Source organism: Capra hircus, chromosome 4 (assembly GCF_001704415.2).
Source record: "Capra hircus breed San Clemente chromosome 4, ASM170441v1, whole genome shotgun sequence".
NCBI classification, from domain to species: Eukaryota; Metazoa; Chordata; class Mammalia; order Artiodactyla; family Bovidae; genus Capra; species Capra hircus.
This window is the reverse complement of record NC_030811.1, coordinates 15,213,864-15,285,709: the sequence shown is the minus strand read 5'-3', so window position 1 is coordinate 15,285,709 and position 71,846 is coordinate 15,213,864. Positions and strand designations below refer to the sequence as shown.

The following is a 71,846-nucleotide window of genomic DNA, read 5'->3' as shown; positions in this document are numbered from 1 at the left end:
CAGAAGCTCTTTGTTCCTCTATGTGAAACCCAATCAAACACAAGCAGCTGAGTATAACAGAGTGGCATCACTGATGGTTTTAGTGGTGAACCCTTTTCTGAACCCTTTTATCTTCACCCTCCGAAATGACAAATTCACAGAGGTGTTTCGAGATGTCATGAAAAGCTGCTACCAACTCCTCAAGGATTAGCTGTGTCGTAAGGACCACGATGGACTCATCATCTTGGGCCTGAGTAAGCTGAGAGCTCTGATTCAAATCTGAAATAATCATTTTCATCATCAAATAGTTTATGATCTACAATGTGACTTTTAGCTTTTGAAAATTACTTCCATATTTTTCAGTGGATATATTCATTTATACACATTATTCTAGTTAAAGTACAAAATAAAATATTTATTTTTTCTCACAAAATAAATTTAATGCAACTTTTCTGGTGTTCCAGTGGTAAAGAATCCACTTGCCAATGCAGGGAAATAGGTTTGATCACTTGTCCAGAAGATCCAACATGCCACAGGCAACTAAGCTTGTATACCACAACTACTGAAGCCTCTGTGCCCTAGAGCCTGTGCTCTGCAAAAAAGAAGCCATGACAATAGGAAGCCTGAGCCCCAGCTAGAGTAGCCCTGACTCACCCCAACTAGCAAAAGCCTTGTGCAGCAAAAAGACCCAGCATGGCCAAAAAAATAATAATAAATAAAAATAAAATAAATACATAAAATAAAAAAATTAACAACTAAAAATATAAAAGGTGTTCATCATTATTAAAAATAGCACTGAGATATCTGAATGGGAAATGTGTAGAAAAGTGTCATTCATTCTCTGACAACTAACTGACCTAAAAGTTTGAATCTAGGTGCTGGGTCATCTTCGCCTATATTGTCCCGTATTTCTCTGGTTTTCTCAAAGCCTCAGATTCCCATATGATTTCCATGAGTGATGCCACGTCCAACTCCAGGGTTTAACCTTTTCTTGAGGCTTCTGGCCCAAGGTGCAACAGTGATAGTGCCTTCCTGGAGATTTTCTCAACCAGTAGTTGTAAGAGGAATTCACACCTTACCAACATCAAGGTTGAATGTGTTAATACAGACAAGTCTCTATCTATTATGCTAGAAGCTGGTGAAAATAGGAAATGGAAAGTTGTCTCTAGGAAATGGATCAGAGGATTCAAGCAGATGGGGAGAGGGACATTGATGTTCCATCATTCTATTTGATTTTTGACTATGACTTGTGTTCATTTTATGAAAAATGCCAATTGTTTTTGCAAACGTATGGCTGAACAACATCACTTGGACATGCATGCTGGAGAGAAGGGAATGGGCCATGGCATTAACACATTGGCAGTAGAGTAGGTGGCAGATCCTCTCTGTGGATCTCTGACCAGGATCCATAAATATGACCGAGGGTGTGTGGTCCAGAGAGGGCAGAGATCATCTGGGAAAGATGGGCTTCTTGTAACCCTGGAGATGAAGAGACAATCTGGACAGAAGTCCATTTGGCCACTAGGTTTTTGACAAGCGTCTTGAATCCACTGGTGAGTTCACAGCTTGGGGGTGGCTTAGGCTCTGTAGGGATCCATGTAGTCAGGCAGAAGCACATAGCAGCTGTGTTGGCTGATTTTGACTGCTGGGAACGTGTGGTAGTGGGTAAGGAAGGTCCAGGGAGTAAGGCAGCTTAGGTGTTGAGAAGCTCCTGACTGGGAGCTTTCAATTTTGCCCACTGCACAAAACATCCATGGTCTCCAACTTGCTTAGCCTCAGGTGGGAAGAGTGGAAGTTTTTTCAGCTTTTCCTTAACTATATCCCTGGTGTGTCTCTGAACCTGTGCAAATTTTTTCCTCAGTGAATAACAATCCTTGAGGGTAGACAAGGAAGAGGAGGAAAGAGGCAGACAGAATGAGAGGCAGAGAGACAGCAAGATTCCTCTTAGCACCATTATTTCTGTACTTTAAGTTTCTGTGCTTGGCTAGGTATTCCTCATTATGAGTGAAGACAGCAGAATCAGAATGTCTCCCAAGCATTGCCTTGTATTAGCCATGTAGGGGTGGTGGTTGATGCCTGAAGGGCAGGAGACCTTTTAGTCCTTCCCCTTCTCTTGAAATGAATGTCTTAGAAGCGATTCTCCTCTTCAAGGAGAGAATAGCAATGCATCTCTTTGGGAAGCCTGAGCTGGGCTGGCTTCTCAAACAAGGAGTAAAGTGAGGCAGCTGCAGAGTAGATCAGCTGTACTTCAGATCATCCCTCCATAGCAAAGAGCAGGGTGAGGATGCGCAGTGCTGGGTGTAGGCCCAGCCTTCTGCATAAGAGACCCACAACCCTGCTCCCTCTTCATCTCTTCTTTATGCCACTTCTCAGTTTGTAAAGGGTCTGTGGCAAGAGAGATTGCAAGTTGAGTGGACACTGCTTTAGAAAAGAGTGAGTGGAGGGAAAGCTAGTCAGGTTGTGCATTCTTTATCTATTGTATTGTTCTTTAATCTACTTATTGATATATCCATTGAATAGTATTTATAGAGTACACATTTTGTCAGACTCTCTTCTTATCACTGTTGTGATACTAGAATGCCAAAGAAGGTGCCTTCAAGGTGCATAACTGTAATGTGGAATTTTGATGTTAAAATGATAAGTACAAATGTAACATGATTTGAGATGTTGATGAAAGCCGACAGAAAGAGAAATACATCCTAAAGAGTTTAGAGAGTGAGCTGTGTTTGTGTTGTTATACAGGTGATGATGTGTTAAAGGGATCGATTGAGCAAATATATGCATCTAGCGAGTGAGGAGCCAGGCAACTAAGGGACACAGTACCATCTGATTTGGTATCTTCTAACATTTTCCTTGCTCTAGGGCTCTCAACAAAACAGAAAAATCAGAGACAAGCAGATATGTTTTTGAGAACTTTACAAGTTGCTCTATGAAGCTGAGATGATGGCAGTTTGGTCCGCGGGACAAACTATCTATTTGAAGGTCTGGCTCCTTGCTGCAGCTAGAGATTTGGGACCCCAGAATAGAGAGGATGTTGCCTCTAAATTACAGCTGCTTTCTTTGTGTCCTGATCCTCAGATGGAGACTGTGTCAGACAGATGGGACATAGGGATCAAAGTCCTGAGCCTCTTCATTCCTTGGGACCTCTCCTCTCTTGGCATGTGATCACAAAAGGAAATATAATGTCAGAGCTTGAGGTCATCAGCTTGGAGCTGGCCAGGTTCTTCTTGCTTAGAGGAGACACATTCTCTGAAAGCACAGATGGAAGATATCTTTTTATCACAAGAAATAAGTTGAAGAAGTGGATAATCCATACTAGGGAGCTGAAACCATTTACCTCAGATTGAGTCTTGAACTCATGTGCTGGGACTCAGACCCAGCCAAAACACTCAGTACCTGGTTTCAGGACCTACTGGAGTTCAGGTTCTTGATGTCTCATCTCAGAAAGAATTTAGGGAGCGACAAAGTGATAAGTAAGAAGTGGATTTCTTTAGAGTAGAGAGAAGCACTCTCCACAGAGTGTGGGCCATCTCAGAGTGCAAGTCTGGCCACCTTGAAATAAGGCATGGTTAGCTTTTATGGGCTTTGTAATTTCATAGGCCTATGAGTGGGAGGATTATTCCAATTTTTTGAGGAAGGGATATAGAGTTCTAGGAGTTGGGCCACCACCCACTTTTTGATCTTTTGATGGTGACTTGAAACCATCACGGCACCTCTGGGTGTGCCATATAGCTTTCTGATTGAGGATCAGTTCATTTCAGTCACTCAGTCATGTCCGACTCTTTATGACCACATGGACTACAGCACACCAGGCTTCCCCATCCATCACCAACTCCCGGAGCTTGCTCAAACTCATCAAGTGCATCAAGTTGGTGACGTCATCCAACCATCTCATCCTCTGTTGTCCCCTTCTACTCCTGCCTTCAATCTTTCCCAGCATCAGGTTCTTTTCCAATGAGTCAGTTCTTCACATCTGGTGGCCAAAGTCTTGGAGCTTCAGGTTCAGCATCAGTCCTTCCCATGGGTATTCAGGACTGATTTCTGTTAGAATTGACTGGTTTGATCTCCTTGTTGTCCAAGGGACTCTCAATAGTCTTCTCTAATACCACAGTTCCAAAGTGTCGATTCTTCAGTGCTCAGCCTTCTTTATGGTCCAACTTACACATCCATACACGACTACTGGAAACCACAGCTCATTTTCAAGGTCTAGTCAAAGTCGACTTGTCTTCCATCTTGGGCCCATTTGATTCTAATCCGTTTATATTGTGTCCTTAAGCTATGTCATTCTATGTCATTCTTTCAAAAGTTGTGCCCTACCCCCTCTCCTCCTGTTAACACTCTCAGCAGGGCAAACTCAGAGTCCTAACCAGTGGACCACAGGGAATCCCAGGGATAGTTTCTTAAATCTGTTCACATACAGCACTTTTTTCAGGACGTGGACAAAAGAGGCACAGAACACAGTTTACAGTTGATTATGGTCGCTTCCCTGATGGTTTCAGTAGTTATTGTTTCCCTAATGGTTCAAGTAGTTATTCCTTTCCTCAGTCCTTCACCCTCAAAGTGACAAGGTCGTAGGAGCACTTTGCGATGGAGTGAGATGATGTTGTCCTCTCCTTTCAAGGAGATAATTGCAAGATAATGGTCTTGACTTCCTCAACTCCTCCCCCTCTGTCCTATGAAATAACCAGGCATCTGCAGCCCCCAAAATATTAGTGTGAAATATTAGTCTGCCATCTTCTTGATCAATCGGCTTTCCAAATCAAGTATTCCTTGCCTGAACACGTTGTCTCTTGGTTTCTTGGTCTGTCCTGTGGTGAGCAGACTGATGTTGGACTAGTTAACAAATTCTAGGTTTGACTCTTTGCTAGCTCACCAAATTTGTACTTACTGATTTAATTTTCCTTTCATCAGCAAGTCAGTTCATAACCTTGTTTTACGTTTGTTTCTACTGAAAAACATATTGCTTAATATGTATTACTGATTCACTAATATTGACACACAGCCAAGAGACTGTAACTCATGCCTGAAAGAAGTTTATCCAACAGGCATTTTAGATGATGACGCTTGTTTAATACTTATCTAGGCTTCCCTGGTAGCTCAGCTGGTAAAGAATCCACCTGTTGTGCAGGAGACCCTGGTTCAATTCCTGGGTCGGGAAGATCCCCTGGAGAAGGGATAGGCTACCCACTCTAGTATTCTTGGGCTGCCCTGGTGACTCAGATGATAAAGAATCTGCCTGCACTGTGGGAGACCTGGGTTGGGAAGATCCCCTGGAGAAGGGACCGGCTACCTACTCCCGTATTCTCACCTGGAGAATCCTCACAGAGGAGCCTGGTGGGCTACAATCCATGGGGTTGCAAAGAGTCTGACAAGACTGAGCGACTAAGTATAGCACAAGCTTGTTTTCCCCATTAGGTACCTAACATTATTCCTGCACTTAGCACCAGGAGATCAGCATTTCAGCATTATGTTTGAGAGCCATCTTAAGCAGCAAAATCACCAACAAAATGCAAAGAAATGCCAAAACATGTTGCTAATTAGACAGCACAAAATATATTTATTTTATGGTATAGGAGCTGCAACAAGAAGGCAGGGTTGTTGCCTTTACCTCAGTTGAGAACTGTGCTCCAGGTGGCTTCAATTTTTCCTATGAGCATACATGCCCATATTGATTAATGACCTTGAATGTGCTTGGAATTTTGATTTTGGAGCTACACATGATTTTTTGTAGATGAATGAGTAGATATAGGATGTGTGAATGATTTGACTACAGCATTCTCTTGTTGGGTTTATTTGTTTTGTGTCACTTGAGGTAATGAATTAAACTACTATGAACATTAAAACAGATCTTTGTGAGCATGTATTTTCAGTTCTTAGGTAAATACCCAGGAGTAGAATTGCTATGTCAAGGGGGTAGGTATATCCTTAGCTTTAAGAAGCTGGCAGAATCTTTCCTAATGCATTGTATTAGTATACACTCCTTTCTACTTCTGAAGTGTCTGTCTGGCTCCTGTGGCCTTAAACAACACTGGAGGGGCCTCTAAGGTCAATGAACCATGGCCTGAATTAGAGAAGCTGCCGCTGCAGTAGAGGCTCTGAGAGAAAATACCTCCCTCCCTCTGATTTCCTCCTGTGCCAGCAGCCTTGCTTCACATTCAAAGAACAGTCAGGATAGGAATGATGATTGGAGCTCAGAGGCTAACAGTCAGTAACTGGGACAGTGGTGGCCTGGGCAGCTGGCAGCACAGTTCCGGTGGAGATGAGCACCTCTGGGATGTGTCTTTCATTCACCATGTAGTTACTGACTCCTTGTATGTTAGTATCATTACTGGGAACTCACATGGTGAACACAGATATAAAAATTTCCTGCAACTTCCTGTGGAAATCTGTTGTGCTGGCCCCAATAGACTCTCATTTCAATAGATTATAGATAGATACAACTTTTTGGTGGGTGATGGATATCAGCTAAGATATGTAATATGATTTAGGAAGCTATTACTGTGGAAATGTACATGTTGCAGGTGAAGGTATTTATTGCAGCATCATTATACTGGTGAAAAACTGGAGAACATGCCATGTTCTTGAGCAAGGTACTCAATAATTACATGGCGGTTATTTTCATAAGGAGAATATTTATTTAGTAATCACTTGAAATGTGAGAGAGTGCTAACATAGAAAGGTTTCATATGCAAATAAACACAAACATAAATATATAACAAAGAGAAAGTAGCAAGGCATTATGTTGGCTAAACTAGCAAGTAAAGTCCATATAAAGATATGCATGTGTATTATAGAAAATTTTGTGTGGACATAATAGAAATTAATCATAGTATTTACATGATGAATAGGAGAATCGTACACTGGTGAGGGGGAATTTGTTTTCTATTCCTCTATAAAATTTTATTTTCTAACCAGGAGTTGTTTTAAATGAAAGTTGTTCTTAAAAAGGTAAATATAAATACTATAAATGTAATTTTACTATCTTACTCAGCATCCCGGCTGCTCTCAGTTTTATATACTATTAACATTTGTGGGAGTCCTGTATATTGCTCCTTCTGCCTGTACGTCTCACTTCAGGCAGGTCAGGAAGGTGCCCTGGTAGCGTTTGGCACGTAAGGGAATATACGAATGAACCGCACAGTTGGACTGTTTGCAGGGTGGAGAGCCTGGAAGGGTCTGTGGCATTCACAGGCTGTGGGGTTAGGGTGCATGGCGGTTTCTCCCTCGTCTTTCCCTCTTCCCAGGTTCCCATATCTGTGGTCAGAGTATCTGGTAGGTGGAATGCAGAGATCACCAGGAAAAGATGGGGTTCCTGGGGACTGGGATGAAGGAAAACTTTTGACAGAGGCTATTTGGTGGCTGTTGGGTTTTGATATGTTTGAGAGCCAGTTGAGGTGTCTTCTGTTTGTGGGTCACTAGGCTCTGCAGGGCTGAATGGAATCAGGGAGACACAGAAAAGAGCAGGGTCTGGCGATTTTTTTACTTTTGATGACAACCAGGACTAGGGGTCTGAGGAGAGGCCAGCTGGGTGCTGAGAAACACCTTGCCCCAGAAATGTCAAGTTTGCCCATTTAGAACTTTTCCATGTTCTAAACTTGATTAGCCTCGAGAGGAAAAGGGAACAGTTTCTCTGACTCTATTTTCACTGATTCTCTAGGGATCCTCTGAACTTGACAGATTTAGTTAATCAGTGAATCAGTCTCTCTGGGGACAGACAGGTGAAGGAAAAAAGGAGAGAAAGACATAGAAAGCCATGGTTGGGCTCTCACAGCACTTTGATCACTAGACTTTCCCCTAAGGTGCTGTTGTGAGGTGTTCCCTTGTTCCCTGAGTGTGGAGAGAGCAATAGTTTGCTGTGACCAAAGGCCTTGCCCAGCACTCGTCAAGCAGGGGCACCCAGGGCTGACCACAGAGCCATAGAACTTTGCAGTCCAGTCCCCTTCTCTGGAGGTGAGTGTCTGCCAGTGGTTCCCCTCTGTGAAGGAGCTAGCAGGAGAGGACGAGGATAGGAAGTTCTGGGCTTTGCTACCATGTAGAAGAAAGACACCTGGAACATGAAGAATGGATTAAGCGAGCTGCACGGTGAACCCATTTCCTTCAGAGCAGAAAGCACATTTTGCTGTTCTGAGTGCTGGCGACAGAGCTCTCTGACATTACCTGCGACCCTGCTCTCTCATCCCTCCCTGTTTCTTCTGTGTATGCTTCCTGTTCTGTAGGGGATCCCCAGGAAGAGAGGCCACAGATTGACCAGACATGTCCTCTGTAAAGAGTGAAACAGAGTCCTATCCTGTAAGCAGAAGGAAAAGCATGTCAGGATGGATACTCTTTGTTCATTCATTAACCTGTCTGTGACTCATTCACTGATTTATTTAGTGAATAAATATTAAAAGCGTACTTGTTCACACTGTGTCAGGCTCTGTTCTAGGCACTGGAGGTGTCACGGTGAACAAGGAAGAAAACAGTCTTCATGGTAGTTCAATTTCAGCTTCTGGTGAGAGCTAATAAGGGGAAAATACAGCTTCAAGAGAGAACAAAGTGTGAAGAGGCACATGTGTAGCTTTAGAAAGTCTGGAAGAGCCACAGGATTTGAGACCTTAGAGCAGTCAGCTGCAGGTGGTGAGGGCCTTGCGGCTACTGCTGCTGGTAAGTCGTTTCAGTCGTGTCCGACTCTGTGCGACCCCATAGACGGCAGCCCAGCAGGCTCCCCCGTCCCTGGGATTCTCAAGGCAAGAACACTGGAGTGGGTTGGCATTTCCTTCTCCAATGCATGTAAGTAAAAAGAGAGTGAAGTCATTCAGTCATGTCTGACTCTTAGCAACCCCATGGACTGTCGCCCACCAGGCTCCTCCGTCCATGATATTTTCCGGGCGAGAGTACTGGAGTGAGGTGCCATTGCCTTCCTCAGGTGAGGGCCTTACCTTATTGAATTATCCAGTGGAGCTCAGGATGATCCTTTTTGATATTTTCTGACAGTTTTCCTTATTTGTAGGACTCAGGAGACAATAGAGGACTTAGATGAGCAAATGTGGCCTGGGGACGTTTCCACACCTCCTATAGTACTCAGATAATAATGGGTTGAAGTAGGGATGCACTGCACCTTTGGATGTCTCTTCTTCCTAGAGCTAGAAATCTGAAACCCCAGAAGGCCAGCAGTCGCTACCATTAAATCATAGCTCTTTTGTAGTTTCTGGTTCGAGATTATGCAGTAGGGATGGGAGTGATGGAAGTTGGCAAAGACAGTCCCAGCCTCTTCACTCTTCCTGTTCCCCTACGTTCTGCAGTCCCCTGGTGACAAGAGGAACCATCAATCTGAGCTGGAAATCACTAACTAGGTTCTGCTGAGGCTCTTCCTGTTAGGAGGAGACACACTGAGTGAAATGGGAGAGAGAAAGGGACTTTTTTCATAGGAATAAGGAGGAAGAAATGGAGAGCTCCCTCCAGGGAGGCTGCTGCCCAGAAGTCAGGAAAAGACTCAATAGTTTGTCTCAAAACAGCTCTTGTCTTAGGCCATCGCCCCATCTCCCTGCCTGTCATCCTTCCCAAGAGGCAGAAATGATACAGACAACTGAATTGAAATCTTTAAGGGGAAGATAAGGCAAATGAATCTGCATTCAAAGGAAGGAAGGAGAAGGAACCATGTCTCAGTGAGACTGACTAGGAATACTTTCTTGTAGCTGCTGAGGTGCAGCAGTTATCTCAGGGCATGGATGTCAGAGAGAGATTAGGACACTTGGAATGGAAGGGTCATGATGTAAGTAGTATGTCGTGGCCAGGGAATTAGACAAGGTGGTGAGGGATGGTGGCAGAGCTGGAGTCCAAATGTCCAGTGAATTGAGAGACAAATGTGATTCTTGGTTTGGTGTGTCCTTATAATGATACTGGTGATTATTTCTTATCTTACTGGAGAAACACACTTATCTTCATATATTATATATTTGTTGTTTTTCAGTCACTAAGTCATGTCCGACTCTCTGTGACCCCATGGACTATAGGCCACCATCCTCCTCTGTCTGTGGGACTTCCCAGACAAGATCCTGGAGGGAGTTGCCATTTTCTTCTCCAGGCGTCTTCCTGGATCCAGTATCTAACCTGTTTCTCCCACGATGGCAGGCATATTCTTTACCACTGAACCACCAGGGAAGCCCACATATTGTTTATAAAACATTTAACATCAACTTTGTACCGAGAATAGTGAAATATGAACCCAGCTGGTCATTCTATGGAGCCTGAAAGAGCAAGAGATGATATCCTGTCAACCTGTGAATGTCTTTAGTGTGTTGAAATTAGCAGCACGTTGTCTCTCCTTTGCCCTCCAGATTTCAAAAAGAGAAGAAGCACCCAGCTAAATGTTGAAAAATTACTCTAGCACCACGGAATTTTATCTCCTTGGTTTCCCTGGCTCTAAAGAACTACGTGATATTCTTTTTGCCACTTTCTTTTCCTTTTACTTGGTGACAATGGTGGGAAATATCCTCATTATTGTGGTTGTCTGTGTTGATAAACGTCTGCAGACCCCCATGTATTTCTTCCTGGGTCACCTCTCTGTCCTAGAGATGCTGACCACAACCGTGACTGTCCCCTTGATGCTCTGGGGTCTGCTACTTCCTGGGATGCAGGCAATATCCTTGACTGCCTGTTGTGTACAACTGTATCTGTACCTGTCTTTGGGAATATCGGAGTTCATATTATTTGCTGCGATGGCTGTGGACCGTTATGTGGCTGTCTGTAACCCTCTGCGGTACATCATCATTATGAACAGCCACACCTGTCTCTGGGTGGTAGTTGTGTCCTGGGTATTTGGCTTCCTGTTTGAAATCTGGCCAGTCTATGCCACGTTTCATCTTACTTTCTGCAAATCAAATGTGCTAGATCATTTTTACTGTGACCGAGGACAGCTATTCAAGCTATCATGTGATAATAGCTTTTTCACTGAATTTATTCTTTTTTTAATGGCCGTTTTTGTACTTTTTGGTTCTTTGATCCCTACAATTGTCTCCTACACCTACATCATCTCCACCATCCTCAAGATCCCTTCAGGATCTGGCCGCTGGAAAGCCTTCTCTACATGTGCCTCGCACTTCACCTGTGTCGTGATCGGCTACAGCAGCTGTTTGTTCCTCTATGTGAAACCCAAGCAAACGCAGGCCGCTGAGTACAACAGGGTAGCATCACTGATGGTGGTAGTGGTGAATCCTTTTCTGAACCCTTTTATCTTCACCCTCCGAAATGACAAATTCATAGAGGTGTTTCGAGATGCCATGAAAAGCTGCTATCGACTCCTCAAGGCTTAGCTGTTGTAAGGACCGCCATGGATTCATCATCTTGGGCCTGAGTAAGCTGAGAGCTCTGATTCAAATCTGAAATAGTCATTTTCATCATCAAGTAGTTTATGATCTATGATGCAACTTTTACCTTTTAATAATCACTTCCTTATTTTTCATTGGATATATTCATTTATACACAATATTGTAGTTACAGTGGATACATTCATTTATACACATTATTCTAGTTAAAACGCACCTTGCAAAATAAATTTAATAGGACTTACCAGATGATCCAGTGGTAAAGAATCCACCTGTCAATGCAGGAGACCTGGTTTCAATACCTGGCCGAGAATATCCAACGTGCCATGGGCAACTAAGCTTGTGTACCACAAATACTGAAGCCTCTGTGCCCTAGAGCCTGTGCTCTGCAAAAGAGAAGCCATCACAATAAGAAATCTGAGCCCCAACTAGAGAGTAGCCGTGCCTCACCCCAACTAGCAAAGCCCGTGTGCAGCAAAAAGACTCAGCACAGCCAAAAAAATAATAATAAATAAAAACAAAACAAATAACATAAAATAAAGAAAATAAATTTAACAACTAAAAATATGAAAGATGTTCATGGTTTTTAAAACAACGCTGAGATATTTGAATGTGAAGTGTGTAGAAAAGAATCAGTTCTCTGACAGCTGACCTAAATGTTTGAATCTAGGTGCTGGGTCATCTTTACTTATATTATCCTGTGTTTCCCCGTTTTCTCAAAGCATCAGCTTACCATACGATTTCCATGAGTGATGCCAAGTCCAACTCCAGGGTTTAACCTTTTCTTGAGGCTTCTGGCCCAAGGTGCAACATGATAGTGCCTTCCTTGAATTTTTATCAACCAGTAGTTGTAAGAGGAATTCATGCTTTACCAACATCAAGGTTGAATGTGTTAATACAGACATGTCTCTATCTATCACACTAGAAGTTTAGTTTGTGAAAATATTTAGCTCTAGGAAATGGCAGAAGACTCAAGCAGATGGGGGGAAGGACACTGATGTTCCATCATTCTATTTGATTTTTGACTATGACTTGTGTTCATTTTATGAAAAATGGCAATTGTTTTTGCAAATGTAATAATAAATATTTCAGATGTGATTTTGCAGTTTTACTTACCATCTCAGCCATTCTCACTTTTATGTAGCATTTTTGGGATTAATTTTGAATGTTTTTTAAACCTTTATCCCTCCATCCTAGCAGCTGAGATTTTTGAGCAGGGCTCCAAAACCCAATCGCATTTGAGGACCTAGAGGGAAACGTACGGCTGAACAACCCCACTTGGAATGCATGCATGCTGGAGAGATGGGAATGGGCCAGGGCATTAACACATTGGCGGTAGAGTAGGTGGCAGATTCTCTCTGTGGATCTCTGACAGGATCCATAAATATGACCAGAGGGTGTGTGGTGCAGAGAGGGCAGAGATCATCTGGGAAAGGTGGGCTTCTTATAACCCTGGAGATGAAGAGACAATCTGGACAAACCATTTGGCCACTAGGTTTTTGACAAGCGTCTTGAATCCACTGGTGGGTTCACAGCTTGGGGGTGGCTTATGCTCTGTAGGGCTCCATGTAGTCAGGAAGAAGTACATGGCAGCTGTGTTGGCTGATTTTGACAGCTGGGAATGTGTGGTAGTGGGTAAGGAAGGTCCAGGGAGTAAGGTGGCCTGGGTGTTGAGAAGCTCCTGACTGGGAGCTTTCAATTTTGCCCACTGCACAGAACATCCATGATCTCCAACTTGATTAGCCTCAGGTGGGAAGAGTGGAAAATTTTCAGCTTTTCCTTGACTATATCCCTGGTGTGTCTCTGAACCTGTGCAAATTTTTTCCTCAGTGAATAACTATCCTTGGGGGTAGACAAGGAAGAGGAGGAAAGAGGCAGAGAGAATGAGAGACAGGGAGACAACCTGATTCCTCTTAGCACCATTATTTATGTACTTCTTTAAGGTTCTGTGCTTGGCTAGTTATTCCTCCTCATGAGTGAAGACAGCAGAATCAGAATGTCTCCCAAGCATTGCCTTGTATTAGCCAGGTAGGGGTGGCAGTCGATGGCTGAAGGGCAGGTGACATTTTAGTCCTTCCCCTTCTCTTGAAATGAATGTCTTCCAAGTGATTCTCCTCTTGAAGGAGAGAATAGCAAAGCATCTCTTTGGGAAGCCTGAGCTGGGCTGGCTTCTTAAACAAGGAGTAAAGTGAGGCAGCTGCAGAGTAGATCAGCTGTTCTTCAGATCATCCCTCCATAGCAAAGAGCAGGGTGAGGATGCGCAGTGCTGGGTGTAGGCCCAGCCCTCTGCGTGAGAGACCACAGCCCTGCTCCCTCTTCATCTCTTCTTTATGCCACTTCTCAGTTTGTAAAGGGTCTGTGGCAAGAGAGATTGCAAGTTGAGTGGACAATGCTTTAGAAAAGAGTGAGTGGAGGGAGTGCTAGTCAGGTTGTACATTCTTTGTCTATTGTATTGTTCTTTAATCTACTAATTGATATATTCGCTGAATAATATTTATAGAGTGCCGGGAGCCAGCGTGAGGAACTCCGCCCATGGCAAAGGTCATGAGGAAGGAGGCCTTGGCATACGCAAAGGTGGGATCAAGCCTCAGGAAACCCCCCGTTCCCGAGCATCTGCCCCCCAAACCAGAGTCTGCCTACTTTACTGTTTTATGCTCTCACCTACACCTCTGACTTTATGGGGGGCTCTCCCCCATCACCTCTCTCGGAGGAGTTAACCTCCTGCTCCAGTTAATAAAAATTCCTGGGCGTGACAAGAGTGTTTCAACTTATGAACTCCTCTGAAGGTTATCTAGCCTGCCTGTACAGGTTCGTCCAGCCACATGTGATTGTTTACAGCCTCCCAACTGTGAGAGGCACAAGATGTTTTAGACTTACTAAAGGCAGATTCTTTTAGGAAGTTAGAAATTATTAGTATAGTGGGTTAATTAGGAATTGTATTGGTGAAGGGTTTTTCATTTGTTGAGCCAATATATGCTGCTAAGTCTCCATATTCCCTGCCCTTATAATGAATATATAACTAGCATATAGGAGAAATAAGTCTTAACCTTTAGATTAATCATGTTAACCTTCAGTTCAGTTCAGTTCAGTTCAGTCACTCAGTCGTATCTGACTCTTTGCGACCCCATGAATCGCAGCATGCCAGGCCTCCCTCTCCATCACCAACTCCCGGAGTTCACTCAGACTCGCATCCATTGAGTCAGTGATGCCATTCAGCCATCTCATCCTCTGTCACCCCCTTCTTCTTCTACCCCTAATCCCTCCCAACATCAAAGTCTTTTCCAATGAGTCAGCTCTTTGCATGAGGTGGCCAAAGTATTGGAGTTTCAGCTTTAGCATCATTCCTTGCAAAGAAATCCCAGGGTTGATCTCCTTCAGAATGGACTGGTTGGATTTCCTTGCAGTCCAAGGGATCTCAAGAGTCTTCTCCAACACCACAGTTCAAAAGCATCAATTCTTCAGCACTCAGCCTTCTTCACAGCCCAACTCTCACATCCATACATGACTACTGGAAAAACCATAGCCTTGACTAGATGGACCTTAGTCAGCAAAGTAACGCCTCTTCTTTTGAATATGCTAACCTTAGGCTAAGTAAATTTCTTTCTTAATTGTAGCCCACTACACCCTCACCCTATAGGAATGCAACTTTATCTGGTACCTTTGGAGAGTGGTGCCTGGTTTAAGAAAAATCACCCCTGGAATATAAGTTTTTTGGTTATCAGAAAGAAAGGATCATAAAATGTCAGCAGGCCTTATAGCCAGAAGATGATGTAAAACCCCTAAGACCTTTATGTATACTTTTATATGAAGCACCTGATTTTGATAAAGGTCAGAACTGCTGACCCCCATGTGACTTTAAAATTTCCATTTGTCTCTATGTGTAACAAAAGGTATATAAACAAACCTAAAAATAAAGAAATCAGATCAGTTTCTGGAAAGACTGATTCCCCCATGTCGTTCTTTCTTGTTCTCCGTTTTTCTGGCTGAATTTCCATCTGGAGTGTGGGTGCTTGCCAAGCCTGCTAATTTTGCCCTGGCATATAAGTTCCACGCGAGAGGGAGCCCAAGGCGGCTCACCCTTCAATATTCAAGTGGGCGCCGGTGGCCTGCGTAGGTGGTGCAAGCTTCTTGTCTCAAACCTTTATTGGTATCCCATGTAAACCAAGTTATTCAGCCTCTTTTTCTCCACTAATTTTCCTACTATGCTATTTCTTTCTAATCTCCCTCTATATCTTTAATTAAGCAATTAATTCCTAGGACCCTGACTCCGTCCCCACTTCGAATTACCCTGGATCCACCAGGGCTGGACCCCCGCAATAGAGTACACATTTTATCAGACTCTCTTATCACTGGTTGTGACACTAGAATGCTGAAGAACGTGCCTTCAGGTACTTAATTCTAATGTGGAATTTTAATGTTAAATGATGAGTACAAATGTAATATGATTTGAGATATTGATGGAAGCCAACAGAAATAGAAATACAGCCTAGAGAGTTTAGAGAATGAGATTTTGTATGTATTGTTATTCCAGCAATGAGACTAAAAGGGGTTAATTGAGCAAAGGTATGCATGTAGCGAGCAAGGAGCCTGGCAACTAAGGAACACAGTACCATCTGGTTTGGCATTTTCTAGCATTTTTCTTATGCTAGTGAAAGTGAAAGTGAAATTGCTTAGTTGTGTCTGACTCTTTGTGACCCCATGGACTATAGCCTACTAGGCTCCTCTGTCCATGGGATTTTCCAGGCAATAGTACTGGAGTCGATTGCCATTTCCTTCTCCAGGGGATCTTCCCGACCCAGGGATTGAACCTGGCTCTCCCACATTGTAGACAGACACTTTACCATCTGAGCCACCAGGGAAGTCCCTAGGGCTCTGGACAAAATAGAAAAGTCATAGACAAGCAGATACATTTTTGGAGACTTTACAAATTGCTCTATGAAGCTGAGATGATGGCAGTTTGGTCCGAGGGACAGAGTATCTATTTGAAGGTCTGGCTCCTTTCTTGCAACTAGAGATTTGGGAACCTCAGAATATAGAGGATGTTGTCTCTAAATTTTCACTGCTCTTTTGTTTCATGATCCCCAGATGGAGACTGTGTAGGATAGATGAGACATAGGGATGAAAGTCCTGATCCTCTTCATTTGTTGGGACCTCTCATCTCTCATGGCATGTGACCACAAGTAGAAATATAATGTCAGAACTTAAGGTCATCAACTTGAAGCTGGCTGGGTTCTTCGTGCTTAGAGGAGACACATTCACTAAAAGCACAGATGGAGGAAGACTTTTATCACAAGAATAAAGTTGAAGATAATGGATAATCCACACTAGGAAGCCAGCTCCCCAGAAATAAGGGAATGATTCAATACTCTGTGTCAAATTGTCTTATGGAAATGTCCTTGATAGGCACAGATTCTCAACAGCACCCCTAAAGTGATACATAAAACAGGTAACAACTTTAAAATGCATATAATCCAAATGAAGCCTGAGTTCAGTGGATACAAAGAAATGAAGTAACCATGTCTGGGTGGGATTTTCAAGGCAAACTTTCTTTTGTTTTGTATGCATCATGGGGCTTGCAGGATCTTAGTTCCCCTACTGTGGATTGACCTGGAAACCCTGGCATTGAAAGCTCTGAGTCCTAACCAGTGGGACCAACAGAGATTCCCAGAAATATTTTCTTAAAACTGTTAATATACAGCAGTTTTTTCAGGATGTGGACAAGACTGGCACAGAACACAGTTTACATCCAATTACAATACAGTGGTTTCCCTGATGATTTCAGTAGTTATTTCTTTTCTCAATCCTTCAACCTCCAAAGTGACAAATTCATAGGAGCACATCAGGATGGAATGAAACTATGTTGTAGATGTTCATTTCAGGAGATATTTGCAAGATAATTGTCTTTACTTCCTCAATGCCTCCTCCTAACTGTCCTATAAAAGAACCTGGCATCCACACCCCTACAAAATGGTTATTTTGAGACATTAATCTGCCATCTTCTTGGTCAACCGGCTTTCCAAATAAAATTGTGTTCCTTGCCTCTATACCTCATTTCTTGGCTATGTTGATTAAAAAGATACACAACTTGAGAGTTGTCAGTGAGTTTTATTTGGGGCAAAATGAGGACTGAAGCCCAGGAGTTAGCACTTCAGATAGGTCTGAGAAACCTCCAAAGAGGCAGTGAGGGAAGGTCATTAAATAAGATTTTGGTGAAGGGGCAGTTCAGTGCAATCAAATGCTTACTTTACAAAAGGTTTTTTGCTAGTCACGAGGATCTGATTTCACCATGATGGGATTTGCTGCTTTCCTAAATATGAAGAGATGCAAGGATTGGGATCTTGAAATTAGTTCCTGAAAATATCTATCTAAAGACTTGTTCCATTGGCAAAATGCTGTTAGCCTTTGCCCTGCTTCATTTTATACTCCAAGGCCAAACTTGCCTGTTACTCCAGGTATTTCTTGACCAGTCAATCATAAAGGAAATCAACTCTGAATATTCACTGGAAGGGCTGATGCTGAAGCTGAAGCTCCAATATTTTGGCCATCTGATGCGAAGAGCCAACTCATTGGAAAGGACCCTGATGCTGGGAAAGATTGAAGGCAAGAGGAGAAGGGGATGACAGAGGATGAGATGGTTGGATGGCATAATTGATGCAATGGACATGAATTTGAGCAAACCATGGGAGATAGTGAAGGACAGGGAAGCCTGGTGGGCTGCAGTCCATGGAGTCACAAAGAGTCAGACACTACTGAGCAACTGAACAACAGCAACAAAAGACCTGTTCCCCCAGATTCCCTGGAGCATAGAGTGCCTCACTCTCACCCTGAGCTCCCTCAGGGTGTGTTGAAGGTCAACAGCTGCACAGGGTTCAGTCTCTGCAGAAGCAGATGGCAAATACCCTTGGCAAGCGCCAATTTGTAATTGACAGTTAACCAAATTTGTTTTTACTGATTAAATCTTCCTTTCATCAACTAATCTGCATATAAGTTTGTTTTATGTTTGTTTCTATTCAATGCTGCTGCTGCTGCTAAGTCGCGTCAGTCTATTCAATGACACCTTGCTTAATATGTATTATTGATCCATGAAGATTGACACACAGCCAACAGCTTGTAACTCTTGCTTGCAGAATTTTAGCAAACACGTATTTTAAATAATGAAGCTTGTATAATACTTATCTAAACTTATTTTCCCCATAAGGCACATAACAGCCTTCTTGCCCTTAGCACCAGGAGGTAAGCATTTCAGCATTATGCTTCAGTTCAGTTCAGTCACTCAGTCATGTCCAAGTCTTTGCCACCCCATGGACTGCAGCACGCCCAGCTTCCCTGTCCATCACCAACTCCCAGAACTTACTCAAACTCATGTCCATCGATTTGGTGATGCCACCCAACCATCTCATCCTCTGTCATCCCCTTCTCCTGCCTTCAATCTTTCCCAGTATCAGGGTCCTTTCCAATGAGTCAGTTCTTTGCATCAGGTGGCCAAAGTACTGGAGTTTCATCTTCAGCATCAGTCCTTCCAATGAACATTCAGGACTGATTTCCTTTAGGATTGACTGGTTTGATCTCCTTGTAGTCCAAGGGACTCTCAAGAGTCTCCTCCAACAGCACAGTTCAAAAGCATCAATTCTTTGGTGCTCAGCTTTCTTTATGGTTGAACTCTCATATCCATACATGACTACTGGAAAAACCGTATCTTTGACTAGATGAACCTTTGTTGGTAAAGTAATGTCTCTGCTTTTTATTAGGCTGTCTAGGTTTGTTATAGCTTTTCTTCCAAGGAGCAAGTATCTTTTTATTTCATGGCTGTAGTCACCATCTGCAGTGATTTTTGAGTCCAAGAAAATAAAGTCTGTCACTGTTTCCATTATTTTCCCATCTATTTGCCATGAAGTGATGGGACGGGATGCCATGATCTTCATTTTTTGAATGTTGAGTTTTAAGCCAATTTTTTCACTCTCCTCTCTCACTTTCATCAAGAGGTTCTTTAGTTCCTTTTCACTTTCTGCCATAGGGTGGTTTCATTTACATATCTGAGGCTTATTGATATTTCTCCCTGCATCTTCCTTCCAGCTTGTGCTTCATCCAGTTCAGCATTTCATATGATGTACTCTGCATGTAAGTTAAATAAGCAGAGTGACAATATACAGCTTTGATGTACTTTCCCTATTTGGAACCAGTCTGTTGTTCCATGTCCAAATCTAACTGTTGCTTCTTGACTTACATACAGATTTCTCAGGAGGCAGATAAGGTGGTCTGGTATTCCCATATCTTAAAGAATTTCCCACAGTTTGCAAAAACATTATGCTTCAGTTCAGTTCAGTTTCTCAGTCGTGTCTGACTCTTTGCGACACCATGAATTGCAGCACGCCAGGCCTCCCTCTCCATCACCAACTCCCAGAGTTCATTCAGACTCACATCTATCGAGTCAGTGATGCCATTCAGCCATCTCATCCTCTGTCGTCCCCTTCTCCTCCTGCCCCCAATCCCTCCCAGCATCAGAGTCTTTTCCAATGAATCAACTCTTCGCATGAGGTGGCCAAAGTACTGGAGTTTCAGCTTCAGCATCACTCCTTCCAAAGAAATCCCAGGGTTGATCTCCTTCAGAATGGACTGGCTGGATCTCCTTGCAGTCCAAGGGACCCTCAAGAGTCTTCTCCAACACCACAGTTCAAAAGCATCAATTCTTCTGCACTCAGCCTTCTTCAAAGTCCAACTCTCACATCCATACATGACCACAGGAAAAACCATAGCCTTGACTAGACAGACCTTAGTCGGCAAAGTAATGTCTCTGTTTTTCAATATGCTATCTAGGTTGGTCATAACTTTTCTTCCAAGGAGTAAGCGTCTTTTAATTTCATGGCTGCAGTCACCATCTGCAGTGATTTTGGAGCCCCCCAAAATAAAGTCTGACACTGTTTCCACTGTTTCCCCATCTATTTGCCATGAAATGATGGGACCGGATGCCATGATCTTCGTTTTCTGAATGTTGAGCTTTAAGTCAAGTTTTTCACTCTCCACTTTCACTTTCATCAAGAGGCTTTTTTTTAGTTCCTCTTCACTTCCTGCCATAAGGGTGGTGTCATTTGCATATCTGAGGTTATTGATATTTCTCCCAGCAATCTTGATTCCAGCTTGTGTTTCTTCCAGTCCAGCGTTTCTCATGATGTACTCTGTATATAAGTTAAATAACCAGGGTGACAATATACAGCCTTGACGTACTCCTTTTCCTATCATCAAATTGAACAATCTTTAAGGAAATCAATCCTGAATACTCTTTGGAAGTACTGATGATGAAGCTGAAGCTGAAGCTCCAATACTTTGGGTACCTGATGAGAACGGCTGACTTATTGGAAAATCACCTCATACTGGGAGATCGAAGACTTAAAGAGAAGAGGATGACAGAGGATGATATGGTTGTATGGCATCACATATTCAATGGACATGAATTTGGGCAAACTCTGGAAGATGGTGTGGGACACGGAAGCCTGGCATGCTGCAGTTCATGGGGTCGCAAAAAGTCAGATATGTCTTGGTAACTGAAAAGCAACAATAGCTTAAGCAGGAAAATCACCAATGAAATGAAAACAAATGTCAAAAACATGTTGCTAATTGGACAGTACAAAAGACATTTATTTACAGTATAGAAGCTGCAACAAGAGGCAAGGTTGTGCCTTCTTCAACCTCAGTTGAAAAGATGTACTCCAGGTGACTCCAGTTTTCTGCTATGAGCATACATGCCCATGTTGATTAATGACCCTGGAAATTGCTTGGAAATACTGATTTTGGAGCTACACATAAGTTTTTCTGAGTAGATGAATGCGCAAATACAGAATATGTAAATAATGAAGATTGACACTACCATTCTTTTGTTGGGGCTGTTTGTTTTGTATCACTTGATGTAAAAGAATTAAACTGCTAGGAACATCAGAACAGACATCTTTGTGAAGATGTATCTTTTCATTTCTTAGGTAAATTTCTGGGAGCAAAATTGCTGTGTCCTAGTAGCTATATCCTTAGCTTTAAGAAACTGACAAAATTTTTCCTAATGGGTTTTTTTTTTACTGTACATTCCTTCCTACTTTTGAAGTGTCTGTTGGGCTCCTGTGGCCATAAACATCACTGTAGGGACATGTAGGGTCAATGAACCATGTTCTGATTTAGGGAGGTTGGCTTTGCAATAAGGGTTCTGAGAGGAAACGTCTACCTACCTTACTGCCGGGGTCCAGCCCCAGTGGATCCAGGGTAATTCGAAGCGGAGACAGAGTCAGCGATTGATTTAGAGAGAGATAAGGAAAAAATGTTGTAGATAAGAAAATAGAGGAGAAAAAGAGGCTGATATTCCTTTGTTTACATAGAGAACCAATAAAACTTCGAGACAAGAAGTTTGCCCTGTTCACGGAGGCCACAGGTGCCCTCCTGGTCTCCCAAGGGAGTGAAGACGCAAAACGTCTTCCCGTTCAGGTCTTAGAAACCTGGGCAGATGAGTGAACGCAGGGAGCCTCTATGCTCCAAGGGATCAGCCTGAAAAAGAGAGTGAGAGGGAGAGAGAGAGAATGATTGACATGGGGAGACCAAGCTGCTTTGGTGAGCGAGGCCCCATAACTTTATTTTCAAAAGGACTTTTATACCTTTCCCACAAATGATGTTGTGTACATTATCTTCTGGCCTTGGAGGCCTGTGAAACATTTTAAGACCCTCTTTTGATAAAGGCTGCTCGACCAGAAAACTTATTTTCCCTTGAAGTGTTTTTTCTTTATATTTCTAATCTATGTCATCTTCAGAAAGTATCAAACAGTGCTACATTTTCACAAAGCAAAGGTGCAGTGAGTTACAACAAAGAAGGAACCAATTAGCTCAAAGGTCTGATGTAGTTAGTTTCAAGGCTACACTTGTTTTTCTTACATTCTAACTATGTTAACAAATGTACTCCCAGGTGCACAGTGGATAAGAGATATGGGAACTTAGCAACAAGCATTGGCTCAACAGTGAAATCTTATACCAGCACTACTCTAATAATTCTTTAACTCTTTGAAAGGCTTTATGTTTTAGGCTTCCCGTGCCTCTCACAGTTGGGGGGCTGTAAACAATCACATGCGTAGTTGTAAAAGTCCAGGTAGGGCAAGTTAGAGAGCCATCAGAGGGGTTTGAGCTGAAACATTCCTTTTATATGCAGGAGACTGTTAACTGGAGCTCTAAGTTAACTTTTTCCAGAGAAAGATGGTTGGGGATAGCCGCCCCCTGTAATGTCAGAAGAATAGGTGGAAAGCATAATGCAGTAAGGCAGGCAGACTCTGGTTTGGGGGGGGTAGATGCTCAAGAAAGCCCAGGGGGGTTTCCTCGAGGCCTGATCTCGCCTTTGCATTTTGTCAGGCCCCTTTCCTCATGACCTTTGCCATGGGTGGGATTCCCCATGCTGGCTCCCGGCACCTTACCTCCCTCAGATGTCCTCATGTGCCAGTAGCCTTGCTTCACATACTAGTCTTGATAGGACCTGACACGTTCGGAGCTCAGAGGCTGAGAGGCAGTAGCTGAGACAGCAGTGTCTTGGGCAGCTGTCATCACAGTTCCCATGCAGATGAGGAACCCTGGGATGTTTCTTCCCTTCATAATGTAATTACTGTCTCTTTGTATGTTAGTATGATTACTGGGAATGTCATATGGTGAACACGAGAATAAAAATTTCCTGCAACTTCCTGTGGAAATCTGTCTGGGTGACACCAATATAATGTCATTTCAAGATTATAAATTGATACAACTTTTTGGAGGGTGATTGGAAAGCAGCTAAGAAATGTAATATGATTTAGAAGCTGTTACTGTACAAATGTACATGTTACAGGTAAAGGTATTTATAGAGCTATGTATGTGTATGATAGAAAATTTCTGTATGGACATAACAGAAATTAATCATAGTATTTAGATGTATGAGATGGTCAGGAGAATTGTACATTGGTGAGAGGGAATTTATTTTCTATTCCTCTGTAAATCTTTATTTTCTTACCAGGAGTTGTTTTAAATGGAGTTGTTTTAAAGGTAATTATAAATATTTAAAATGTAATTTTGCTATCTTACTCAGCATCCCGGCTGCTCTCAGTTTTATATACTATTAACATTTGTGGGAGTCAGTCCTGTATATTGCTCCTTCTGCCTGTATGTCTCACTTCAGGCAGGTCAGGAAGGTGCCCTGGTAGCGTTTGGCACCTAAGGGAATATGTGAATGAGCCGCACAGTTGGACGCATGCAGGGTCGAGAGCCTGAAAGGGTCTGTGGCATTCACAGGCTGTGGGGTTAGGGTGCATGGAAGTTTCTCCCTCGTCTTTCCCTCTTCCCAGGTTCCCATAACTGTGGTCAGAGAGTACCTGGTAGGTGGAATGCAGAGATCACCAGGAAGAGATGGGGTTCCTGGGGACTGGGATGAAGGAAAACTTTTGACAGAGGCTATTTGGTGGCTGTTGGGTTTTGATATGTTTGAGAGCCAGTTGAGGTGTCTTCTGTTTGTGGGTCACTAGGCTCTGCAGGGCTGAATGGAATCAGGGAGACACAGAAGAGAGCAGGGTCTGGCAATTTTTTGACTGTTTTGATGACAACCAGGACTTGGGGTCTGAGGGGAGGCCAGCTGGGTGCTGAGAAACTCCTTGCCTCAGAGATTTCAAGTTTGCCCGTTTAGAACTTTTCCAGGTTCTAAACTTGATTAGCCTCGAGAGGAAAAGGGAAAAGTTTCTCTGACTCTCTTTTCACTACTTCTCTAGGGATTCTCTGAACTTAACAGATTTAGTTCCTCAGTGAATCGGTCTCCCTGGGGACAGAGAGGCAAAGGAAAAACGGAGAGAGAGAGACAGAGAACCATGGTCAGGCTCTCACAGCACTTTGATCACTTTGATTTCCCCTGAGGTGCTGGTGCGAGGTGTTCCCTCTTTCCCTGAGAGTGGAGAGAGTGGTAGTTTGCTGTGGCCTGCAGACCTTGCCCAGGACTCGCCATGTGAGGGGGCACCTGGGCTGATCCCAGAGCCATAGAACTTTGCAGTACAGTCCTCTTCTCTGGAGGTGAGTGTCTGCCAGTGGTTTCCCTCTGTGAAGGAGTCAGCAGGAGAGGATTGGAATAAGAAGTTCTGGGCTTTGCTACCATGTAGAAGAAAGACACCTGGAACATGAAGAATGGATTAAGCGAGCTGCACGGTGAACCCATTTCCTTCAGAGCAGAAAGCACATTTTGCTGTTCCGAGTGCTGGTGACAGACAGAGCTCTCTGACATGACCTGAGACCCTGTTCTCTCATCCCTCCCTATTTCTTCTGTGTATGCTTCCTATTCTGTAGGGGATCCCCAGGAAGAGAGGCCGCAGATTGACCAGACACGTCCTCTGTAAAGAGTGAAAGAGAGTCCTATCCTGTAAGCAGGAGGAAAAGCAGGTGAATACGGATACTCTTTGTTCATTTGTTGACCTGTTTGTGATTCATTCACTGATTTATCTACTGAGTAAACATTAAAAGAGGACAGGTTTACTCTGTGTCGTACTTTGTTCTTGGCACCAGAGGTGTGACGATGAATGAAAAAGACAAGCTTCCTTGAGTTACTTCAATTTCAGCTTCTGATGAGCACTAATAGCCGGAAAATACAGCCTAAAGAGAGTACAGAGTGTGAAGAGGCACATGCATAGCTTTAGAGATTCTGGAAGTGCCCCAGGGTCATAGACATTTGAGCAATGAGCTGTATGTGGTGAGGGAAGGAATCCAGTTAATCTCAGGAGCTCAGAGTGAGCCATTTTGATATTTTCTGACACCTTTCCTTACTTGTAGGACTCAGGAGACAATTGAGAACATAGGTGAGTAAATATTCTCTGGGGACTTCTCATACTGCCCCAGGTTCCTAGGTCCAAGGCTGGTTGAACACAGGGACACATTTCCCATTTTAAAGTCTCTTCTTGCTAGAACTAGAAATTTGAAGCCCCAGACAAGCAGAGCATGTTGCCTTGTATCATAGCTACTTGTAGTTCCTGGTTCCAGATTTTGCAGCAGGAATGGCAGTGATGGAAGTTGGCAAGGGGAGTCCCAGGGTCTTCACTTCACCTGTTCCCCTCCACTCTGCGGTCCCCTGGTGACAAGAGGACTCATCACCTCTGAGCTAGAAGTCACAGACTGGGAGCCAGTGAGGCTTCTCCTATTGAGGGGGCACATCCACTGTAATGAGCAGAAGAAAGTGACTTTTACCATAAGAGTAAGGAGGAAAAATTGGACAGTCAGCTCCAGGAAACTGGCTCCTGGAAGTCTGGAAAAGCCTCAATAGTTTGTCTCAAAATAGCTCTTATCTTATGACATCATCCTGAGTGGACCCCACCACCCTGCCTGTCATGCTTCCCAGGAAGAATGATGATACAGATAACTAAATTGCAAACTTCAAAGTGAAGGTGAGGCAAATGAATCTGTGTTCAAAGGAAACAAGGAGAAGGAACCATGTCTCAGTGAGATTGACTAGGAATACTTTCTTGGAACTGTTGAAATGCAGCAGTTATTTCAGGGCATGGACATAACAGGCTCAGAAAACAGATTAGGACACTCAGGATGGAAGGGGTCATGGTCTAAATGAGTATGTTGTGTCTAGGGAAGTTGATAAGGTGATCAAGGAAGGGTGCAGGCAGAATGTCTAGTGAATTGAGAGACAAGGGTGATTCCTGGGGTGGGTATGATCTTACGCGTAGAGTGGTGTTGGTGATTATTTCTTACTTACCTGGACATGCCCACTTATCTTCATATATTATGCATGTAGTTCATAAAACACTTAATATCAACTTTTTATAGGGAACAGTGAAATGTGGACCCTGCTGCCCATTCTATGGAGCCTGAGAGCAGGAGGGGATATTTGTCAAACTGAATGTCTGCCGGGGTCCAGCCCCGGTGGATCCAGGGTGATTCAAAGGTGGTGACGGAGTCGGCATCTTTGGAAAAATACATATTTAATCACAGATATAGAGAGATTAGAAATGGATAGTGTAGTAGGAAGATTAGTGGAGAAAAAGAGGCTGAATAACTTGGATTACGTGGAATAGCATCCATGCTCCAGATGGGAATTCAGCCAGAAAAACGGGAGCAAGGAAGAAGCGACATGGGGGAACCAGTCTTTCCGGAAACTGATTCGATTTCTTTATTTTTGGGTTTGCTTATATACCTTTTGTTACACATAGGGATGAATAGAGTCACGCGGGAGTCAGCAGTCCTGACCTTTATCAAAATCAGGTGCTTCACATAAATGTATAAAAAAGGTACATCATCTTCTGGCCATGAGTGAGACCTGCTGACATTTTATGATCCTTTCTTTCTGATAACCAAAAACTTATTTCTTCCAAGGGTGTTTTTTCTTAAACCAGGCACCACCCTCCAAATAAAGTTACATTCCTATAGGGTGAGGGTGTAGTGAGTTACAATCAAGAAAGGAATTTATTTAACCCAAGGTTAACATGATTAGTCTTAAAGGTTAATACTTATTTCTCCTATATGCTTAAAGGTTAATACTTATTTCTCCTATATGTTAGTTATATTCATTATAAGGGTAGGGAACATGGAGATTTAGCAGCAAACATCAGCCCAACAAATGAAAATCCTTTCACCAATGTTCCCCTTAAGATCTATTTAGTCTTAAGATATGATAAAGTTACATTTTTACATAGCAAGGGCACAGTGATTTATGACAAAGTACAGTGATCTATTACAAAAGAGAAAATCCATTAACTCAAAAAGTCTAGTATTGCTAACATCAAAAACTACTGTATTTCCTTTTCTATATTCCAAATACATTGATTAATATATTCCCAGGTGCCTAAGGATATGGAGGCCTGGCGGCAATCATTGACTTAACAAGAAGAAAAAGCCCTATGCTAATTAAGACTCTCAAAATACTCCAAAACTCTCTGTGCTGTTTATGGTTAAGAGGTAGTAAACAATCATGTGGCAGGAGTATGGATAATCCTGTCACACAAGCTAGTCTGTCAGCAGAGAGGTTTGACCTGAGACATCCTTGTTCCACCCAGAGCAGGGAATTAGCAGCAATTATTGACACAACTAATGAAAAACCCTTCACCAATATAACTCCTAACCAACCCATTATACTAATAATTTCTAACTCCCCCAAAGAATTTGCCTTTAGTAAGTCTAAAACATCTTGTGCCTCTCAGATTTGGAGGCTGTAAACAATCACATGTGGCCGGACGAACCTATACAGGCGGGCTAGATAACCTTCAGAGGAGTCCGTAAGCTGAAACACTCTTGTCATGCCCAAGAATTTTTATTGCCTTGGAGCTGCACGTTTACTCCTTCTCCAAGAAAAACGGTTATGGGGGAGAGCCCCCCGTAAAGTCAGAGGTGTAGGTGAGAGCATAAAACAGACTCTGGTTTTGGGGTTAGATGCTCAGGAACAGGGGTTTTCCTGAGGCTTGATTACGCCTTTGCATATGCCAAGCCTCCTTCCTCATGACGTTTGCCATGGGCGGAGTTCCTCACGCTGGCTCCCGGCAAATGTCTTTAGTGATTTGAAATTAATAGCATTTTGTCTTTCCTTTGCCCTCTAGATTTCAAAAACAGAAAAGCACACAGCTAAATGTTGAAAAATTACTCTAGCATCACTGAATTTTATCTCCTTGGCTTCCCTGGCTCTAAAGAACTACACAATATTCTATTTGCCACCTTCTTTTTCTTCTACTCTGTGACATTAATTGGAAACATGGTCATCATCTTGACAGTCTGTGTTGATAAACGTCTTCAGTCCCCCATGTATTTCTTCCTGGCTCACCTCTCTGTCCTAGAGATCCTGATCACATCTGTGGCCGTCCCTGTGATGCTCTGGGGTCTGCTTCTTCCTGGGATGCAGGCAGTATCTTTGAGTGCCTGTTGTGTACAACTGTATTTGTACTTGTCTTTGGGAACATCAGAGTTGTTACTAATAGGAGCGATGGCTGTGGACCGTTACGTGGCTGTCTGTAACCCTTTGAGATACACCATCATTATGAACAGCCGCACCTGTCTCTGGGTGGTAATTGTGTCCTGGGTATTTGGCTTCTTGTTTCAAATCTGGCCAGTCTATGCCACGTTTCATCTTACTTTCTGCAAATCAAATGTGCTAGACCATTTTTACTGTGACAGAGGGCAACTGCTCAAACTATCCTGTGATAACAGTCTTTTCACAGAGTTTATTCTGTTTTTAATGGCTGTTTTCATTATTGTTGGTTCGATGATCCCTACAGTTGTCTCCTACACCTGCATTATATCCACCATCCTCAGGATCCCCTCAGGCTCCGGCCGCAGGAAAGCCTTCTCTACCTGTGCCTCCCACTTCACCTTTGTTGTCATCGGCTACGGCAGCTGCTTGTTCCTCTTTGTGAAACCCAAGCAAACGCAGGCCGCTGAGTACAACAGGGTAGCATCACTGATGGTTTTAGTGGTGAACCCTTTTCTGAACCCTTTTATCTTCACCCTCCGGAATGACAAATTCATAGAGGCCTTTCGAAATGTCATGAAACGCTGCTATCAACTCCTGAGGGATTAGCTGTGTCCCGAGGATGGACTCATTACCTTGGGCCTGAGTAAGCTGAAAGCACTGATTAAAATCTGAAATAATCGTTTTCATCTGCACACTGTTTGTGATCTACAATTTAACTTTTAAATACTGACATTGCTTCAATTGATAAGTGAGTCATTCCTATATGGTAGATTGTTATTTTTTTCAGTGCTTATATTCATTAATACATATTAAAATGCTTTTCACAAAATAAATGTAAGAACTGTAAATATACAAGTTATTAAAAAACGCTGAGATGTTTGAAAGGGAAAAGCATTCAAAATGTTGTTCATTGTCTTACAGTTGACCTAAATGTTTGATTCTAGGTGCTGGGTCATCCTCACCTATATTGTTCTATGATTTTCTGGTTTTCTCATTGCCGGAAGTTCCCTATATTACTTCCGTGAGTGATACCAAGTCCAACTTCAGGGATCAACATTATTGAGGCTTCTGCTCCAAGGTTCAACAGTGACAGTGACTTCCCTGTAGATTCTCTCGACCAGCAATTGTGTCCATCCTCTCCTGCTACTTTCTTCCCTCCTTCCTCTCTGTAGCTCTCTTTCTTTGGTTCCAGGCCTTTGATTCATTTCTGGGCTCTTCTTTTCCTTTCCCCCTCACACACCCCAAGTTTACCACACTATTTTCCAGCTTCTCACAAATTTGTCCTTCTTCCTTTTCTCCAGCATTGCCATTCTCATCATTCCTCTAATCATCACCCTGGTTCCTAACTGACCCCCTGTTTCTTATGTAATTAGCACAATTTTATCGGCATCTTTTTTTACAGCATCTTTGTAATAACAAAATATTGATAACTAATATCAATAGTGACTGGTTAAATAAATTATGTTTCATCTGTATAATAAAATATCTAGCTATAGAAAGATTAAAGAAGCTCTTTCTTAAATAATTAGAAACAATCTTTGGTCTATATTGTAAAGTGAGAAAAGTAAAGTACATTGAATTTATTATTCATCCTTATGTGTTAGGAAGGAATAGAAATGCATATAGATTCATATTTGCTTATATTTTCATATGAACGCCATCAGAAAAACCTAATAGATGGTTTACAGTTGGATTATAGTAGTGAGAATTGGCAGATAGAACGAGGAGGGAATCAAGAACTTTTCACTCTATGCCCTTCAATATTCTTGTTATTATTTTATTATTACATATGTAATCATACATATGTATGCCTATGAAAAAGTTCATGAACGCATTTCTCTTATATCTTAAGACATGCACTAATTCAATTTCTCACCCTTGTAAATTAGGATTGTATATTTTAAATGTGTGAGCTTTATCATATGTGAATTGTATCTTTGTAAAATTGGCAACGAAATTGTACGTTAGATGGTGGAAAAGTGAAATGGAAATGAAAGGAACTATCTGTTGGGAGAGTGCTGAAATTTTAAATAAGGTTGTTAGGAAAAGTTTGAAAGAGGTGAAGTAGTGAGTCATGTAGACATTAGTTAAAGAACATTCCAGGCATGCAAACAATAAGCAGAGAGATCCCAGGGAAGGCATAAGCAACATGCTGGGATGGAGTAAGCCTAGATGAGTAAGAGAAAATGAAATCAGAGAGGTAATCGAGATTTAGATCATGTAGAGCCTTGTAAGTCTTTTAAAGACGTTTGTTTTTTTTTAGGAGTGAAGGGGAAAACTATTGTAGGGTATTGAAGAATAGTGACAGAATCTGCCTGGTACTTTAACAAGATTATTCTGACTCCTGGGTAGGCAATCAGTTGAAAAACAGGAAGAAAGAAGGAGGGAGATCCATTAACTTTTGCTGTATAGGACACACACACAAAGCTCCAGTGACGTACAATGGTAAGCTTTTATTTTCATGCATTAGGGTTTCAGCTTATCAAGGCTCGGCTTAGCTGGTGGCTCTGCTGATCAGGAGGGCTTATCTATGAGTCTAAGAATTGGATGGTAGTCAGCTGGTTTATGGCTGGCTCTCCATTGATGTTGCAACTGGGGTATCTTTCCTTTTTCTAGGCCCAGCAGACTCACCTGGGCATGTTTTTCCTATAATGACAGCAGAACACAAGAAAGCCCAGGTGGAAACACTAGCGGCCTCTTAGGACCTGGGCTCAGATCTGGCATACTGAATCTTCAGTCTCATTGTGTTGTTCAAAGCCAGTTACATGGAGAAATATCCAGAATCAAAGTGTGGATAATATGCTGCTGCAGGACACGAGGCCAGGCAGAGGTTTACCAAGATGTCCTTAATTCTCTTGGCTTGACTAAACTTAAGCTGGGCTTATTCCTGACTCTAGGCCCCTGGCATTTGTATTAGAACACTTGCAATTGTAAAATCTTTTTCTGTTCCTTTGAGATGTAAACTTTTTAAAAAACCTGCTGCCAGTTTTACATCCCAAGGAGGATTTTCTTGGGACTTGGGAGCCATACCTTTGAAACATAATCATCAAGGAAGAAAGTGCCCTTATTCCCAGTCTCTGTAGGAGGGGATGAGCCTGACTTTGATGGATACCAGATAGCAAGCAGAGATGGACTCATCACAGAAAAACACCTTTTACAAACTCAGGAAAACTCAGTGTGCTCAGCATCTATTGATCAACCTCTCCTAGCTAAAGTCCTTCAGTACTTTTCCAGCAGTTCATGTCTATGGTTAAAAACTCTCCCACTCTGTGAGTGAAGATAGTGCAGGCATGGGTTCCCTTTCCTGTTGTGATAACCTTGAATAGTCTGCTGTGCCTGTTTAATGTTGTCCAGGGCAAGTTTTGCTTTGACAGGGATGAAAAGAGTGAATATTTTAGATGATTGTCTAACTAGCCTTCAGTTCAGTTCAGTTCAGTCGCTCAGTCATGCCCGACTCTTTGTGACCCCATGAATCGCAGCATGCCAGGCCTCCCTGTCATAGACCTTTACAATAACCTAGGCAACAGGTGATAATCATTTGGATGAAGGTGATGGCAGTAAAGTCTGTTTCTAAAGACTATATTTTATATATAACTAATCTAATATAATATCATCTTATTTATATCAATCTATAGACAACAGCATTTGTTTGGATTTGATATGAAAAAAGAGATGAGTTAGTGACTTTACATTTTTTTGGGGGGGATCTAAAAAACTAGAAGGATAAAATTGTATTAACTGAGATGAAATTCTGTTGACTGAGATGGTACCATGGAATGAGCCAGTTTGGGGGGAATATCAAGAGCTCAGTTATGAACAAATTAAGTGTGAGATGTCTAATATTAACTGTCTAAGAGAACATGTTGAGAAGACAGACATAAAGCCCTGGAGTTCAGGGAACTTCAGGCTGGATATATAAATTTGAGAGTGAATATTCAATTCAGTTCAGTTCAGTTGCTCAGTCATGTCTGACTCTTTGCTACCCCATGGACTTCAGCACACTGGGCTTCCTTGTCCATCACCAATCCCGGGAGCTTGCTCAAACTCATGTCCATTGAGTCGGTGATGCCATCCAATCATCTCATCCTCTGTTGTCCCCTTCTCCTTCTGCCTTCAGTCTTTCCCAGCATTAGGGTCTTTTCCAATGAGTCAGTTCTCATCAGGTGGCCAAAGCATTGGAACTTCAGCTTCAACATTAGTCCTTCCAATGAATATTCAGGACTGATTTCCTTTAGGATTGACTGGTTTGATCTCCTTGTAGTCCAAGGGACTCTCGAGAGTCTTCTCCAGCACCACAGTTCATAAACATCAATTCTTCGGTGAACCCAGGGATGGAACCCAGGTCTCCTGCATTGCAGGGGAATTCTTTAACAGCTGAACCACAAAGGAAGTCGAAGAATACTGAAGTGGGTAGCCTATCCCTTCTCCACTGGATCTTCCTGATCCAGGAATTGAACTGGGGTCTCCTGCACTGCAGGCAGATTCTTTACCAACTGAGCTATCAGGGAAGCCCAAGAGTGAGTGTAGGTGGTATTTAAAGCTATGAGAATAACTGATTGGCCAAGGGATGAAGCACAGATAAAGAGAATAATAATGCCCTGAGTTTTCAATATTTAGGGACCAACTAATGAATAGGAGTCAGTGAGGGAGACTGGGTAATGGCCAGCACAATGGGAGGTAAACCAGAAGAGTCATGTCTTGATATACTATGTCGTATTGTCCTGAGAGGTCAAGTAGGATGACCACTGGATTTCACTATGTGTAGGTTATTGATGACTTTGATGATCTCACAAGAGAAGTTCTCATAACACTTTCTTGATAGCTCTAAAACTCAGGGAACATCATAAAAATCTTCTGTATCTTCAGCTGCTTCTTTGAATGTTACACGGGTCTTTGTGCTGTACTTGAAACATACTTCCTCTAAGGACACTGTGCACCCAGAGGTCCCCTGAAGTTATATGTACATAGAAGAAGATCTTGTATGAACCAAGGGTGAGAATGCCTTGTAAATGAAGCATTGTGATTGATTCAGTTCTTTGTATCTGCAGTTGAGAGACATTGACCATGAACTGTAGCTTTGGAGATATTCAAATACCTCTGCTGCCTCAGACTCATGGCTGGTAGTGAAGATGGTCTGAAGGAAGCTTGAGGACCCAGCAGGAGACTTTGGTGAATCCTAAATCACCACGTCAGTCAGAGGTGAGGGGAAAGTAGAGGAGAGCTAAGACTTCCACTGCATTGTTACTTGGTCTGTGTTGTGAGAAACTCAGCGGGTAAAATAGGACTAACCAGAAGACAAAGGCTTCTGGAAGTAGGGGGTTGGCAGCAGGGACAATGGGCAAAGGCTGCCTATACCTGATGCCTTCAGTCATCCATCCATCCATGTTGATTTGTCAACACTGAGGACAAGAGGATCAGTGACTTTACTCATGGGACCAGTAGGTCACACAGAGAGGAAGAGGAATTTGTGTGTAAGCCAGAGACAAGGAAAGCATGGCATTGATGTCCAGGGGGCCACAGAAATTTTGAGCCACCTTTCCCTGACTTGGGCAGGTTTTTATTCCCATATTGTAAAGGAGTAAACAGGTTGTGAGAAATGGTGTCTTGCCTACATTCAGCTTCTTGCAAATTAAAGAGCAACTTCTTGGATGAAGATCTCAACTTCAAATCTTCCACAATGTGTGTCCCTCATTGTGTATTGCTGTTGAAATACACACACAGTGTGGATATTATTTCATATATATCTAAAAGAGTTTTGTGAGCCAGGTATTACTGCTTCATGTAATAGGCAAGGGAATCAAGGCACAGAATGAGTAAGAAATCCATATGGATTCACATATCATATTGGATGCACAATCAAAACTCTAATCCAATAGTTTATTAAATTTCCATTGCTTTAAAAAAAAATAATACCACTGCTTCCCAATAAGGCTACAGTTACTTACCCTTCTAAGGATTCAGCAACCCTCCCCCCATTCTCCAGTGAAAGTGAAAGTCACTCAGTCATGTCTGACTCTTTGAGCCCCAGTGGACTGTAGCCTGCCAGGTTCCTCTGTCCATGGAATTCTTCAGGCAAAAATTCTGGAAAGGGTTGCCATTTCCTTCTCCAGGGAATCTTCCTGACCCAGGGATCAAACCTGGGTCTTGTACATTGCAGCTGGATTCTTTACTGTCTGAGCTCCCAGGGAAGCCCATTCTCTAGTAATGAACTTAAACCAAAGTCCACATATTTGCTCCCAGCTCCCCTCACCAACAGCCCCATCCCAGCTCCCTGTGGTTAGAACTTGTGCGGAAGTACCGCCTCATCTTGGGGAAAAATTGAGCCGCCCACCAGGGAAACCACTCAGTGTCTACATTTCCTGACTATGAAAGCCTGCGACTTATTCTTTCATAAAACAGGAAGTGTGGCAACCTCAGTTCTCCCTTTGCCAAACAGAAGGGTTGTGGTTTTCCTTTTGCTGTCAGAATCCTGGGCTTACCTTAGCTCAGAATTCTGTTCATTCTTTCCTTTACCACACTTTCAACCTCTGCCTTCCTTCTCTGTAGCACTTGCTTGTCACTGACACCATCAGAGAGCTTGTATCTTCACTGAGTTCTAATATCATTCCAACATCCACTCCACCAAGATGCAAATTGTTGGGCTGGCCAAAAAATCATTTGGGATAAACTCTGAATGAAAACTTTTTGGCCAGTTCAATGCTTCTAATAAACTCCTTCATGCAAGTTCTAACACATAATGTATTAATCTCATTTTTAAACATTGTAAGTGGCCATGCTAATTAACCCCAAATTGGGAAGCCTAGGAATATAGAACCAGAGCTCAGTGTTGTAATAAAATATAAAACTGTCATCAATTTAATTCGACATACATCAAGTGATGTTCACAATCATTGTAGTACATTTTTATTGGACATAAATGGTGATCTCTTTACTCGAGTGACTATAATTTCTAGTAGTTTTATGCAAACTTCCCTCATGGCTTCAGTCAGTCAGTTCAGTCGCTCAGTTGTGTCTGACTCTTTGCGACCCTATGGACTGCAGCACGCCAGGCTTCCCTGTCCATCACCAACTCCTGGAGCTTGCTCAAACCCATGTCCATTGAGTCAGTGATGCCATTCAATCATCTCATCCTTTGTTGTCCCCTTCTCCTCCTGCCTTCAATCTTTCCCAGCATCAGGGTCTTTTCCAATGACTCTGTTCTTATGGCTTAATTCTTGTTAAATTAAAACACATACATATTTCTTTTCTCTTTTCCACGTACTGAGAAGGGTCTGTAGCTGATGTCTTCCTGCAAGTACAGAGGACAGATAGGATGTCCACAAGACTTTTCTACCTTTCTCTTGCCTTTCTTTCAGTATGGCCAAATGAGCTCTTTTTCCTCCTGTGTATGGCTTTCCTGTGTCCCTGGAGTTCCCTTTCTACCAAATGCCCACAACTTGGCTCCATCCAATGTCTCCTTGAGCAGTCCTCCTCTTTTTCTAGTCTGTGGTCAGCTGGACCAGTCCTGGGTCAGGGTGGTACCAACCAGTGCTGGCGTCTTTGGGGTGAGTAGATTGTACCTGGCAGTGTCATCTCTCTAGAACTGCAGGCAGGAATACATTATGACTACTGGGACCCGAGGAACTATACCAAACTATTAATAAATAGTCAACAAACAGGTCATCAAAACCCATTCAAATGGAGATTCAGGCCAAGACCAAGGAAATATTTAGCTTATTTCTTTAGGACTTTGCTGAAGAACAGAGATTCAGTTTTCTGAAGTGTGGTCATCTTGGGTGTTAGGTAGTCTTCAGAGAGGTTTCCTAGCAGATTCCTGCCCTGCCCAACTCCCTCTCCATTCCCATGAACAGTGCTGTCTCTGGTCCTAGCTTAGCTCTCAAGACCATTCCTAGGCCTGGCCTCAAAGCAGATTGAAGAGGGCCTCTGCTGTCCCTCCCCAGGTAGGCTGGAGGGTATGAGAACAGGGGTCTCTCGGGAAAAAAAGTGAACTCCAGAAGCTGAGTTGATCCCTCTTCCACTCTTGCTATTCTCTAAATAACGTTCACACCTGCTCAGTCTGCAGTTTCTCCCTGGTAGTATGGTCATGTGCTCTGAGGACAAAACAAAGCCTGTTGATCAGTCAGAAATCCTTGGTTCTATAGAAGCAGACCTCATCTCTGTATCAACCAGCTGTCTCCATCAAACTGAGTCTGTCTCCTGGTGATATTAATAGTATCCAGTCCCCCAAGGTGGAATGCAGAAGCTGATTTCCCCCAATAGCCAAGGACCTCTACTAGTAGACAGATGGATAAAGAGATCATTTGATCAGTTGACCCATGTAGATCCAAAGCCACAGGTGTGTCTCTCACAGGAAATAGGGTCTTGGGGGGTTGCTGATTCAGAATGAGGAGTTTGCCTCAGCTGTGTGTCTGCAAGTATATTTGTGGAGGGCCTGGTTCTTTGGCACTGAGGAGCTATTAGGGGGTTCTCCAGTGACCTGTGGAAGACAGATGTAGGAATTTGATGTTTTGTATTTCCCGGATCAGTCCCAGTTGCCAATATGATCATTTGCTATCTCTGCTGTATATTTGTTGTTCTTGTCAGAGGCCAACAGAGAACTTCATCATTGGGCCTTCTTCTCACAGATCCAGCGGTAGGTGATGTTACATGAAGCAGCATCATATGTCTTTGTTAGGCCTATGGTCACGCAGTGGAAATTCTGAATTGGATTGGTAACGCTAGTTGAGAAAAGAAAGCATGGTTAAGGCCTGTCTTTTCAGCCTGCCTTTCCCTGGTTCTGGTACCCCCTCAGCATCCCCACGGAGAAGGAAATGGTAACCCACTCCAGTATTCTTGCCTGGAGAGTCCCAGGGACAGAGGAGCCTGGTGGGCTTCCATCTATGGGGTCGCACAGAGTCGGACACAACTGAAGCGACTTAGCAGCAGCAGCAGCAGCAGCAGCAACAACCCCAAATCCAGCTCAAAAACTGATGCTTTCCTGTCAGCTCTCCTTTGAGCTTTTATGGACTCGTTGTCTTGGATTAACTGACTCTGTTTGGTTAGAAACACCTCATGGGTTGTTTGTCCTCTTTTCTCCTAGACATAATGTTTCAGTGCTGGAGGTCCTATGTTTTCAACAGGAGACCCAAGAGGAGAAGGCGGAAGGAGATTTCTCTTCCTTTCCTGGACACCAGCTGGCTTTATGAAAAACCTGGTTGGTCTTTTCATACCTCTTTTAACTGTCTTTCAGTCTGACAGGGAATAGTCTGGTTTCATGGGAAGGTCATAAGTTTTGCAGCCAAGTGGATGCAGGGTCGAACTGCAGCTCTCCCACACCCTGGCTTTGTGATATTCAACACATTTCTAAGTCTCTCATCCTCAATTCAGCTGTCTGTTAAGGGGGAATCAATAAAGGCTTTTCCTAATAGCAGCATTGCGAATACTACCAGGAATGATGTGTAAAGTGCTTAGCAAGGGCCTGAATGAATGTTCACTTACTCCTCTCTGTGAGCAGCTGGTTATAGTTTGGGGAACTGACTTGCTTTCTATCTGACTCACTATTTTCATAGGTCCACTGGGAAGTCATGTTCCCCACCATGGCTATGGCCATGGAATAGTACATAGGACATAGATCTTGGGAGTTAAAGTTTAATAGCTTTAAGGCATAGACAACTTGTTTATAATAACCTTCCTTTAGACAGAGAAGCCACATCTGGGGAACTTGTAAGAACTTAGTTAAAGAAATGTGATCTCTGGGTTAAAAGATACTTATGAGATGTATTAAACATGATATGTATGTGGATTTGTTTGGATCTTGATTTGAACAAAATAATTTGGTGAATGAACAGTCCTCTCTACTCAGAAATATTTGATATTTTCCATAATAAAAAATTTACCCCCAAAATGTGTCTCTGGGAATAAGTGGGTTGGAATAAAGGAGAGGAAGAGAACATGCAGCTAAGTCTCAGCCTTTGTGCTGTTCGAGGATAAACCCACTGAGTCTTGGATCTAGTCTCTAGAGGCAGCTAAGATCCCAGAAAAATGTGAGATGTCCACGTACACGTTGTTAAACTCAGCGTTGTTGATCCAGCGCCACTTTTTCTCTACAGGCTGGTATAATAAGCCAATAAAATACTTCTCAGCACCAGTTATGTCCTGGAGAAATTTCTAGAAATTAAAAAGAGATAAAACAATCAGCAAAAAGTTATTTTCTGTTGGTTCCTTCGTGCCAGTGGGCTCATGATTATATCTGATTCTGGGAACAAGTAAAGGACTCCAGGGCTGGCTATTCCTGGCACTGCCCACCAGCCCTAGAGAAGTGATTCTCATTTTACCCAGAGCATCAAAATCGTGCAGTGGTCTTGTTAAAACGTAGATTGCTGGGCTCTGGTTTAAGGGGTGGTGTAAGGGACCAAGAATTTGCATGATGAAAGTGAAGGTGGAGAGTGAAAAAGTTGGCCTAAAGCTCAACATTAAGAAAACAAAGATTATGGCATCTGGTCCCATCACTTCATGGGAAATAGATGGGGAAACAGTGGAAACAGTGTCAGACTTTATTTTGGGGGGCTCCAAAATCACTGCAGATGGTGACTGCAGCCATGAAATTAAAAGACTCTTACTCCTTGGAAGAAAAGTGATGACCAACCTAGATAGCATATTCAAAAGCAGAGACGTTACTTTGCCGACTAAGGTCTGTCTAGTCAAGGCTATGGTTTCTCCTGTGGTCAAGTATGGATGTGAGAGTTGGACTGTGAAGAAGGCTGAGCGCCGAAGAATTGATGCTTTTGAACTGTGGTGTTGGAGAAGACTATTGAGGGTCCCTTGGACTGCAAGGAGATCCAACCAGTCCATTCTGAAAGAGATCAGCCCTGGTATTTCTTTGGAAGGAATGATGCTAAAGCTGAAACTCCAGTACTTTGGCCACCTCATGCGAAGAGTTGACTTATTGGTAAAGACTCTGATGCTAGAAGGGATTGGGCAGGAGGAGAAGGGGACGACAGAGGATGAGATGGCTGGATGGCATCACTGACTCGATGGATGTGAGTCTGAGTGAACTCCGGGAGTTGGTGATGGACAGGGAGGCCTGGCGTGCTGTGATTCATGGGGTCGCAAAGAGTTGGACACGACTGAGCGACTGAACTGAACTGAGCAAATTCCCAGGTGATGCTGATGCACTGAAAATGAAGGAGGAGGGGACTATACCATCTAAAAAAGGGTAATTTAAAATACAAGTTTCTTTGATCTACTCTGCATAAGAATGTTTTCATTGTCAGAAGTTTTACATTCCAAATAAGATTGGATCATCTTGGAGAAGGAAACGGCAACCCACTCCAGTATTCTTGCCTGGAGAATCCTGTGGACAGAGAAGCCTGGTGGCCTGCCATCTATGGGGTCGCAGCGAGTCAGACATGACTGAAGCGACATAGCAGCAGCAATAGCAAGACTGGATTAAGTAAATTCCTTGAATACTTGGCAAGGGAAAACAGGGAGATTTGAAAGTGTGTTGCCAAAGCTGATAATGCCACAAGAAATAATCAGTTGCCAACAAAATTCTGTCTAGTCAAGGCTATGGTTTTTCCAGTGGTCATGTATGGATGTGAGAGTTGGACTATAAAGAAAGCTGAGTGCTGAAGAATTGATGCTTTTAAACTGTGGTGTTGGAGAAGACTTTTGAGAGTCCTTTAGATTGCAAGGAGATCCAACAAGTCCATCCTAAAGGAGATCAGTCCTGGGTGTTCACTGGAAGGACTGATGCTGAAGCTGAAACTCCAATACTTTGGCCACCTGATGCAAAGAACTGACTCATTGGAGAAGACCCTGACGCTGGGAAAGATTGAGGGCAGGAAGAGAAGGGGATGACAGAGGATGAGATGGTTGGATGGCATCAATGACTCAAAAGACATGAGTTTGGGTAAACTCCGGGAGTTGGTGATGGACAGGGAGGCCTGGCATGCTGCAGTCCATGAGGTCACAAAAAGTCAGGCATGACTAAGCAACTGAACTGAACTGAACTGATTGAGTGCCTGCTAAAATGACAGTGACCTTAGACATCTTACTTCCTGCATTAAATTAATGGGTCACAAATCACTGTGGCCAGAAACCTGGGAGTCCCCTGGACTCTCCTGTATTCTTCACATTCCTCCCATTATCAGTGGCTATCCAAGCCCACTTAAGTATTCTCTCCATCCCCATGATTACAGCCTTTATTGCTCCTTTCCTAATAGTTTTCTTCCCTGAAATAATTATTTTTAAAGCTTGATTACCAGATTTACTCATTTAGTAAACTATTTTTTGAGTATCTGTTGTGTGCCAGGCATTGTATTAGGTTGGAGATACAGAAATAAATTTGCTTCTTTTAAAAAAATTTATGATCTAAAATGGGTTGGCAAGATATGGGCAATGGGTCAAATTCAGACTGGAGCAAATTTTTATAAACAAGGTTTTAATGGAACAAGCCGTGGCAATTTGTTGCAGATTGTGTATAGCTGCTTTTGAACTATGATGGCACTATCAAGTAGTTGTGACAGAGGACATATGACCTGAAAAGTGTCAAATATACACCATCTATGTTTTAAAAAAATGTTTGCTGACCCATGGTCTAAAACAAGGGTTCTTAACCCTTCTATCTCTTGCTGGAAGCAGGGATGGTTTCTACACGGATCTATAAAACCGCTGGAATTTTATTAAAAATATTGTGCTTATGTAATGTTTCTGGAAAGAGAGGAATAGATTTCATCACCATTTCTAAAACCTCAGTTATCCCAACATGTTGAAAATCTGCAGATCTAATAAGAGAAGATAGACGAGTTGACCAGCATAGTAGGGCATCCTAGGTATAGTGCTTTTAGGAGATATGTATTAGATATGGACCAGGAGGGCTTCCCCCATGGCTCAGAGGTAAAGAATCCACCTTCAATGCAGGAGCCACAGGAGATGCGGGTTGGATCCTCGGGTCAGGAAGATCCGCTGGAGGAGGGCATGGCAACCCACTCTGGTATTCTTGCCTGGAGAGTCCCATGGACAGAGGGGCCTGGTGGGCTACAGTCCATGGGGTCTCATAGGGTCAGATGTGACTGAAGCAACTTAGCATGCATGCATGCCCAGGGAGAAAGGAGGAAGTGAATAATTATACCTGGATTTTGGAGTCTATATAATAAAGACTGTAGATGAGGTAATATGTGAGATGGATTTGGGGAGATAGTTACTGTAAGGCAAGTGCTAGGAGCGGGGTGTGGGTGTCGGGGGGTGGGGTGGTCAGGGTTGGACTTCCTGGAACAGGAAGCATTAGATCATAGGCAGACTGCAGAGAGTGCGTGCGTGCTCAGTCACTTCAGTTGTGTCCGACTTTTTGTGACCGACCCCATGGACCATAGCCCGTCAGGCTCCTCTGTCCATTGGATTCTCCAGGCGAGAATACTGGAGTAGGTTTCCATTTCCTCCTTCAGGGCATCTTCCCAACCCAGGGATGAAGCCCGCTCCTCTTCATTTCCTGCATTGGCAGGTGAGTTCTTTACCACTAGCGCCACAGGCTGGAGCATCTGTGGAACTACAAGATGCTGAATTCGGTTGGTGCAGAAATAGGAGGAAGGTGGGTTCAGAGACAGGATTGGAGAGAAGGCAGAGGCTGGACCATACAAGGCTTACATGTCATGTTAGGGAAACTGGACTTTAACTCACTTTGTTCTGGAAAATGGCACAGATAGTTTAGAGCCCTAGAGCAATTAGTAAGTCAGATCTGTGAAGGAGAGGCAAGAAGTGGCAAAACTAGGGGCAAGGAGAGAAATTAGAAGAATCCCAAAGAAACCCAGGGGAGAGCTGAATGATTTGCTGTGGAGATAGCAGGGAAAGAACTTGGTTAGCAGCTAATTTAGGAGGAAAGCGAAAAGGCAAAGTCCCAGAAAACTGTCGGTGTTCCATTTCAGTTGACATGATGACTCACCAGTATTTGGGATACAAGAGGAGGAGCAGTTGGAGTAAAATACATTTGATTTCATTTCAAGCATGGTATGTTTGTGGTGGTTTTGAGACATCAAAGTGGAATGTGATACACTTCCTGGTCTAGGGAAGAGAACTGAAGATATGGATATGAGAGTCATTAGCAAGCCATTGGTGTGATGAGCTTTTTCTGGGCTTAGCATGAGTGTAAGCGTAATTGGCAGAGAATGCCAAGGATGGCTTTTGAGATGCATCAACCCTTAAGGGTTTAGTAGAGGAACAGAGGTTATGGACTTCTTTTCTCATTCTCCTCTTTTCTTCTTTCCTTTTTCTCTTTTCTGCACTCTGTCTTGCTCTTGGTTTTCTACTTTAAGGCACTTTTCTCTTCCCACTTGAGTCCTTAGCCCTAGAGGAGCTGTATCATCACCATCCCTGCTCACTGTTGGGCACCTACTACTGAGATTCACAGAGATGCTCTCATAAACTCTTCAGCACCAGGGACTTTTTAGAGGAAGTGGGAAGGGAAGAGAGGAAAGAAGCTAGAATGCCGTGGCAGCACGTCTGCTGCTGCTGAGTCGCTTCAGTCGTGTCTGACTCTGCGACGCCGTAGACAGCAGCCCACCAGGCTCCTCTGTCCCTGGGGTTCTCCAGGCAGGAACACTGGAGTGGGGTGCCATTTCCTTCTCCAATGCAGTGCTCAGCAAATACTTAGGGTTTGAAGGAGAGGCAACTGTAAATAAAATTATGGCCTAAAATTTAGTCGCTCAGTTGTGTCCGACTTTTTGCAACCCCCTGGGCTGTAGCTCACCAGGCTCCTCTGTCCATGGGGATTCTCCAAGCAAGAATACTGGAGTGGGTTGCCATTTCCTCCTCCAGGGGATCTTCCCAGTCCAGGGACTGAACCCGCAGCTCTTGTCTGTCTCCTGTATCAGTAAGCAGATTCTTTACCACTAGCAAGCACCTCCTGGGAAGACCTAAAATTGATTAGAGTGTGGGTTTTGGACTTAGAGAGATCTCAATTCAATTCCATGTGCTATCATTTATTAGGTATATGACCTTGATCAAATTATTTTCCTGTGCCCAAATTTTTTATATTTAAATTTTGTTCCATTTGTCTAAGCACAAAAATTCACTTCTTAAAATCGAATTTTTATTGGAGTATAGGTGGTTTCCTAGTTTTCCCATATATAAAATATGAAGAACTATAACTCCTCAGAATTGTTATTATGATAAAAAGAGATAATAAAGCTTTTTTAATATAGTGTAAGCTATTTTTACTCTCATAATTGCACACTGCAACCCCAATTCTATGACTTGATTCTTTGTTTTGCATATTACTTTGTTATTTTAAAACTTCCTTACTTATTAGGCTGATTGGGATCAAACATTAACGGCTCACCTCTGTGAAGAATTCCATAGTTTTAAAAGCTTTATACACATCAGCTCATTTAGTCATTCCCTGTGTTTTAAATGTCCTGGCCCCTCCCCAACACACTGCTCATGGGAGAGACCATAGAATGCGGATTTCATTAGCTCAGATGGGTCGGAGGAACACACCCCACTGCTATTGAGAAGAGCCTCCCACCCCGTGTCCATCCCACCCCCACCCATCCCCTGCTCCACAAATCAAATTGCCCCACCAACTCGACTCCACCCACTGATGCCGGGGAAGGGGATGCTGCTTTTCTCTACCATTCCATGGGCTCACCAGTTTCTCTGGCGTGTTGACAATGGCCAACGTGGATCGTTTTTCTTTGCAAAAGTTCATGCTCTTGTTCCAAGACAATTCTGATTTGGACAAGAAAAAACATCTTCCTTGATGAAAATCCCACCCCTTGGGGCAGACTACAGAAATCCAAGAAAAGAGAGGATGAGATTAGTGAGATTTTGGATGTGCACCTTGGGAGTGAATCATAAGACAGTAGGATGTGGGTTTCTTTATAATTATTATGCCAATACAATTCTCTTCAATCCAGGAAGAAATTTCATCCACTTTAGCCCCAGTTTCCCTGTCTGTAACATGAAGAGAATGATGATAAGGTCATTATGGCCCCATTGAGTCAAGCAGTTTCATAAGAAAGGAGACAATGGGAAAAGTCTCTAAGAATTCACTACCTAAGAACCCGGAGGTGGAGAGGGCTATAAGCATGCACTGTACCTGTTCCGTAGCTCTCTGTTGGAGTGAAGCTGACAGTGCCATTCCCCAAAATCTGCGGAACTGAAATGAAAAGAAAACCTGAAGATAGCTGGATGATGGATGTGATGCACAAATGTCACAGCAGATGTCCAGAATGGACAGTAGAATTAACAAGGGACTCCTTGCCTCTCTGTGTTGGAATTTTTCAGATTTTTTTCCTTTGGAACGCCCATCCAACTACTACTATGATTTGACCTGCCTCGGGTCCTATTTTATGTCTCCTTTTTGGTGTCTCATATATACCTTTGATGGGCTTCCCAGGTGCCTCTAGTGGTAAAGAACCCGCCTGGTAATGCAGGAGACATAAAAGATGCGAGTTTGATCCCTGGATTTGGAAGATGCTCTGGAGGAGGGCACGGCAAGCCACTCTAGTATTCTTGCCTAGAGAATCCCGATGGACAGAGGAGCCTGTGGGCTACAATCCATAGTGTTGCAAAGAGTTGGACACGACTGAAATGACTTGGCACACACTCACATATACTTTTGACAGTGTGAAATGCCAAGAAAAAGAGCATGAGAAAGGAAGAGGAATAGATGCATTTAGTACCAGAAAGGAAACCTCCCTGTTCTTTCTCATCTATGCCTTTTACAGTGTTTTCCCCAAAGAGCTGTTTGGAGCACTTCTCTCCAGGCTCCACAGAGCACCTTTGCTGTTCTTCCCACTGCTGGTGCCTTAAACCCTATGTGAAAACCCATAGTCCTGATGGGCAGCTCTTGACTCTCTCTCATCAGCAATTATCAGCTCTAAGGACTGTGCTAACTGAAACAAGATTCAGAACTAGAGGATGTTGGCAGGCAAGGAGGCAGATGGACATTCTAGAGGTTTCTCTTTTGTTTTTTGGCTATGCCACATGGCATGTGGGATCTTATTTCCTTGACCAGGGGTTGAATCCATGCCCCCACCCCCACAGCAGAAGCACAGAGTCTTAACCACTGGATTGTCAGGGGAGTCCCCAGAGATTTCCTGTGGGCAGAAGAGTCTATTCATCTCTTTAAACATAAAAGGAGAATCAGTAGGCCTCCAAGAGGCCTCATTATTTTTGGGGAACACTGGCTGTTGGAGTGAGTAGTTACAGTGGCTCCAGAGGTCGATCAGACTTTTCCTCAATGGACCGGTTGTTTGTCCATGGTGGTTGAAGACCAGTTTAGTTTACCCAGATGCCAGTTAGCTACTTACAATCATATATAAAACATGCAAGTTAGCATTCACTTTTTATTTCAGTCCCCTGCTCAAAGGCTCTTTGTAATATAGCATAACCTGGTTTTCATTAGAAATGACTTGGGGATTATAACTGAACAGAACTGTATACATATTTCATGAGCGTTTCCTCCTTTTGGCTCACTGTACTTACTGGGTGCCTCGGGTACTACAAAAATGAAGAAGAAATTATCTTTCTGATAAAGATGTGGTTAGTAATAGGTTTGTCTTAAGAGCAAGTAAGAAGGAGATCCTTGGAAAAGCTTCAGAAGGAGGTGGGGTTCATAAGGAGAGCCGTGCCTGACATGTCTTTATCCCCCATAGCTTCTGGCATTGGACTTTGTGCTTTATCGATGATAGCTGACTAATTTCTCCTGTTTTCAGTCTCCTTCTGTGTTTGGTCTAGCATACTGCTTGGCACCAAGAAAAAGGTGTTGAATATAATTTTTGATGATTTTTGTGGGGCATGGGTTTCTTTAAACAATTCTTTAAATGACAGGGTTTATAAAGTACTTTCACATCATATCACACTCAGTTCAGTTCAGTTCAGTCGCTCAGTCGTGTCCGACTCTTTGCGACCCCATGAATCGCAGCACGCCAGGCCTCCCTGTCCATCTAGTTATATACAAATCATCCTCATTCCCAAGAGGAAAACAGGATCTGAAATTTCACCAGGTCTAGTCTTGGTTTCTCATCTCTAAAAGAAAATTAATTGGAAGATCTTTGTTTTTCTGGGTGTGCTGCATTTATTTTACTTTTCCAGCTTTATTGAGATATCATTGACACATAACATTGTGTAAGTTTAAATATACAACATGATGATCTCATACATGTACTTATTGCAAAATTATCAACACAATAAGGTTGGTTAACTCCTCCATCACCTCGCATAATCATCTTTTTTTTGTGCGTCAGGAGAACATTGAGCATCTATTCTTCTAGCAACTTCCTTGCATACAATACACTGTTAGTACTTACAGTCACTATGTTGTACATAGGAGTTTTGGAACTCATTCATCTTGTAACAATTATCCGCTCTTTATGAACTCATTCTACAGAAGAATGTCTAGGGGAAGGAGGCTTTGAGAAAGGTCTCTAAGACTTAAGCACAGAAGAACCTGGAGAGGGGAGAGGAGGTTATTTTCATGTACATTACCTGTTCCAGAGCTCTCTGTGGGAATGAAGATGACATTATTTTCGCCAAAAATCTGTGGGACTGCAAAGAAAATCAGCTGTTGACTCAGCCTCAAAGGTGGCTGTGCAGTGAGTGTTACAGACAGACGTTACTGTGGGGCTGGTGGGACATAGCACCTGTCAGTGGGACAGATTGAGCTCGTGGCTCGGGTCAGCCAAGATGGGCATGTGCTTCCTGTGGGCATATTCACTCATTCTCATCCTGCTCTCTTATGTGGTAGAAACTGCACCTTGAGATTGGGCCATATGGTCGATACCTCTTACCCAACTGTTGCCTCCAAATCACATTTCCTTCCTCATTTATCTTCCCCACAGGCTTCTGAGGATGGAGAAGATTTTACTTGCTGCAACTGTGGTAGAATCTTTTGATATGAGGCCTCTTTTTCTGAACATTTGGATGAATTAGTCTCTGTGTACATAAAGGAAAATATCTTGCCCAGTAAAACCCCATTAACCCTTAATGTAGCTCCAGGTGGCACTAGTGGTAAAGGACCTACCTGCTAATGCAAGAGACTTAAAAGACTGGGTTCAATTCCTGGGTGGGGAAGATCCCTGGAGGAGGGCATTGGAGAGGAAACCCACTCCAATATTCTTGCTGGAGAATCCCCATGGACAGAGGAGCCTGGTGGGTCACAGTCCATGGGGTTGCAAAGAGTCAGACACAACTGAAGTGACTTAGCACATCCCACAGCTTATCATTGGGTTGGACTGGAGTTGTATTTTCAAATTAGCAACTATAACAAGCACTGCAGAGTACTTCAGCTCAGATTACCCAATGAATACTCTCGTGGCAAAAATTTTGTGTGGAAGTCTAATTATCAGACACCCCTCTGTTTTGTATCTCCAAGGTAGACCAAGGTACCCTGCTCACTCTGTGTGTCTGGGAATGAGAAGGGCCATCAATTGCCCTCAGCTGGAAAGTCTTGAGCATTTAACATTTATATTCAACCCTGCATCCTAAGGGAAGAGGCAAGAACAGTACAATCTGAGTTCAATAAGAGGTTGATCAGATACTCACAATAAAGCAGAAATAAGGTCATTCCGACAATCTTAAGCACCACTACTATAAGCCCAGAGATTATCATATGCCAGTTCATGATGCAGGAGATGAGGCTGCCTGTGGGCATGAGAGCAGAATATCACCATCAGAATCTGGGACAAGGCTTCTTCCCAGCAGGGGACGTGCCGGACTCTCAGAGCACCCCTTAGGGGCTGGGAAGCCAGGCATGACATTGATAGGTGCAAGGAGGAGACCCAGCACCCAGCACCCAGCACCCAGAAGACAGGGAGGAGCTTGTGCTCCTCGGGAACCTCTGAACTGGGTGTGCTGCCTCTCCTCTGCCATCCCTAGCTCTCAGCCTCAATCCTGTTCCCATCTGTGGCTCTTAAACTCTGTCTGATGAATAAATCCTCTCCTGGACTTTGAGAACCCTTAACCTTGAAATGATCCTTGCTCCCCAGGCCTTTCATCTGTAGTCTTGGCCATATGGTCAAAGCTCTCAGAAGTCACTGGAGTCTGACAGACAGGACAAGTGTCCCTGAGGTCCTTGGCTTGGGAGCAGAGCCAACAATCTGTATAGAGAGGACACGCAGAGACTCACCTGATGTCCCCCTGGAAGGCTCGTCTGGTCTGCAGGTGGGGATCTTTCCCAGTGCCCTTGTGCTTGGTGTGGCGGGTGGAGGCCCTTCCAGTGAGAACAGGCTCCTTGTGTGTGGGCAGTGTCCTTCCTTCCTTTCGTAGTCTCTGTCTCACCAGCATCCCTGAGCAAACACTTCTTCCTGTTCAGTGTTCTTGGCCAAGGAGCGGGAGGGGCTAGGAGGGGAAGGGAGTAGCCTCTGAAAGAGGAAGGTCCCCGCCAAAGGGGTTCTCATAGAGGGGAATGATTGCAGGATTATTTAGGAAATGGAATATCTTAATACCGACTTGTTCTGTGTGTCTGAATCTCCTTGAAATAGAGTGGAAAGAAAATGTAGTAAAATGTTAACAGATATGAGTCTGGGTGAAGAGTGTCTGTGAATTATTTATTTGGACTTTCCTTACAACATGTCTGCAAATCTGAAATTGTCAAAATAAAAAATTTTAAGAAAAGAAGTTCATCTGAAGTCACTACGTTTAATAAGGAGGTCTTCATATGTCCCATTGGTTCCATAACTGCAACCTGGCTCTCTGCTCAGTCCCCTTTATCGTGGACTCCTCCTCTCTGGTCCCACCCAACAGCCCATCTCCCTGGCCTCATGCCTCGAGAAGGTGATGACTATTCAGTATTTCACTAGCATGGTGCTCTGCTGGATACAGGGGGTCTGGTGAGGGTGAATAATACCAAAGTCTTACTATCAAAGATATATTACCTCTGAATGTTTCCTTTTATCATACTTTTCCTACTGTAAAGGCTATGTGTACTCATTGGTACTTCGCTGATGGCTCAGATGGTAAGGAATCTGCCTGCAGTGCAGGAGACCCGGGCTTGATCCCTGGGTTAGGAATATCCCCTGGAGAAGGGAATGGCAACACACTCCAGTATTCTTACCTGGAGAATTCCATGGACAGAGGGGCCTAGTGGGCTACAGTGCATGGGATCATAAAGAGTCGTACACGACTGAGTGACAAACACACACTAATTACAAAAAGTGGTTAGAGGAGCTTTCCTGGTGGTCCAGTGGCTAAGACCCTGTGCTCCTAATGCACATGGCCCGGGTTCGATCCCTGGTCAGGGAGCTGGATTCTGCACGCCACAACTAAAAAACCCACCTGCTCCAATGAAAATCAAAGAACCTGCTTGTCCCAACTAAGACCCTGTGCAGCCAAATAAATGAACAAATATTTTAAAAAGTGGTTAGAAAATACTGGCAATGAAAGTTGAGAAAATAATGTTCATAAAATTTTACATTTAGCAATAGTTGCTGTTAACATCTCTGGGTGTGTATACTTTATAGATGAGCAGATAGATAAGAAGATAGATATATCAATATATAGATCCTGGGTTGTTTAGAAAACTGGGATCATACTGTATATATTATTTGTAATCTAAGCACTATAGGTTAAACTCACACTGTATTACATGCATCCCTTCAAGTCGAAATATAGATTTTTGATGATATATTATTATTGCATATACATTTATATGATTTATTCAACAATTGGACCACTGTAATTCTTCTGGTAAAATGTAACTTCTGACTAGTTTCACTTTTCATTGAGATGTTCCACAGACAACCCAGTGTGGACATACCCTCGAGTGTATTATTTACCATCCTCTGCTAAAACGAGGCTTCCCTTATGGCTCAGTGGTAAAGAATCCACCCACAATGTGGAAGACCTGGGTTCGAGCCCTGGGCTGGGAAGATCCCCTGGAGAAGGAAAAGGCTACCCACTCCAGTATTCTGGTCTGGAGAATTCCCTGGACTGTATAGTCCATGGGGTTGCAAACAGTCGGACACGACTGAGCGACTGTCACTCACTGCTAAAACATGTTCATTCTCTTAAGTTCTTTATCTCTGGATGGGAAGACCATCTATTCAGTTGCCCATAGCTTTAAATTAGGGTATTATCCTTGGTTTCTCTCTCTCCCCTCCTTCCCATCCAATCAAACTCTAAGTCATGATGATTCTCTTTCCTTGGAGCTTCTCAACCTGCCTTCTCCTCCACTTCCTCAATGCTACCTTGTCCCCGGTCTCCACCTGCTCTATCCTTGATCTTCTCAGCAATGTCTAAAGAAACCTCTGTGCCATCATCTTGCTTTAGCAATTCCCCACTCTTCAGCAATAATGATCTTTCTAAAATGCAGACTTGACCCTATCATTCCTGTGATGAAATATTTTAGTTACTTTCCATTGCTCTGAAGAGTTGGAGCCTGGAGGTGAGGGGTGGCTCTTGAATCAGCAGAAGGGAGGATTTGGAGCCTGTGGAGAGACGGTCAGGTTCTAGAACAGAGATCCCAGGGAGATGTTCATACTTGGCTTTCACGTTGTGTAGTGGCTCATTGAATAAATTAGAAGTTCTGCTGCTGAGGACAGTTATCCAATTGGGTAGGGAGGACATGACTTCATTTCTATCAAGCTGTCACAGCATCAGCCAGAAGAAACTGTGTTCAACGATCAGACTTTCTGCTCAGGTTTTCTGTAGCCTGGCAAAACAAAACCAAAGAAAATAAAATACTTCCCCTTACTCTTTGGAAGAAAAGTTATGATCAACCTAGATAGCATATTCAAAAGCAGAGACATTACTTTGCCAACTAAGGTCCGTCTAGTCAAGGCTATGTTTTTTCCAATGTCATGTATGGATGTGAGAGTTGGACTGTGAAGAAGGATGAGCACTGAAGAATTGATGCTTTTGATCTGTGGTGTTGGAGAAGACTCTTGAGAGTCCCTTGGACTGCAAAGAGATCCAACCAGTCCATTCTGAAGGAGATCAGCCCTTGGTGTTCTTTGGAAGGAATGATGCTAAAGCTGAAACTCCAGTACTTTGGCCACCTCATGCAAAGAGATGACTCACTGGAAAAGACTCTGATGCTGGGAGGGATTGGGGGCAGGAGGAGAAGGGGACGACCGAGGATGAGATGGCTAGATGGCATCACGGACTCGATGGATGTGAGTCTGAGTGAACTCCGGGAGATGGTGATGGACAGGGAGGCCTGGCGTGCTGCAATTCATGGGATCGCAAAGAGTCGGACACGACTGAGCGACTGAACTGAACTGATCTTCCTTCATCAGATCTTATGCTATTTAACACTTCCAATGTTTATCTAGATCCATTACATATTTGAATGTTGGGGAAAGCTCCCTAACCTCCTACTTCAAAGTTTAATATGTAGGAAAAAAATCAATGGATGTGTGAGAATATAACAACTCAAAATAAGGTGAGCATTATGAAAAAAAACATCCAGTGACTGTCTGCAAAATAAAGTCGTTATTGTTGTTGCTATTCAGTCACTAAGTCATGTCCAACTCTTTGTGACCCCATGGACTGAAGCATGCCAGGCTTCCCTGTCCTCCACTGTCTCCCACAGTTCACTCAAGTTTATGTCCATTAAGTCGATGATAAGACATAGGAAATGTTGGAAAACGTCTCACTTATGTTTTCATTCAGAGTTTAGAGAACACTGAAAAGAATATCACCTAATATAATGAAATTAATAAACAAATGCCAAAAGAAGTAAATGTGATTAGAGGGGAAAGAAAGAGAGGTGTGTTGTCAGATCTAGCAGATCAGGTACATATGTTGTGGTTTGCAAAAGAGAAAACATGAAGGCTGAATAAACAGCAGCAATAATCAAAGAAATCATGGGAGAAAATATAATCAAAAAAGCTGAAAGTTAGGCAAAATCCGTGAAAATAGATTCAAACCTGCATAATTCTGGTGATTTCTTTAAATTTAAAAAAAATAGGTAACATGTATTCTAGAGGCTTCTAAATAGGAAAACCTAATAAGTAAAATACCATTTTTCATATTTTTGTTCAAAAATTCTAGGTCCCAGAAGATGATAAATCAATATTTAAGGTTCTGAACATTGTGATTTAGGAACTAACAATATGTCAAGTGCCATACAGAATTTAACTCATGATTACTCATGAGTTCCGCCCAGCCGCCACTCTCTCCATACCAGGAGCTCTCAGAGAATTCCTGTGGTCCCCAGACATGGGCATAATCAATAGGAGGAAGCTTAGTAGGATGGAAGTGTCTACCCTTCTGTATAGTTTGGAAATTCAGCAGCTTTCAGAACTCTGCAGTACTATATGCACCAGTGAATACCAGTCCAGCATTGCATTCACTTTTTTTTAAAAATTAATTTTTACTGGAGTAGAGTTGTTTTACCATGTTGTGTTAATTTCTACTGTACAGCAAAGTGAACCAGCCATACATACAAGTATATCCCCTACTGAGCATCACAACAACATTCTGAGTTATTCAACCTAAATAACACCTTCTTAAGAGTTTATCTCAGGGTCCTTTCTCTCAGTTCCTCATTTCTTTTCTGCTCAAACAGAAAAATACTCTCTCATATCCCCTTAAGGAGAGGCTGCAAATTGGTAGCAGAGATTGCAAACTGGGGGCCCACAGATTGCAGCAATATTTTGTTTGATAAGCAGAAAGAAATTTGAATTAACATTTTGAAGTTTGAGAGATCTCTATAGCCACCTAGGTATTGAGAAGATCTGGCACTATTGACATTATGTTCCCTCAGGGCAGCAGTTGGCTTGATGGAGGGTGAGGGCTCAGTCCTCTGTTTCTAGTCTCCACCTCATTGGAAGGAACCCAGTTACCAGCTATTGTCATGCTCACATAGCTATTTGTTTCCCCCTGGAGTAGAGCAAGTGTTGTTTAAAGTATTGCCTCTATTGAAAGAGGGAAAACAAAAGGAAGAATGAAGAGTCTACATGCTTTCAGAAAAATGGGAGAGAATATTTTTCCTTTTTGCAAAAAAGTAAACAATATTTTATGTGTCTTTGCCAAAGAATAAAACAGGAGACAGTTATGAAGCAAATTAAGGGACAACTGCTTCATAGAAAAGACATATGATGAAAACTCAATTAATAGGAAGAACTAGAATTTCCACAGTTGATTTCTGAATGCAAACAAAATAGGTTTCCCAAATGCTTTTGTGAAAAAGTGACCATAAAATCCTTTACAGACAACAGATTTCTGAAAGATTGTCTATGGAGTGAAGGCGACATTATGTGGCTTACACAGAATCAAACATTCATGAATATATTATACTCAGGAATACTGTCACTTAGAATATCGGGCTGAGAACTTGCTGGAAAGTGAAAGTCACTCAGTCATGCTATACAGTACAGGGAATTCTCCAGGCCAGAATACTGGAGTGGATAGCATTTCCCTTCTCCAGGGGATCTTCCCAACCCAGGGATCAAACTCAGGTCTCCCATGTTGCAGGTGAATTCTTTACCAGCTGATCCACAAGGAAAGCCCAAGAATACTAGAGTGGGTAGCCTATCCCTTCTCCAGGGGATCTTCCCAACCCAGAAATCAAACCGGGGTCTCCTGCACTACAGGCAGTTTCTTTACCAACTGAGCTAGAACTTCCTGGGGAGGAATTAAATAATCTGTGGTGTGTTATAATTGCAGTGGATGAAGCAAGGGTATAAATAATAATTCCAAGTAGCTAGCTATATTTACTTGTGGTATTAATTGAAAACTTCATGTAACCAATGAATTTATTAAAATGGCACTGTTGATGTCTACAACATCAAGAGATAATCTGTGTAATAGGAAAATCTTTGACGTTTTTCTGTAGAAAGGTCCAGTTAGTAAGCATGACTAGGGGTATATTCTGTGATGGTATGTGATGTTACTTAATTCCAACCGCTGTGGCAACATTTCACAATGGCACGGAACTGAAGCCTACTCACCACATCATTTGTCAGGAAACACACTGCAGTAAAGTATTCACGGATGTGGTCATTAAAGCTGTGTGCCAGACACGCTAGAAAGGTCTAGAACTACACAAAACCAGAGTTTTGCATGAGTTCAAGCTATTCATAACACAATAGTCCATTGTACTACATGCACCTACTAAGCACGTTGAAAATTAAACAAACAAACACATGCACTGAGATTTAAAATATACCATATTTCATTGACTCAGAGAAGCATGTTGCTTTCCACATGACATTTCTGGATTTAAGCTGTATGTAATCAATGATAAGAAAACATTGCTTAATTGGTAGCTTTGAATTTTTTTTCCTTAGTGGTGTATAAAATAAGGATGTATCCTAAAACTGATGCTGTTTTACACTCTGTGAAATATGATAAGAAAATACCACAAATTTAAGCCATTAAAGTTTTTTTTCTTTTTTTAATTAAATTTTTATTTTTACTTTATTTTACTTTACAATACTGTGTTGGTTTTGCCATACATTGACATGATAGATAAATCATGACACAATACATCAAAATTGACTCAAGAGAAGAAAACTTGAAGTGTCTTTGTTAACAGATGGTCTTAAGATTTTGGAAAATTGTAAAGCATAAACTGCAAGAAAATGTTTTTTAAATGTGGCAATTTCTGTGTTAAGATTGAAATTGAAATCATTTTTGAGGAACACAATTCCTTCTCTTTAAAAAACTTTTGAATTGACCAGATACACAGTTGTAAAGGTAAGACCTACAAATTTTGTAGTTTTAGCTGGTGCAAACAATGAATTAACTGCATTAAGGTATACATTAAGCAACAAATTTCATCATTTTGTTTGGTGATGGATATTGTGTGTAATTCTGCCAAAGATAAGTCTCAGAGATCTTTCTCACTCCTTTTGAGTGGAGAAGCACATCTTTCCTTTACCTACTTTTATAGTGTTGTGGTTTATAAACCAGCAGTTTACAAACCCAAAAACCTATAGGTTCTTGACAATGAAATAACATGTGAAGTTAACCAGGCATAAGACAAACACTTACCAGAACTATATGAAACTTATTTTTGACTCAGCTGAATACATAACACAAATACATGATACTGGAGATGATATTTTAAATTCATTAAAAAAATACAGGTTGAATGTTAAAATATTTAGTTGCTCTATCTTTGGAACTAAAAACATAATACTTTTTCTTTTGTGGATTGCATTTTCAGGTTAACATTGTGCATGGAGATGTCAAGTATAGAATTTATCCTTGAATCCTTTTAACTAGGAGTCATATTTAACAGCATTCTGCTTCATACATGGAAAATAGTTCTTTGAAAGTATAGATTCTTCTAAATATGAATAGAACATTTGTCCAATAATTTTGAAATTGGAGAACATATAATGAAAATTAATTTTTTATAGCCTTAGAAATTTATTTCATCTTATTTGTTTCATTTCTGATAAGGACTTTTGGATCAGAAAGTGAAACTGGATTATTTAGTGCTAAATGAGTTTTCCCAAATCAGACTTTTTGTAGGACAGAGTAAATCTAATTACAGTGGTGTGCCTCCATGTGAATGCCCCAGCAAAGACGTATTCAGAGTACTTAGATGACATGTAACGTTAAGTCTTTGATGCATTCTTTTAAAAACTACTGTATTGGCCAAAAAGTTCATTCAGATTTTTCCATAACCTCTTGCAGGAAAACCCAAATGGATTTTTTGACCAACTCAATGTATCATGTCATATTTCAGATGTACAAAAAAGATAAAGAATAATCTAATAAACAGCTGTCTCCTAATCCAAGAAATGAAACATTACATGGAATGTTTGAACTCCTTTGTACTATTCACAAATCACGTCCTCTTCTTCCATCTATGGGTTATGTACTACTCATTGTATCATAGGTCTTTTAGTGGCAAGTGAAAGAACTTCAAACTAGTTTAGGCAAAAGTGGTATGTATTGGCTCATGACATATGTCAAAGGATCACACAGTGAAACCAAAATAAAGCAAAGATATATCTGAACCTCTGGAACATCAAGAATCAGATAAAACTAGGTCTTGCCATATTCATCTCTTGTCTCTAATCACTTTCTCTTGTGATAGGAAATATGGCAGGAATCATAGCCATGAGAAGCTGTTGTATTTCATGTCTTACAAGTTAGAAAAATCCCAAAGGTAGACATTGATGGGTCTATCAGATGATGGAGACCCATCAAATATGGTTAGGGACAGGATCATGGTAAACAGTCTAACTGGAGCATGAGGAGCAGTTATCCCAAGACGAAAGTGGTTGTTTTCAGAAGAAGGAAGGTGCTGGGAAGGCACATGCACACACACATATATGCATGCGTGCACACACACACACACACACACACACACACACACACACACACACTCACCCCTGGCCTATTCCAACCGTCCTTATTACCTCTTGCCCACTTGCTGCTTCCAGAACTTTATGGCCTCCAACTTTGCCAACATTTTCCATCTACTTTTATAACCTCATTTAAAATTTATGTTTTTCCAAACTGGCTTGTCCTTGGATGACCATGTGTCTATTTCTAGGTCTGTCCTCTAAACTGAATTTTAGTTCTTCATTTCCAAGACTCTGCTGGTGTTTCCAAGTAGGTGACATGATGTCAATTCAGTTGCAATAAGTTCCAAACCACATTTACCATTTTCCACAAACTCAATCCAACTTCCTTCTTCAACTTCTTTATTTTTGTTAGTCATTATATCATATTACAACATACTCAGACACTGAAAGCCTCCTTGATGCTTCCTTCTTGGTCAAACACCATGTGAAGACCCTAGTCGATGATGTTTTTCAAAAGTTCTGTTACCTCTACTTCACCTCTCCATTCCTACCACCCCCATCCTAGCCTAAACCTTTCGCTGCAGTTGGAGTGCAAATGGTCTGAAACCTTCACCTTTCTAATGTTCACCCTTCAACCTTCACCCTCTCAATCAATATTAGAAAATGCTATTAGACAAAACTTTATAAAATCATCGTTATGATCATGTCACTTCCCTATTTAAGTTTCCATTATAATCATTAACTGGAGAAGGAAATGGCAACCCACTCCCGTGTTCTTGCTTGGAGAACTCTGTGGATGGAGGACCCTGACGGGCTGCAGTCCATGGGGTCACAAAAAGTCAGACACGACTGAGCAACTAACACATAACCATTAACACTAACAAACCTCAGCTCTTGAGCTTAGCTCTACAACCTGACCTTGATCTACTTGTATACTAATCATTAGGGAAATGCAAGTCAAAATCAGAATGAGATATCACCTCACACATATTAGAATGGCTGTGATTAAAACAATAAGTGATAACAATATCTAATGAAGATGTGCACTCTGTTGATGGGAATGCAAATTAGCATAGTCGCTATGGAAAACTGGGAAGTTCCTTGAAAAGTTAAAAATAGGACTCTTTCATTGTTGTTGTCATCTAGTCACTTAGTTACGTCCCACTCTTTTGCGACCCCATCGACTATAGCTCTCCAGGCTCCGCTATCCATGGGACTTTCCAGGCAAGAATACTGGAGTGGGTTGCTATTTCCTTTTCCAAGGGATCTTCCTGATCCAGAGATAGAGCCCGCTTCTCCTGCATTGACTGGTGGATTCTTTACCATTGAGCTACCTGGGAAGCCCCACAGGACTCTCATATGATCCAGCGATCCTATTTCTGGGTGTATATTGTGAAGGAAATGAAATTAGTATCTCAGAGAGATGTAGGCACTCCTATGTTCATTGCAGCATTATTCACCACAGCCAAAATGTGAAAACAGCCTAAGTGCTCACTGACAAATGAATGCATAAGGAAGATAGGTGTGTGTATACACATACGTGTGTGTGTGTGTGTGTGTGTGTGTGTGTATATATATATATATATATATATAATATTCACCTGTGAGAAAGAAGAAAATCTTGCCATCTTGCCATTTGCCATTCATAACAGCATAGATGTACCTGAGGGACATTCAGTTCAGTTCAGTTCAGTTCAGTTGCTTAGTCATGTCCGACTCTTTGTGATCCCATGGACTGCAGCACGCCAGGCTTCCCTGTCCATCACCAACACCTGGAGTTTACTCAAACTCACGTCCATTGTGTTGGTGATCCCATCCAACCATCACATCCCCTGTCATCCCCTTCTCCTCCTGTCTTCAATCTTTCCCAGAATTAGGGTCTTTTCAAAAGAGTTAGTTCTTTGCATCAGGTGGCCAAAATATTGGCGTTTCAGCTTCAGCATCAGTCCTTCCAATGAATATTCAGGACTGATTTCCTTTAGGATGGACTGGTTGAATCTCCTTGCAGTCCAAGGGACTCTCAAGAGTTTTCTCCAACACCACAGTTCAAAAGCATCAATTCTTCGGCACTCCATTTTCTTTATAGTCTAACTCTCACATCCACACATTACCACTGGAAAAACCACAGCTTTGACTAGATGGACGTTTGTTGGCAAAGTAATATCTCTGCTTTTTAATATGCTGTCTAGATTGGTCATAACTTTTCTTCCAAGGAGCAAGTGTCCTTTAATTTCATAGCTGCAATCACCATCTGCAGATTTTGAAGCCCCAAAAAATAGTCTGTCACTGTTTTCACTGTTTCCCCATCTATTTCCCATGAAGTGATGGGACTAGATGCCATGATCTTAGTTTTCTGAATGTTGAGTTTTAAGCCAACTTTTTCACTCTCCTCTTTCACTTTCATCAAGAGGCTTTTTAGTTCCTCTTCACTTTCTGCCATCGGGTGGTGTCATCTGCATATCTGAGGTTATTGACATTTCTCCTGGCAATCTTGATTCCAGCTTGTGCTTCATCCATGTTATATTCTGCATATAAGTTAAACAAGCAGGGTGACAATATACAGCCTTGATGTACTCCTTTCCCGATTTGGAACCAGTCTGTTGTTCCACACCTGGTTCTAACTATTGCTTCCTAACCTGCATACAGATTTCTCAGGAGGCAGGTCAGGTGGTCTGGTATTCCCATCTCTTTCAGAATTTTCCACAGTTTGCTGTGATCCAAACAGCCAAAGCCTTTGGCATAATCAATAAAGCAGAAGTAGATGTTTTTCTGGAACTCTCTTGCTTTTTTGATGATCCAGCAGATGATGGCAACTTGATCTCTGGTTCCTCTGCCTTTTCTAGACCCAGCTTGAATGTCTGGAAGTTCACGGTTCACATACTGTTGAAGCCTAGCTTGGAGAATTTTGAGTATTACTTTGCTAGTGTGTGATATGAGTGCAATTGTGTGGTACTTTGAGCATTCTTTGACATTGCCTTTCTTTGGGATTGGAATGAAAACTGTCCTGTGGCTACTGCTGAGTCTTCCAAATTTGCTTGCATATTGAGTGTAGCACTTTCAGAACATCATCTTTTAGGGTTTGAAATAGCTCAAATGGAATTCCATCACCTCCACTAGCTTTGCTTGTAGTGATGCTTCCTAAGGCCCACTTGTCTTCACATTCCAGGATGTCCGACTCTAGGTGAGTGATCACACCATCGTGACCATCTGGGTCTTGAAGATCTTTTTTGTATAGTTCTTCTGTATATTCTTGCCACCTCTTCTTAATATCTTCTGCTTCTGTTAGGTCCATACCATTTCTGTTCTTTATTGTGCCCATCTTTGGTATCTCTAATTTTCTTGGAGGGATCTCTAGTCTTTCCCACTCTATTGTTTCCCTCTATTTCTTTGCATTGGTCACCAAGGAAGGCTTTGTTATCTCTCCTTGCTATGTTTTGGAATTCTGCATTCAAATGGGTATATCTTTCCTTTTCTCCTTGCCTTTTGCTTCTCTTCTTTTCTCAGCTATTTGTAAAGCCTCCTCAGACAACCATTTTCCCTTTTTGCATTTGTGAAATAAGCCAGACAGAGAAAAGCAAATACTAGTTGTCAGGGACATCCAAATTAAAACCACAGTGCAATACCATTCACCTCCACTAGAATGGCCCAAATTAAAAAAGAATTGACAGTACCAAATGTTTGTGAAAATGTAGAACAAATCTCCTGCACTGTTGATGGGAACCTGAAATACTAGATTCACTCTGGAAAACTCTTCAGCAGTGTCTTGTAAAAATAAATGCACATCCACTTTATGACACAGTAATTCCACTTCTAGGAATTTATCTAAGAGAAATGAAAACTGCTGTCACCAAAAGGTGGATTCAAGAATGTTTATTCAAAAACTCTCCAGAAAGCAGGAATACAAGGAACATGCCTCAACATAATAAAAGCTGTATACGACAAACCCACAGCAAACATTATCCTCAATGGTGAAAAATTGAAAGCATTTCCCCTAAAGTCAGGAACAAGACAAGGGTGCCCACTTTCACCACTACTATTCAACATAGTTTTGGAAGTTTTGGCCACAGCAATCAGAGCAGAAAAAGAAATAAAAGGAATCTAAATAGGAAAAGAAGTAAAACTCTCACTGTTTGCAGATGACATGATCCTCTACATAGAAAACCCTAAAGATTCCACCAGAAAATTACTAGAGCTAATCAATGAATACAGTAAAGTTGCAGGATATAAAACCAACACATGGAAATCCCTTGCATTCCTATACGTTAATAATGAGAAAATAGAAAGAGAAATTAAGGAAACAATTCCATTCACCATTGCAACGAAAAGAATGAAATACTAGGAATATATCTACCTAAGACTTTGATGCTGGGAAGGATTGGGGACAGGAGAAGAAGGGGACGATCGAGGATGAGATGGCTGGATGGCATCACTGACTCGATGGATGTGAGTCTGAGTGAACTCCGGGAGTTGGTGATGGACAGGGAGGCCTGGCGTGCTGCAATTCATGGGGTCGCAAAGAGTCGGACATGACTGAGCGACTGAACTGAACTGAACTGAAAGAAACAAAAGACCTATATATAGAAAACTATAAAACACTGGTGAAAGAAATCAAAGAGGACACTAATAGATGGAGAAATATACCGTGTTCCTGGATCAGAAGAATCAATATAGTGAAAATGATTATACTACCCAAAGCAATCTATAGATTCAATGCAATCCCTATCAACCTACCAATGGTATTTTTCACAGAGCTAGAACAAATAATTTCACAGTTTGTATAGAAATACAAAAACACCTCGAATAGCCAAAGCAATCTTGAGAAAGAAGAATGGAACTGGAGGAATCAACTTGCCTGACTTCAGGCTCTACTACAAAGCCACAGTCATCAAGACAGTATGTACTGGCACAAAGACAGAAGTGTAGATAAATGGAACAAAATAGAAAGCCCAGAGATAAATCCATGCACCTATGGACACCTTATCTTTGACAAAGGAGGCAAGAATATACAATGGAAAAAAGACAATTTCTTTAACAAATGGTGCTGGGAAAACTGGTTAACCACTTGTAAAAGAGTGAAACTAGAACACTTTCTAACACCATATACAAAAATAAACTCTAAATGGATTAAAGATCTAAATGTAAGACCAGAAACTATAAAACTCCTAGAGGAGAACATAGGGAAAACACTCTCCTACATAAAGCACAGCAGGATCCTCTATGACCCACCTCCCAGGATATTGGAAATAAAAGCAGAAATAAACAAATGGGACCTAATTAAAATTAAAAGCTTCTGCACAACAACGAAACTATAAGCAAGGTGAAAAGACACCCTTCAGAAAGGGAGAAAATAATAGCAAATGAAGCAACTGACAAACAACTAATCTCAAAAATATACAAGCAACGTATGCAGCTCAATTCCAGAAAAATAAATGACCCAATCAAAAAATGAGCCAAAGAACTAAACAGAAATTTCTCCAAAGAAGACATACAGATGGCTAACAAACACATGAAAAGATGCTCAACGTCACTCATTATCAGAGAAATGCAAATCAAAACCACAATGAGGTACCATTTCACTCCAGTCAGAATGGCTGCGATCCAAAAGTTTACAAGCAATAAATGCTGGAGAAGGTGTGGAGAAAAGGGAACCCTCTTACACAGTTGGTGGGAATGCAAACTAGTACAGCCACTATGGAGAACAGTGTGGAGATTCCTTAAAAAACTGGAAATAGAACTGCCATACGACCCAGCACTCCCACTGCTGGGCATACACACTGAGGAAACCAGAATTGAAAGAGACATGTGTACCCCAATGTTCATCACAGCACTGTTTATAATAGCTAGGACATGGAAGCAACCTAGATGTCCATCAGCAGACGAATGGATAAGAAAGCTGTGGTACATATACACAATGGAGTATTACTCAGCCATTAAAAAGAATACATTTGAATCAGTTCTAATGAGGTGGATGAAACTGGAGCTTATTATACAGAGTGAGGTAAGCCAGAAAGAAAAACACCAATACAGTATACTAATGCATATATATGGAATTTAGAAAAATGGTAATGATAACCCTGTATGCAAGACAGCAAAAGAGACACAGATATATAGAACAGTCTCATCGACTCTGTGGGAGAGGGCGAGGGTGGGATGATTTGGGAGAATGGCATTGAAACATGTATAATATTATATGTGAAACGAATTGCCAGTCCAGGTTCGATGCATGATACAGGAGCTGGTGCACTGGGATGACCCAAAGGGATGGTATGGGGAAGGATGTGGGAAGGGGGTTCAGGATGGGGAACATGTATACACCTGTGGCGGATTCATGTTGATGTATGGCAAAACCAATACAATATTGTAAAGTTTTTAAAAAAAGAATGTTTATTCATAATAGTTCCACAGTGTAAACAATGCAAGTGATCATCAAAAGTAGATAACAATTTATGACTCACATACTGTTAAGGATGAATCTCAAAGGTATTATGTGGAGTGAAAGTAGCAAAACAAGAGTCCAAATCACATGATTCCATAAAAGAACAGACAAAACTCATCCATGGGAAGAAATAAACTGTGAAAAAATTAGTACAGTGGTTGCCCATGGTGGGTGAAGATTTATTGGAAGAGGAATACTGGAACTTTCTGTGCTGATGGAAATATCATATATTATATTTGAGGTATTGGTTGCATGAATATATATACATATAAGTATATACATATTAATCAAGCCTCATCAAGTTTTACATTTAATACCTGTGCATATTACTGTGTATAAATTTTGCCTACAAATGAAAAAATTCTGCAAATAGTTACTGAACTCTTGTTATTCTGCTTCTGCAGTGTTACAGGATAGAAATTCTGAAACCACTTTTTCTGTATGCTACACATACGCAAACAGGCAAATATATTGAACATAAATGCAAGGTATTTTTCATGGTTAAAGGCATTATGAATATATAGAAGAAGAAAACTAAAGTGAACCTTATATTTTGGGGTTGGAATTGTGGGGAGGAGAGGATAGAAATGGGGCAAATGAAAGAAATGGGTACATCTGGATAAAGGGTATATGGAAATTCTTGCAACTTTAAGTATAAGATTATGTCAAAATATAATGCTAAAAAAGCTGTGGAGAGCAGTAAGATGTAATAGAGACCTGTCCAGAGAGAGTTTAGGCAAAACAAGAGGAAGAAAAATAAGAAAGGCTGTCCTTTATCGTTCTCTTTCTTAGTCCTCCAAGTCCTCCAGGGGAAGGTGGAATTAAAGGGTCACAGTACAGTTCAACTGAAGGACCACATCGTCCCGCTCAATAATAAGAGTGACAGGAACAGGGAGTCTCAACATTGGTTGTACCCTGGTAACCCTAGGGTCCTTAAGAAAATGTTGCCTAGGTTCTACCTCCAGTTCAGTTCAGTTCAGTCGCTCAGTCATGTCCGACTCTTTGCGACCCCACGAATTGCAGCACGCCAGGCCTCCCTGTCCATCACCAACTCCTGGAGTTCACTCAGACTCATGTCCATCGAGTCAGTGATGCCATCCAGCCATCTCATCCTCTGTTGTCCCCTTCTCCTCCTGCCCCCAATCCCTCCCAGCATCAGAGTCTTTTCCAATGAGTCAACTCTTCGCATGAGGTGGCCAAAGTACTGGAGTTTCAGCTTTAGCATCATTCCTTCCAAAGAAGACCGAGGGCTGATCTCCTTCAGAATGGACTGGTTGGATCTCCTTGCAGTCCAAGGGACTCTCAAGAGTCTTCTCCAACACCACAGTTCAAACACATCAATTCTTCGGCGCTCAGCCTTCTTCACGGTCCAACTCTCACATCCATACATGACTACTGGAAAAACCATAGCATTGACTAGACGGACCTTTGTTGGCAAAGTAATGTCTCTGCTTTTGAATATGTTATCTAGGTTGGTCATAACTTTTCTACCTCCAGAGATCTGATTTAATCAGCCTAGTGTATGGCCTAGCCATTGAGATTTTGAAAGCTCCCCTAATGTGCATCCAAGAGTGGAGACCACTGTCTTTGAGGGAAACCTAGAGCTTAGCTGGTAAAGAATCCACCTGCAATTCAGGAGACCTGGGTTCAATCCTTGGGTTGGGAAGATTCCCTGGAGAAGGGAAAGGCTACCCACACCAGTATTCTGGCTTGGAGAATACCATGGACTGTATAGTCCATGGGGTTGCAAAGAGTTGGACATGACTAAGTGACTTTCACACACAGGATAACTTTGGTTATCTATCTTACATATGGTTGTGTATATAAGTCAGTCTTACTCTCCCAATGTGTCCCATCCTCTCCTTCCCAAACTGTGTTCACATGTTTATTCTCTACATCTGTGTCTCTATTCCTGCCCTGGAAATAGGTGCATTTGTACCATTTCCTAGATTCCACATATATGTGTTAATATTTGGTATTTGTTTTCTCTTTCTGACTTACTTTTCTCCGCACAGCAGACTCTAGGTCCACCCACATCTCTATGAATGGCCCAGCCTCATTCCTTTCCATGGCTGAGTAAGAGTCCATTGGTCCACTGTACGCCTGCGCCACATCTTCTTTATCTGTTTCCCTGCTGTTGGACCTTTAGGTTGCTTCCATGCCTTGGCTATTGTGAATAGTGCTGCAATGAACATTGGGGTGCATGTGTCTTGAGTTATGATTTTCTTAGGGTGTATGCTAGTAGTGGAAAAGTCCAAGACCAGATGACTTCACGGGCAGATTCTATCAAACATTTAGAGAAGGGCTGGGCTATGCATTCAAGCCTGTAAAGATCTAAGCCTGGTATACCTGTCTCTCTACTGAGTCATTTAGGTTCTGATTTGAGGGAAGACTTCCTGGCTAGGCTCCTGCGCAGGAAGACAGAGAATGCTGGTCTCCACAACCATGTTTTTCGGCAAGACTACTTCGGCGGGTTCCCCAACTAGACTGATCAATGCTTGGTACTGACCTCAAGTGGGAATAGAACCAGAAAGCACAGACAGGCTTTGCATCCAGGGCACCCCACTGAGCAAGTATCTTCCTTTTTATCTCTCAGTATAAAGCAGGTTGAATATACATTTCTGAATCAGTGCACTTTCAGACAAAATGACCCATCCTCTAGTTCCTGTAGGAGCTTTGATGTAGTGCTTCTTGAAACCGAAATGATGATGTCACTTCTTCCGTGTTTGTCTTTTCATATTGTATGTTTCCATGAAAATTGTGGAGTTTGAGGAGGATAATATCATTGCCAAGGTAGTGAAAATGTTCAAATATTATACTTGCATCTATTTTAAGAAATAGCCAGCATGTGAAAAGCCAACCAATGTCCCTTGGAATTTAGATATCATTTCATAAGAGGTGATTTCTCATGGTGTGGGTCATACCAACCATATGGTATGTGGTTCTGCACATAGTATGCAGAACATTTACATTGAGTACTTTGCTTCTCTATTTTGTTCATTTTTAAAAGTTTCCCTGGTGTTTCAGATGGTAAAGAATCTGCCTGCAATGCAGAAGACCTGGGTTTTATCCCTGGGTCAGGAAGATCCTCTGGAGAAGGGAATGGCTACCTGCTCTAGTATTCTTGCCTGGAGAGCTCCATGGACAGAGGAGCCTGGCGGTCTACAGTCCATGGGATTGCAAACAGTTGGTCATGACTGAGCGACTAACAACACTTTCTGTCAAGAGAAACCTAGGCAATCAATGCCATTCTACTTGCCTACACCATGTGTAGAGCTTTCATTGTTTTATTCTACCGTGGAAGGGCCCATTGATGTAGACAGACTTGGAGTTATATTTCATAGAAGAAATTGGAGTGGGTTTCTGAAGGCTTTATGAACAATCAGAGGCATAGCCACACAGGGCCCGTTTCATGTCTGCTCTCAACACAGATCTGGTGTCCTCGGATCTGCCTTGTGGTCCATCCTTACCCTGAAACTGCTCTTTGCCCAAAGCAGAATGGTGTCCATAGCCCTCCTCAGCTTGGCATTCCCTGAGATCAGGATGACTGCATGTCCCGAGGGACAGGCTGCCATTATCCCTATGCAGACCATCACCCCAACCTTGCTGTGCCACAGCGTCAGCAACGGCACCGAGACTAAGGCAGCGGAGAGTGACAGCACATACAGGCAGAAGAAAGAGACGAGAGACCTGAGTGCCCGGGTGTGAGCCTCCAGGCTGGGGTCCCGAGAGCCTCTGGTTTCAGCCCTCATCATCCTCATGTGCCTCCCCAGGGAGAACACTAGCATCCCAGAGGAAACCAGGAAAAGCAAGAAAGAAGGGATGGACGCCAGGCTGCAGAAGAGGAAGGAATGAAAGAAACTGAGTTTTGCAATGTTCAAATTGAGTTCAGTACTGTTATTCGTGAGTAGCCTAGTTACAGCTGAGAAACGAGATCCACTAAAAAAGTTCCATAAGCAGAGAAGAGTGCAGACACAGGAGAGAACCACAGCACCCAGAAGCATCTGGGGGATCTTTCTGGAGATCCAGCTTGCTGCACGGAGCAGGAAGGCGTGAGAGAAACGGACAATCTTGGAGCAGTAAAGGAGACTAAGGCACGTGGTGAGCCAGAGGCCGGCTTGGTGGACGATCATCCAGAGCACGATGATGGTCTGGTAGCTGAAGCTCAGTGGGTCTCTTATTCGCTGGAAATGAGTAAGCTGGATGGCCTTCAGAAAGAGCAGCCCGTGCAGGACAAGCCGGGTGAGGCTGAGACTCAACAGGACAAGATCACAGTGGCTCAGTGGCTGCCTCCTCACCAGGTCCCGGAAATTCACCAAGAAAATGAAGGCGTTGACCAGGATCCCTACTGCAAACTCCAGGACTGAAAAGAACAGAAATGCATTCCTGACTTCAGAGGGCACAGATGCGATGTGAGTCAGAGTCACCATGATGCCTCTTCTGACTTGGCTAATCTAAGACTCATGTACCGCCCAGGAGAGAAAGTATGTTTGTGTGCTAAGTCAGGACCTTCCTTTACAAGGCATCCGCTCTTGATCCAGAGTTATCCCAAGGTGAGTGCATCAAAAGTTCAGACAGTAAACTTAGAGGGACAGTACTTATTTAGAATATCCCTTGGATACTCACAGATGCTCATTGTGAGAGCAGAAGAATGATGGTTCTGTCTCTTGGGTGATGCAGAAGCTTTGAATAAACCCAGGTATTCTGTAATAACAGCCTTCCCTGAGGGCCACGGCATGACATCACGGATGCAAACAAGATAGGATCTTGACTTCCCAAACCCAGTTTTGCATGTCCATCTGGGCGCCCATGAGTGCAGAAGACAGTAGAATTTGTTTATGGGTTTTCAGTAAACTGACAGCAGGCAAAGCATATATTCTCTGTGAACTGAGGTTTGAAACAGTGCCTCTTTCCATTTGCATGCCTTCCATCACCCCTGAGGGTGACTCTGATCACAGACTATGTTTTTAATATGGACAAGGGCAGGCATGGCTCCTCTGCCGTTTGACTAGTATGACTGCCGTCGCCAAAGACTTCATTCAGCCATCATCATTATGCCAGGTACCACGCTTGGCAAGAGGACCGTTAACATGAACAAGGCAGCATCTTACTATGAAGGGAGGGGGAATGGGGAGTATCTGGCCTGGATCATTGCAGAAGTCTTGCAACTGCTCTCTCTGCTTCCCACCCCTACTCCCACACCACACTTTCTACAAAGCAGCAGTCGTGATCCTGTTAGCATGTAACTAAAATCATGCCGGCTTCCCTGGTGGCTCAGAGGTTAAAGCGTCTGCCTCCAATGCGGGAGACCTGGGTTTGATCCCTGGGTGGGGAAGACCCCCTGGAGAAGGAAATGGCAACCCACTCCAGTATTCTTGCCTGGAGAATCCCATGGACGGAGGAGCCTGGTAGGCTACAAAGAGTCGGACACGACTGAGCGACTTCACTTACTTACTTACTTAAGATCATACCATTGCCTGGAGAATCCCATGGGCAAAGGAGGTTGGTGGGCTACAGTCCATGGGGTCACAAAGAGTCAGACATGACTGAGTGACCAACACTTGGCCCATGAAGTCCAGTCAATCAGTGCTAGTTATAGAGCCATCATAGGATCCAGCAATTTCTCTTCTGGGTATATATCCACAGGAAATGAGAGAGGATATCAAAGATATATCCATACTCCCATGTTCATTGTGGCATTATTCACAAGAGCCAAGATATGGCAGCAACCCAAGTGTCCATTAATGGATGAATGAATGCAATGGAATCTTACTCAGGCATGAGAAAGGGAAATCCCACGATGCGGGACAACATGGATGGGCCTGAGGACACTGTGCTAAGTGAAATAAGCCAGGCAGAGAAGGACAAATAGTGCATGGTATCACTTATACTGTATGTGAGAAAAAGACTTAAACTGATAGGAATGGAGTAAAAAAGTGATTTCCAGTGGTTGGGAGGTAGGAGAAATAAGGAGAGGTTGTGAGTGTATGCTATGTCGCTTCAGTTGTGCCTGACTCTTCGTGACCCCGTGGACCATAGCCCACCATGTTCCTCCTGAGATTCTTCAGGCAAGAATACTGGAGTGGGTTGCTGTGCCCTCCTCCAGGGGGTCTTTCAGACCCAGGGATCCAACCCATCCACGTCTCTTACATTTCCTGCATTGGCAGCCAGCTTCTTTACCACTAGTGCCACCTGGGAAGCCCCCAACTTAAAGCTAGAAGATGAATAAAGTCTGAGAATCTGATGTGTAACACATCATATATAACGCTGAATTGTATAAATAAAATCTTAGAGAGTAAAACTTATATGTTCTTATTGAATACAGATTTCACATGGAAGTGAAAACATATAGCGTTTCTCTTTCTCTGACTTATTTTTGCTAAGCGAAATACCCTCCAGGCCCATCTATATTGTTGCATTTGACAAAATGTCATTCATTTTGATGGCTGAGTAGTATTCGTATATATATATACACCACATCTTGTTTATCCACTTATGTGTGATGTGCACTTAAGGTTGCTTGTCTATCTTGGCTATTGCAAGAAAGTATGTACATTTTTGAGCACACAGTGAGCTTCCTGTTTGAACATCACTGAGCTGAGATTCCTCAGTCCCAGCAAACTTTTTCCTCCCTCACATAATTGATTATCTAGATGCAAAGCAAAGGGGTGACGGGGGAGACGTGACAGAGAAGTAAGTACCATGAGATCTGGGGCAAGTGAGCCAAAGGAAACAGGACTGTGAGGAAATGGCGGTTTACATGAGCATGCCCCTCTGGGAGAAAGTGCATTTTAATTTAGAGAGGAAAGCACAGCTAAGTGACTTGAGACAACAGGGTTAACTGAAAGAAGCAGTGTAATGTTAGTGGGACAGGTCACTGACAGGAAACAGATGGCTGGGGTGGTGGTGTTCTCAACCAGGGCCATGGTGATGAAGGAGGGCATGGCCACCAGAAAGTGCCCTGGGAGGAAGGAGGCCAGTGCTCTGATGGGTGAGAGGAGGCCAGCGGACGCCTTGCAGCAGGAGCGGAGACTGGAGGGGCTGGGCTCCTGACCAAGACCGGTTCCCTTCTCTTTTGTGTAAATTATAATATAAAGTGATCCATGGATGGCTTCTCATCTGGCACCTGCCCCCATTCCTACCTGGGGACTGGAGAGTTTCTCACCCTGCGGATAGGCAGTTACGGAGTGTTGTTTGAGACCAGTGGGTAAGACCAGGTAACTGGCTCTCAGGAAGCCTGGTGTCTGAGGATGAGTCGATAATTGAACCACATCACTGTCGTTTTTCCAAGTTCAGGCCAGCTTGGGATCCAGAATCTTCCTATCATTACTCAACAGCTGCCACTAGGTGGCACCAGACCACTGTGAGGTCTGGAATTCCTGGCCTGGTGATAGCAGAGTTGGTAAAGAACCCATTTGCAATGCTGGAGAACCTGGTTCGATTCCTGGATTGGGAAGATCCGCTGGAGAAGGGATAGACTACCCACTCCGGTATTCTTGGGCTTCCTTTGTGGCTTAGCTGGCAAAGAATCCTCCTGCAATGCGGGAGACTTGGGTTGGGTTGGGAAGATCCCCTGAAGGGCAAGTCTCCCCACTCCACTATTCTGGCCTGGAGAATTCCGTGGACTGTATAGTCAATGGGGTCACAAACAGTCGGACACAACTGAGTGACTTTCACTTCACTTCCTTTCACTTTGTGCAAGCTCACCCCAGCCATTGATTTAATCTTGCAACCCTGTGACCTCGTATGTTACAGAATTGAAATCTTAAGACTTCATCATGTATCACTCTGTAGTAGGCTGAATTGTGAAGAGTGTGGTGATACTTCCATTTTACTGATGACAAAGTAGAGTTTCAGAAAGGTTAGTTAAGTAGCTGGGCCAAGGTAACTAAATTACTAAGTGAGGAGTTAGGATGCTGATGCTTTAGATGGGATTTAGCCAAGAGTCCTGGAAATTCCTATGTCCAGCTCTGACAATCACTCCTATCACAGGAGAGGAGCAACAGGGAAATTGGGTGTAAGGTGCATTACTTTATTAAAAGCTAGACCTGCGTCTAAGAGCTCCCAAGAAAGAGCTCTGATAATAGTTGGTTTGGAGCATGCAATAGACCTAGGCAGAGTCCACACATCCAACTTGCCACTCTGTTCAATAGCGGTCATGGTTCAGTCGCTAAGTCCTGTCCGACTCTTTGCGACCCTATGGACTGCAGCACGCTGGGCTCCCCTGTCCTTCACTGTCTCCCAGGGTTTGCTCAAATTCATGTCCGTTGACTCAACAGTGGTGGTTGCTGCTAACTGCCTGCACACTATTAGTTCTTTCCTTTTCATTGTCAACGTATTATCAGGTGTGTCAATATTAACTAAATATAAACTGCATTTGCCATCTTTCTTTCAGGTTAGAGTGTCCAGTGAAACACAGGAAGAAGACATTGGGTGGGAAAATCCCTTCGAAAGCCCTAGTTTCCTTTTCTTCTGTCTGGGCCTGAACTTGGATGTTACGGTTGGAGCGCCAGTCAGGAGGGAAAAGCCAAGAGAATCTCAATCCCGCAGTTTTACAAGTTCTTGAAACCCACCAGCGACTTCTCTGCTCCAGAGGGAGCAGAGAAAGTGAGCAAGGTCATCGCTTTCTGTCTTTAAGTCACGGTGCTTGGGCTTCTGTGACTGGAAGCCGGACGCAGCAACTCACCGATGACTTGCCTGTGAGAAGGGCTCAGTCTGTTTGCCTGTCTGAGCACTTGAAGCCAGGAAGCGGACTGAGAGGAGGGCAGCTTGTCCAGCTAGCTCCGTGTTTAGGTTCACTTACGAAGAGGCAGAAAACAGGAAGCAAGAGAGGAAATGAAACGGAGCCTCTGCTCCCTGCATTTAAAGCTGCGGTTCCTAATATTTTTGGCAGCAGGGACTGGTTTCATGGAAGACGGCTTTTTCGCGGATGGAGGTGGGGAGTGGGAGGACGGTTTCCGGATGATTCAAGTGCCTTACGTTCACGGTGCTTCTTTGAGACTCTAATGCTGTCATTG

At 42.7% G+C, this 71,846-nt stretch overlaps 4 protein-coding genes across 5 annotated transcripts; 2 read left to right on the top strand and 2 right to left on the bottom strand.

Moving 5' to 3' along the window:
- LOC102180188 (olfactory receptor 9A4-like) lies at positions 10,326-11,270 on the top strand. Its single transcript, XM_005679614.2, has one exon. It carries the CDS (start codon positions 10,326-10,328, stop codon positions 11,268-11,270), a length of 945 nt encoding a protein of 314 aa, XP_005679671.2.
- Positions 27,868-28,812, top strand: LOC102178508 (olfactory receptor 9A4-like). The gene has a single exon (XM_018047513.1). The coding sequence runs from the start codon at positions 27,868-27,870 to the stop codon at positions 28,810-28,812; it is 945 nt and encodes a 314-aa protein (XP_017903002.1).
- On the bottom strand, positions 35,047-48,475 carry CLEC5A (C-type lectin domain family 5 member A). 2 transcript variants are annotated; one of them, XM_005679542.3, is made up of 7 exons: positions 48,311-48,475; positions 47,728-47,826; positions 46,672-46,731; positions 44,279-44,338; positions 43,829-43,965; positions 38,246-38,352; positions 35,047-36,923 (listed from the first exon to the last, which is right to left on the bottom strand). In XM_005679542.3, exons 2-7 carry the CDS (start codon positions 47,804-47,806, stop codon positions 36,809-36,811), a joined length of 558 nt encoding a protein of 185 aa, XP_005679599.2. In that variant the 5' UTR covers positions 47,807-47,826; positions 48,311-48,475; the 3' UTR covers positions 35,047-36,808. The 2 variants fall into 2 exon arrangements, with proteins under 2 accessions (XP_005679599.2, XP_013819000.2); XM_013963546.2 differs by lacking the exon at positions 46,672-46,731.
- On the bottom strand, positions 66,252-67,259 carry TAS2R38 (taste 2 receptor member 38). The gene has a single exon (XM_005679615.2). The coding sequence runs from the start codon at positions 67,257-67,259 to the stop codon at positions 66,252-66,254; it is 1,008 nt and encodes a 335-aa protein (XP_005679672.2).

Excerpts from the sequence above, each read along its gene's own strand:
- LOC102180188 (XM_005679614.2), top strand. The coding sequence starts at position 10,326 with ATGTTGAAAAATTACTCTAGCACCACGGAATTTTATCTCCTTGGTTTC.
- LOC102178508 (XM_018047513.1), top strand. The coding sequence starts at position 27,868 with ATGTTGAAAAATTACTCTAGCATCACTGAATTTTATCTCCTTGGCTTC.
- CLEC5A (XM_005679542.3), bottom strand. The coding sequence starts at position 47,806 with ATGAACTGGCATATGATAATCTCTGGGCTTATAGTAGTGGTGCTTAAG. Across the intron at positions 43,966-44,278 it reads AACAGAGAGCTACGGAACAG|TCTGCCCCAAGGGGTGGGAT; the intron begins GTACAGTGCATG and ends GGATTTCTGTAG. Across the intron at positions 38,353-43,828 it reads TCAACACGCCAGAGAAACTG|AAATTTCTCCAGGACATAAC; the intron begins GTGAGCCCATGG and ends TTTAATTTCTAG.
- TAS2R38 (XM_005679615.2), bottom strand. The coding sequence starts at position 67,259 with ATGGTGACTCTGACTCACATCGCATCTGTGCCCTCTGAAGTCAGGAAT.